The sequence below is a fragment of the Triticum aestivum genome, chromosome 3B, assembly GCF_018294505.1.
Source record: "Triticum aestivum cultivar Chinese Spring chromosome 3B, IWGSC CS RefSeq v2.1, whole genome shotgun sequence".
NCBI classification, from domain to species: domain Eukaryota; kingdom Viridiplantae; phylum Streptophyta; class Magnoliopsida; order Poales; family Poaceae; genus Triticum; species Triticum aestivum.
In genome coordinates this window covers 165957979-166029497 of record NC_057801.1, presented here as the reverse complement: position 1 = coordinate 166029497, position 71519 = coordinate 165957979, and the positions used below count along the sequence as shown (strand labels likewise).

Below are 71519 nucleotides of genomic sequence, written 5' to 3'. Positions count from 1 at the left end.
CTTGCTTGGAGACAATACTTTTAGTATGGGTGCCGTCGTTGCTAAACGGCTAGCCCCGAATCGTACAAAAGGCCCCATATTTGGAGGTATCTATGCTGCACGTCTTGCTAGGAATTTTCAGATACCCATTAGGCATCTTGAGAAAGAGGAGATAACATTGCCTCCTCACATTTTAGATTACAAGAACATGGTAGCACACAAGTTTATTGTTGACAACGAAGAGAGGATGCTCTTGTATAAACTTAGATTTAATAAGAAACACATTGAGATTATTATTTTGCCTACGCCTCTGTTGTTTGATTTGCTTTGCAGAAAATTTTCTTGTTACACCGGAAGAGGTGAACAATCATTGAGCCCAAGCTTTTACTCCAGAACCTGAACCTGAGCCGGAACCTGAACTGGACCCTTATCGTGCATCATCTGTCCAGTGGGATCCGGAGATGACCAGCCAGTGGTACCCTGATTACACCTCCCATTACACCGGGGAGAGTAGCGGCGGTCCTTGGTACTAGACCAACTTAGGCCAAAAGCCTAAGCTTGGGGGAGTATGTATTTCTCACCGACTTTACATTCATGTTCACACACTAGTCGTCAGTGCTCATACTCTTTCATTGTATTATCCAAGCTAGTTTAAATTTCTTTTTCTAGTTTTCTTCTTGTGTGTCTGATAAACCTTAAGAAAACCAAAAAAAATAGTTAGTTTAATTTCCATGCTTGTAGTAGAAATTAAAGTGAAAACCCAAAAAGATTTCTAGTTCTTCTTCTTACTTGTTGGGAGCTTTCCCGTGTAAATAGTTTTATTTTCTTTTCTTTTCTTTGGGGGTTGAGAAGACCATATTGAAAATGTTTAGTGGCTCTCATATGCATGATTGTTTATTTAACTTAGAGCCCATATTACTTGTCTTCTCTTTTGAGTTGAATGCTTGCAGATTCCAGCTTAGGCCAATGCACGTGCACTCTTATTATTATACACATCATTCGGTCGTGCAAGTGAAAGGCAATAATGACGATATATGATGAACTTATTGGGATGAGAAAAGCTGGTATGAACTCGACCTCTCTTGTTTTTGTAAATATGATGAGTTCATCGTTTCTGAGTCAGCTTATTATGAAGTAAACATATTTGCAATGACATTTAGAGATTATAGTTGCTTGTGCCATGCTTGATTAACTATGAGTTATAATGGTTTACCTTGCGTGCCAAGATGCTATTAGAATGATTATGATGTGGTATGATGGGATGGTATCCTCCTTTAAATGAATTAAGTGACTCGACTTGGCACATGTTCACGCATGTAGTTGAATCAAATAAACATAGCCTTCATGATATTTATGTTCATGGTGGACTATATCCTACTCATGCTTGTATTCGGTGTGAATTAATTTTAATGCATGTTTATGACTGTTGTCGCTCTCTCAGTTGGTTGCTTCCCAGTCTTTTGCTAGCCACCTGTACTAAGCGGGAATACTGCTTGTGCATCCAAACTCCTTAAACCCCAAAGTTGTCCCATATGAGTCCACTATACCTTCCTATATGCGGTATTTACATGCCGTTCCAAGTAAATCTGTATGTGCCAAACTCCAAACCTTCAAATGAAATTCGGTTTTGTATGCTCGAGCAGCTCATGTTTCAACTAGGGCTGCCTATATCTTTCATGGTACGTGGGTTATTCTCAAGAGGAGTGGACTCCGCTCCTCATTTACGAGAAAGGGCCGGTAATCGGGATGCCCAGTCCCATGATCCAAAAAGATCAAAGCAAATCAAAATAATTAAACAAAACTCCCCTAGGGCTGTTGTTAGTTGGAGGCACTCGTTGTTTCGAGCAAGCCATGGATTGATGCTTGTTGGTGGTTGGGGGAGTATAAACCTTTACCATTCTGTTTGGGAACTGCCTATAATGCATGTAGTATGGAAGATACAACCATCTCATAGTTGTTGCATTGACAGCGAAAGTATGCCGCTCAAAATGTTATTCAATCTCTATTTTAAAATCGAGCTCTGGCACCTCTACAAATACCTGCTTCCCTCTGCGAAGGGCCTATCTATTTACTTTTATGTTGAGTCATCGCCGTTCTTATTAAAAAGCACCCGTTGGAGAGCACACTGTCATTTGCATTCATTACTATTGGTTTATATTGGGTATGACTTGACTGGATCTCTTTTACCATGAATTACAATGTTTAGTTAGTCCTTGATCTTTAAAGGTGCTCTGCATTTATGTTTCGCGGTCTCAGAAAGGGCTAGCAAGATACCATTTTGTTATATCATGTTATGATTGTTTTGAGAAAGTGTTGTCATCCGATTTTCATTATTACGGCTCGCTAGCTGATTATGCTATTGATATGAGTAATTGTGAGACCCAAGTGTTATTGTGAGTATGGTTAGTTCATAATATTTGCTGAAACTTGAATGCTGGCTTTTCATGTTTACAACAACAAGAGCAAACAGAGTTTGTAAACGTTTTTCTTTATCACTTTTAGTTTATCAACTGAATTGCTTGAGGACAAGCAAAGGTTTAAGTTTGGGGGAGTTGATACGTCTCCAACATATCTACTTTTCCAAACACTTTTGCCCTTGTTTTGGACTCTAACTTGCATGATTTGAATGAAACTAACCCGGACTGACGTTATTTTCAGCAGAACTGCCATGATGTTGTTTTATGTGTAGAAAAGAAAAGTTCTCGGAATGTCCTAAAAATCCACGGAGGCACTTTTTGGAATTAATAAGAATTTCTGGGCAAAAAAATACACCAGGGGGCCCACACCCTATCCATGAGACAGGGGGGCGCCCCCCCCCTGTAGGGCGCGCCCCCCTATCTCGTGGGCCCCCTGGACCTCCACCGACCTCAACTCCAACTCCATATATTCACGTTCGGGGAGAAAAAAATCAAGGAGAAAGTTTCATCGCGTTTTACGACACGGAGCCGCCGACAAGCCCTAATCTCTCTCGAGAGGGCTGATCTGGAGTCCGTTCGGGGCTCCGGAGAGGGGGATTCGTCGCCGTTGTCATCATCAACCATCCTCCGTCACCAATTTCATGATGCTCACCGCCGTGCGTGAGTAATTCCATCGTATGCTTGCTGGACGGTGATGGGTTGGATGAGATTTACCATGTAATCAAGTTAATTTTGTTAGGGTTTGATCCCTAGTATCCACTATGTTCTGAGATTGATGTTGCTATGACTTTGCTATGCTTAATGCTTGTCACTAGGGCCAGAGTGCCATGATTTCAGATCTGAACCTATTATGTTTTCATGAATATATGTGTGTTCTTGATCCTATCTTGCAATTCTATAGTCACCTATTATGTGTTATGATCCGACAACCCCGAAGTGACAATAATCGGGATACTTCTCGGAGATGACCGTAGTTTGAGGAGTTCATGTATTCACTATGTGCTAATGCTTTGTTCCGGTTCTCTATTAAAAGGAGGCCTTAATATCCCTTAGTTTCCACTACGACCCCGCTGCCACGGGAATACAGATGTCATGCAAGTTCTTTTCCATAAGCACGTATGACTATTTACGGAATACATGCCTACATTACATTGATGAATTGGAGCTAGTTCTATGTCACCCTATGTTATAGCTATTACAAGAGGAATCGCATCCGGCATAATTATCCATTGTTGGAAATATGCCCTAGAGGCAATAATAAAAGCATTATTATTATATTTCCTTGTTCATGATAATTGTCTTTTATTCATGCTATAATTGTATTATCTGGAAATCGTAATACACGTGTGAATACATAGACCACAATACGTCCCTAGGAAGCCTCTAGTTGACTAGCTCGTTGGTCAACAGATAGTCATGGTTTCCTGACTATGGACATTAGATGTCATTGACAACGGGATCACATCATTAGGAGAATGATGTGATGGACAAGACCCAATCCTAAGCATAGCACAAGATCGTGTAGTTCGTTTTGCTAGAGCTTTTCCAATGTCAAGTATCTATTCCTTAGACCATGAGATCGTGTAACTCCCAGATACCGTAGGAGTGCTTTGGGTGTACCAAACGTCACAACGTAACTGGGTGACTATAAAGGTGCACTACAGGTATCTCCGAAAGTGTCTGTTGGGTTGACACGGATCGAGACTGGGATTTGTCACTCCGTATGACAGAGAGGTATCTCTGGGCCCACTCGGTAATGCATCATCATAATGAGCTCAAAGTGACCAAGTGTTTGGTCACGGGATCATGCATTACGGTACGAGTAAAGTGACTTGCCGATAACGAGACTGAACGAGGTATTGGGATACCAACGATCGAGTCTCGGGCTTGTAATGTACCGATTGACAAAGGGAATAGTATACGGGGTTGCTTGAATCCTCGACACCGTGGTTCATCCGATGACATCATCGAGGAGCATGTGGGAGCCAACATGGGTATCCAGATCCCGCTGTTGGTTATTGACCTGAGAGCCGTCTCGGTCATGTCTGCGTGTCTCCCGAACCCGTAGGGTCTACACACTTAAGGTTCGGTGACGCTAGGGTTATTAGGAAGACTTGTATGTGATTACCGAATGTTGTTCGGAGTCCCGGATGAGATCCCGACGTCACGAGGAGTTCCGGAAGGGTCCGGAGGTAAAGATTTATATATGGTAAGTTGTCATGCGGACACCGAAAAGTTTCGGGGACATATCGGTATTGTACCGGGGCCACCGGAGGGGTTCCGGGGGTCCACTGGGAGGGGCCACCCCTCTTGATGGGCCACATGGGCTGCGTGGGGCAGGGCACCAGCCCCTGGAGGGCTGGGCGCCCCCCCCCCCTTGGGCCCATGCGCCTAGGGTTGGGGGGGAACCCTAAGGGGGGCGCACCCCCCTTGCTTGGGGGGCAAGCCCCCTCCTTGGCCGCCGCCCCCCCCCCCCCCTCTAGATCTCATCTAGAGGGGGCCGGCCCCCTTCCCCCTTCCCCTATAAATAGAGGGGCGAGGGGAGGGCTGAACACCTGATCCAAGGCGCAGCCCCTCCCCTCCCCAACACCTCTCCTCCTCCGTTGTGCGCTTGGCGAAGCCCTGTCTGAGTACTGCCTCCCCACCATCATCACGCCGTCGTGCTGCTGTTGGAGCCTTCTTCCTCAACCTCTCCTTCCCCCTTGCTGGATCAAGAAGGAGGAGACGTTGTCCGTACCATACGTGTGTTGAATGCGGAGGTGCTGTCCATTCAGCACTTGGTCATCGGTGATCTGAATCATGGCGAGTACGACTCCATCATCACCGTTCCCTCGAACGCTTCCGTACGCGATCTACAAGTGGTATGTAGATGCAATCTCTCTCCCATGACTCGTTTCTTAGATGAACTCGTAGATGGATCTTGGTGAAACCGTAGGAAAAATTTTAATTTTCTGCAACATTCCCCAACAGTGGCATCATGAGCTAGGTCTATGCGTAGTTCTCTATTGCATGAGTAGAACACAATTTTGTTGTGGGCGTAGATCTTGTCAACTTGCTTGCCACTACTAGTCTTATCTTGCTTCAGCGGTATTGTGGGATGAAGCGGCCCGGACCAACCTTACACGTACGCTTACGTGAGACCGATTCCACCGACTGACATGCACTAGTTGCATAAGGTGGCTGGCGGGTGTCTGTCTCTCCCACTTTAGTTGGAGCGGATTCGATGAAAAGGGTCCTTATGAAGGGTAAATAGAAGTTGACAAAAAATCACGTTGTGGTTATTCATAGGTAAGAAAACGTTCTTGCTAGAACCCAATTGCAGCCACGTAAAAGATGCAACAACAATTAGAGGACGTCTAACTTGTTTTTGCAGCAATTGTCATGTGATGTGATATGGCCAGAAGTTGTGATGAATGATGAATGATATATTATGATGTATGAGATCATGTTCTTGTAATAGGAATCATGACTTGCATGTCGATGAGTATGACAACCGGCAGGAGCCATAGGAGTTGTCTTTATTTTTTGTATGACCTGCGTGTCATTGAAGAACGCCATGTAAATTACTTTACTTTATTGCTAAACGCGTTAGCCATAGAAGTAGAAGTAGTCGTTGGCGTGACAACTTCATGAAGACACGATGATGGAGATCATGATGATGGAGATCATGGTGTCATGCCGGTGACGAAGATGATCATGGAGCCCCAAAGATGGAGATCAAAGGAGCTATATGATATTGGCCATATCATGTCACTATTATATAATTGCATGTGATGTTTATTATGTTTATGCATCTTGTTTACTTAGAACGACGGTAGTAAATAAGATGATCCCTTATAATAATTTCAAGAAAGTGTTCCCCCTAACTGTGCGTCGTTGCTAAAGTTCATCGTTTCGAAGCACCACGTGATGATCGGGTGTGATAGATCCTTACGTTCACATACAAAGGGTGTAAGACAGTTTTACACATGCAAAACACTTAGGGTTAACTTGACGAGCCTAGCATGTACAGACATGGCCTCGGAACACAGAGACCGAAAGGTCGAACACGAGTCGTATGGAAGATACGATCGACATGGAGATGTTCACCGACGATGACTAGTCCGTCTCACGTGATGATCGGACACGGCCTAGTCGACTCGGATCGTGTAACACTTAGATGACTAGAGGGATGTCTAATCTGAGTGGGAGTTCATTACAATAATTTGATTAGATGAACTTAATTATCATAAACTTAGTCTAAAACCTTTGCAAATATGTCTTGTAGATCAAATGGCCAACGCTCATGTCAACATGAACTTCAACACGTTCCTAGAGAAAACCAAGCTGAAAGATGATGGCAGCAACTATACGGACTGGGTCCGGAACCTGAGGATCATTCTCATAGATGCCAGGAAACAATATGTCCTAGAAGGACCGCTAGGTGACGCTCCCATCCCAGAGAACCAAGACATTATGAATGCTTGGCAGTCTCGTGCTGATGATTACTCCCTCGTTCACTGCGACATGCTTTACAGCTTAGAACCGGGGCTCCAAAAGCGTTTTGAGCAACACGGAGCATATGAGATGTTCGAGGAGCTGAAACTAGTTTTCCAAGCTCATGCCCGGGTCGAGAGATATGAAGTCTCCGACAAGTTCTATAGTTGTAAGATGGAGGAAAATAGTTCTGTCAGTGAGCATATACTCAAAATGTCTGGGTTGCACAACCGCCTGTCCCAGCTGGACATTAACCTCCCGGATGAGGCGGTCATTGACAGAATCCTTCAGTCGCTCCCACCAAGCTACAAGAGCTTTGTGATGAACTACAATATGCAGGGGATGGTGAAGAACATTCCTGAAGTATTTTCAATGCTGAAGTCAGCAGAGGTTGAAATCAAGAAAGAACATCAAGTGTTGATGGTCAATAAGACCACTAAGTTCAAGAAGGGCAAGGGTAAGAAGAACTTCAAGAAGGACGGCAAAGATGTTGCCGCGCCCGGTAAGCCAGTTGCCGGGAAGAAGTCAAAGAATGGACCCAAGCCTGAAACTGAGTGCTTTTATTGCAAGGGGAAGGGTCACTGGAAGCGGAATTGCCCTAAATACTTAGCAGACAAGAAGGCCGGCAACACTAAAGGTATATTTGATATACATGTAATTGATGTGTACCTTACCAGTACTCGTAGTAACTCCTGGGTATTTGATACCGGTGCCGTTGCTCACATTTGTAACTCACAGCAGGAGCTGCGGAATAAGCGGAGACTGGCGAAGGACGAGGTGACGATGCGCGTCGGGAATGGTTCTAAGGTCGATGTGATCGCCGTCAGCACGCTACCTCTACATTTACCTACGGGATTAGTTTTAAACCTCAATAATTGTTATTTAGTGCCAAGTTTGAGCATGAACATTGTATCTGGATCTCGTTTAATACGAGATGGCTACTCATTTAAATCCGAGAATAATGGTTGTTCTATTTATATGAGAGATATGTTTTATGGTCATGCCCCGATGGTCAATGGTTTATTCTTAATGAATCTAGAACGTAATGTTACACATATTCATAGCGTGAATACCAAAAGATGTAAAGTTGATAACGATAGTCCCACTTACTTGTGGCACTGCCGCCTTGGTCACATTGGTGTCAAGCGCATGAAGAAGCTCCATGCTGATGGACTTTTAGAGTCTCTCGATTATGAATCATTTGACACATGCGAACCATGCCTCATGGGCAAAATGACCAAGACCCCGTTCTCCGGAACAATGGAGCGAGCAACCAACTTGTTGGAAATCATACATACCGATGTGTGCGGTCCAATGAGCGTTGAGGCTCGCGGAGGATATCATTATGTTCTCACTCTCACTGATGACTTGAGTAGATATGGGTATGTCTACTTGATGAAACACAAGTCTGAGACCTTTGAAAAGTTCAAGGAATTTCAGAATGAAGTAGAGAATCAATGTGACCGAAAGATAAAATTCTTACGATCGGATCGTGGAGGAGAATATTTAAGTCACGAATTTGGTACACACTTAAGAAAATGTGGAATCTTTTCACAACTCACACCGCCTGGAACACCTCAGCATAACGGTGTGTCCGAACGTCGTAATCGCACTCTATTGGATATGGTGCGATCTATGATGTCTCTTACCGATTTATCGCTATCATTTTGGGGATACGCTCTAGAGACAGCTACATTCACTTTAAATAGGGCACCATCTAAATCCGTTGAGACGACACCGTATGAATTATGGTTTGGGAAGAAACCTAAGCTGTCGTTTCTAAAAGTTTGGGGATGCGATGATTATGTCAAGAAACTTCAACTTGAAAAGCTCGAACCCAAGTCGGAAAAATGCGTCTTCATAGGATACCCTAAAGAAACCATTGGGTATACCTTCTACTTAAGATCCGAAGGCAATATCTTTGTTGCCAAGAATGGATCCTTTCTGGAAAAAGAGTTTCTCTCGAAAGAAGTAAGTGGGAGGAAAGTAGAACTCGATGAAGTACTACCTCTTGAACGGGATAGTAGTGCAGCTCAGGAAAATGTTCCTGTGATGCTTACACCAACTGAAGAGGAAAATAATGATGATGATAAAGGTACTTCGGATCAAGTTGCTACTGAACTTCGTAGGTCCACAAGGACACGTTCCGCACCAGAGTGGTACGGCAACCCTGTCCTGGAAATCATGTTGTTGGACAACGGTGAACCTTCGAACTATGAAGAAGCAATGGCGGGCCCAGATTCCAACAAATGGCTAGAAGCCATGAAATCCGAGATAGAATCCATGTATGAAAACAAAGTATGGACTTTGACTGACTTGCCCGATGATCGGCGAGCGATAGAAAACAAATGGATCTTTAAGAAGAAGACGGACGCGGATGGAAATGTCACCATCTATAAAGCTCGCCTTGTCGCTAAGGGTTATCGGCAAGTTCAAGGGATTGACTATGATGAGACTTTCTCTCCCGTAGCGAAGCTTAAGTCCGTCCGAATCATGTTAGCAATTGCCGCATACTATGATCATGAGATATGGCAGATGGACGTCAAAACGGCATTCCTTAACGGGCATCTTAAGGAAGAACTGTATATGATGCAGCCGGAGGGTTTTGTCGATCCTAATAATGCTAACAAAGTATGCAAGCTCCAGCGATCCATTTATGGGCTGGTGCAAGCATCTCGGAGTTGGAACATTCGCTTTGATGAGATGATCAAAGCGTTTGGGTTTATGCAGACTTATGGAGAAGCCTGCGTTTACAAGAAAGTGAGTGGGAGCTCTGTAGCATTTCTCATATTATATGTAGATGACATACTTTTGATGGGAAATGATATAGAACTTTTGGACAACATTAAGGCCTACTTGAATAAGTGTTTTTCAATGAAGGACCTTGGAGAAGCTGCTTATATATTAGGCATCAAGATCTATAGAGATAGATCGAGACGCATCATAGGTCTTTCACAAAGCACATACCTTGATAAGATTTTGAAGAAGTTCAAAATGGATCAGTCCAAGAGGGGGTTCTTGCCTGTATTGCAAGGTGTGAGATTGAGCTCGGCTCAATGCCCGACCACGGCAAAAGATAAAGAAGAGATGAGTGTCATCCCCTATGCTTCAGCCATAGGATCTAGTATGTATGCCATGTTGTGTACCAGACCTGATGTAAACCTTGCCGTAAGTTTGGTAGGAAGGTACCAAAGTAATCCCGGCAAGGAACACTGGACAGTGGTCAAGAATATCCTGATGTACCTGAAAAGGACAAAGGACATGTTTCTCGTTTATGGAGGTGACGAAGAGCTCGCCGTAAAGGGTTACATCGACGCTAGCTTCGACACAGATCTGGATGACTCTAAGTCACAAACCAGATACGTGTATATGTTGAATGGTGGAGCAGTAAGCTGGTGCAGCTGCAAGCAGAGCGTCGTGGTGGGATCTACATGTGAAGCGGAGTACATGGCAGCATCGGAGGCAGCGCATGAAGCTATTTGGGTGAAGGAGTTCATCACTGACCTAGGAGTCATACCCAATGCGTCGGGGCCGATCAAACTCTTCTGTGACAACACTAGAGCTATTGCCCTTGCCAAGGAGCCCAGGTTTCACAAGAAGACCAGGCACATCAAGCGTCGTTTCAACTCCATCCGTGAAAATGTTCAAGATGGAGACATAGATATTTGCAAAGTACATACGGATCTGAATGTAGCAGATCCGTTGACTAAACCTCTCTCGCGAGCAAAACATGATCAACACCAGAACTCTATGGGTGTTCGATTCATCACAATGTAACTAGATTATTGACTCTAGTGCAAGTGGGAGACTGTTGGAAATATACCCAGCATTATTATTATATTTCCTTGTTCATGATAATTGTCTTTTATTCATGCTATAATTGTATTATCCGGAAATCGTAATACACGTGTGAATACATAGACCACAATACGTCCCTAGTAAGCCTCTAGTTGACTAGCTCGTTGGTCAACAGATAGTCATGGTTTCTTGACTATGGACATTAGATGTCATTGACAACGGGATCACATCATTAGGAGAATGATGTGATGGACAAGACCCAATCCTAAGCATAGCACAAGATCGTGTAGTTCGTTTTGCTAGAGCTTTTCCAATGTCAAGTATCTCTTCCTTAGACCATGAGATCGTGTAACTCCCGGATACCGTAGGAGTGCTTTGGGTGTACCAAATGTCACAACGTAACTGGGTGACTATAAAGGTGCACTACAGGTATCTCCGAAAGTGTCTGTTGGGTTGACACGGATCGAGACTGGGATTTTTCACTCCGTATGACGGAGAGGTATCTCTGGGCCCACTCGGTAATGCATCATCATAATGAGCTCAAAGTGACCAAGTGTTTGGTCACGGGATCATGCATTACGGTACGAGTAAAGTGACTTGCCGATAACGAGACTGAACGAGGTATTGGGATACCAACGATCGAGTCTCGGGCTTGTAATGTACCGATTGACAAAGGGAATAGTATACGGGGTTGCTTGAATCCTCGACACCGTGGTTCATCCGATGACATCATCAAGGAGCATGTGGGAGCCAACATGGGTATCCAGATCCCGCTGTTGGTTATTGACCTGAGAGCCGTCTCGGTCATGTCTGCGTGTCTCCCGAACCCGTAGGGTCTACACACTTAAGGTTCGGTGACGCTAGGGTTATTAGGAAGACTTGTATGTGATTACCGAATGTTGTTCGGAGTCCCGGATGAGATCCCGGACGTCATGAGGAGTTCCGGAAGGGTCCGTAGGTAAAGATTTATATATGGGAAGTTGTCATGCGGACACCGGAAAGTTTCGGGGCCATATCGGTATTGTACCGGGGCCACCGGAGGGGTTCCGGGGGTCCACCGGGAGGGGCCACCCCTCTTGGTGGGCCACATGGGCCGCATGGGGCAGGGCACCAGCCCCTGGAGGGCTGGGCTCCCCCCCCCTTGGGCCCATGCGCCTAGGGTTGGGGGGAACCCTAAGGGGGGCGCACCCCCCTTCCTTGGGGGGCAAGCCCCCTCCTTGGCCGCCGCCCCCCCCCCTCTAGATCTCATCTAGAGGGGGCCGGCCCCCTTCCCCCTTCCCCTATAAATAGAGGGGCGAGGGGAGGGCTGAACACCTGATCCAAGGCGCAGCCCCTCCCCTCCCCAACACCTCTCCTCCTCCGTTGTGCGCTTGGCGAAGCCCTGTCGGAGTACTGCCTCTCCACCATCATCACGCCATCGTGCTGCTACTGGAGCCTTCTTCCTCAACCTCTCCTTCCCCCTTGCTGGATCAAGAAGGAGGAGACGTCGTCTGTACCGTACGTGTGTTGAACGCGGAGGTGCTGTCCGTTCAGCACTTGGTCATCGGTGATCTGAATCACGGCGAGTACGACTCCATCATCACCGTTCCTTCGAACGCTTCCGTACGCGATCTACAAGTGGTATGTAGATGCAATCTCTCTCCCATGACTCATTGCTTAGATGAACTCGTAGATGGATCTTGGTGAAACCGTAGGAAAAAATTTAATTTTCTGCAACGTTCCCCAACATCCATCACTGATCCATTGCCTACGAGCTTTTCACATATTGTTCTTCGCTTATTTACTTTTCGGTTGCTACTGTTACAACTATTACAAAAACCCAAAAACTATTATCTTTACTTTTGCCACAGTTACCTTTATTATCATACTACTTTGCTACTAAATACTTTGTTGCAGATACTAAGTTATCCAGGTGTGGTTGAATTGACAAATCAACTGCTAATACTCAAGAATATTCTTTGGCTCCCCTTGTGTCGAATCAATATATTTGGGTTGAATACTTTACCCTCGAAAGTTGTTGCGATCCCCTACACTTGTGGGTTATCAAGGCGCCACGCCGCAGCGTCATACGCACGGGCGCCATCCTGGGCGGTGTCGAAGGTTCCGAGGCCGAGGCGCACGCCGCCGCCCGACTGAATCGAGGTGGAGTAGGTGCCGGACGGGCGCACGCGGACGCCGCGGTAGCCCGAACTGTCGGGGAATGTAGTAATTTCAAAAAATTTCCTACGCACACGCAAGATCATGGTGATGCAAAGCAACAACAGGGGAGAGTGTTGTCCACGTACCCTCGTAGACCGAAAGCGGAAGCGTTAGAACAACGCGGTTGATGTAGTCGTACGTCTTCATGGCCCGATCGATCAAGCACCGAAACTACGACACCTCCGAGTTCTAGCACACGTTCAGCTCGATGACGTCCCTCGAACTCTGATCCAGCCGAGTGTCGAGGGAGAGTTCCGTCAGCATGACGGTGTGGTGACTATCTTGATGTTCTACCGCCGCAGGGCTTCGCCTAAGCACCGCTACAATATTATCGAGGAGGACTATGCTGGAGGGGGGCACTGCACACGGCTAAGAGATCAAGAGATCAATTGTTGTGTCTATGGGGTGCCCCCCTCCTCTGTATATAAAGGAGTGGAGGAGGGGGCCGGCCAAGGGGGATGGCGCGCCCTAGGGGGGAGTCCAACTCCCACCGGGAGTAGGACTCCCCCTTTTCCTATTAGGAGAGGGAGAGGGAAGGAAGAGGAAGGAGGGAGGAAGGAAAGCGGGGCAGCCCCCCTCCCAATTCGGATTGGGCTTGGGGGGTGCCCCCTCCCTTGCTCCTTTCTCCTCCTTTCCACTAAGGCCCAATAAGGCCCATATACCTACCGGGGGGTTCCGATAACCTCCCGGAGCTCCGGTATTATCCCAATCTCACTCGGAACCTTTCCGGTGTCAAATATAGTCGTCCAATATATCGATCTTTTTGTATCGACCATTTCGAGACTCCTCGTCATGTCCGTGATCACATCCGGGACTCCGAACAACCTTTGGTACATCAAAACTCATAAACTGATAATAAAACTGTCAACGAAACCTTAAGCGTGCGGACCTTACGGGTTCGAGAACTATGTAGACATGATCGAGACATGTTTCCGGTCAATAACCAATAGCGGAACCTGGATGCTCATATTGGCTCCTAAGTATTCTACGAAGATCTTTATCGGTCAAACCGCATAACAACATACGTTGTTCCCTTTGTCCTCGGTATGTTACTTGCCTGAGATTCGATCGTCGGTATCTCAATACCTAGTTCAATCTCGTTACCGGCAAGTCTCTTTACTCGTTCCGTAATACATCATCCTGCAACTAACTCATTAGTTACAATGCTTGCAAGGCTTATAGTGATGTGCATTACCGAGAGGGCCCAGAGATACCTCTCCGACAATCATAGTGACAAAACCTAATCTCGAAATACGCCAACTCAACATGTACCTTTGGAGACACCTGTAGAGCTCCTTTATAATCACCCAGTTACGTTGTGACATTTGGTAGAACACAAAGTGTTCCTCCGGTAAATGGGAGTTGCATAATCTCATAGTTGTAGGAACATGTATAAGTCATGAAGAAAGCAATAGCAACATACTAAACGATCAAGTGCTAAGCTAACGGAATGGGTCATTTCAATCACATCAGTCTCCTAATGATGTGATCTTGTTAATCAAATGACAACTCATGTCTATGGTTAGGAAACATAACCATCTTTGATTAATGAGCTAGTCAAGTAGAGGCTTACTAGTGACATTAAGTTTGTCTATGTATTCACACATGTATCATGTTTCCGGTTAATACATTTCTAGCATGAATAATAAACATTTATCATGATATAAGGAAATAAATAATAACTTTATCATTGCCTTTAGGGCATATTTCCTTCATGAACCTCCTCGGCGGCGAGGCAGCATGGTGGCACGGTGGTGGCGTGTCGGCGGCGAGGAGAGAAATCAGTGGAGAGAGCGAGAGAGAGCGGCGAGGGCGCTGCAATTTTATAGGCGTGCGCGAAGCGGCGCACCAAATCTAGCGCGAGAGCTGCCGCCTTTTCCCGCGCGCGCGCAATCGTTTCCCGCGCGCTCTTGTTTCCCTCCATCGCTGGAGCGCGCGAAACCGGTTGGCGCGCGCTAAAAAGCAATTTTACCGCGTGGGCACGTCTTTTAGCGCACGTGTTGGAGATGCTCTAAGCCAGTAAAAGGCGAAGCGTCCCTCTATAGCACCGTAAAAATCGTCACATTTCGGCTTATCGTGCTGTTATGGCCGCTTGGAGAAAAAAATTGATTGATGATATCCCCAAAATGCGGGGCATGGTCTATGTTTTGATACGAAATGCCAGTAAGGACATGTACAACGGGAGCATCACTCTGGTACTGCCTCAACTCTTAAACTAATCAAAAAGTGAGGAAACCATCATTTAGAAAAAATTTTGGCCAACCATAGCCACACTGCTGTAGTGGGACCCATCGTCCTTCACATGCATAGAAATTTTCTTCCTCTCTCTATCTCTCTCCTTGCATGCATCAGCGGAGCTGCCCTTTTCTTTCTTTCTCTCGCTTTTCACACCAAAGAGCCTGGCTCTTCTGCAGGCTACACCTGCTAGTGCGAGGCGATACCTTTTAGTCCGAACCTAACTCCGATCCTACGTGGACCTGCGGGGCAGCAGGTTGAGGCCACCCATTGGCCATGCCCTAAGAGGTTTGCCTCGAACCGCAATTCAAATAAGTAATGGCTGACGTATGCAGTGGCAATATGGGTGATGCTTCAGTAAAGGCTGGCAATAACTGACTCCGGAACTCACCTATGCTACCGGTCTTCGGGGGCCCCTACCCGAGATCCGCCGGTTTTGACACCGACATTGCTCGACCATGTCTCGCAACATGGGTCTGGACAATCCCGAAACCTACCTTTATGACTACCCAGTTACGAAGTAGCATTTGGTCAGCCCAAAACAGGTCTGTCACCATCCCGAGTACATGCACAAGCTCGGGTCTTAGCATATAGAACGTACATTGTACTAGAGACCCATAGATGACATATTGTTGCGTCTCATAGTTGGGTATGTCCGACTTGGACCTTATCTAGACTTGAATCCGGTTATGTCGAATCCGACCAGATCTTTCCGAGTCCATATTATCCTGCTAGCATCCAATGCTATATGGCTAGTGGGACCGAGCCATCCACCATGTCATATGCTAGTCTATTCAGTTGCACATCCACAAAACCCATTTGACTAGGGGTCTTTTAGGACAGTCATCATACAATGCATAGTCCCATAAACAAGACACGTACTTGCTGATACACATCATTGATAATTTCCAAGGACTATATTTATTCATAAACACATAGGAAATATCATCATACATGATTGCCTCTAGGGCATATCTCCAACAGTATCCTGGTGCATTGGTAGCCTTTTGCATTCAAGTTGTAATATGATGTTGCCAATGAGTTGTGTTGTGTATTGCCAAAGCTTTGTCATTTTACTTTCTTGTACTTTGCAATTGAATTGGGTTGTGAACCTTGGTTTCATTTGATAATGGAACTGTGGAGGGGGAGTGATCTAATAGAATGAAGTGTTTATATCAACACTTGGCTTAGTGGTTTATGAATATGGTCGTACATTCTTGCCCCTCTCAAGTTTTTTTCCTAGGTCTGCCCTTGGATAATGGAACCTGTGGAGGGGGGAGGGGGCTCTACCCCTTGATGATATGAAAGAACGAAATGATTATGCCCCAATGCTTGACTTATTTGTTCATGAATATGCCCCTCTCAAGTTTTTTGTGGGTCCGCCCCTGACCCACACTTTATATTTTTTATGGTAGGGGAGGTTGGTTGGCTGCCACCCTAATCATAGCTACCGAGGTAGATCAGGAGTTGTGTGTTCTGGGAATATCTAGCAACCTCATCACCTAACTCACGTAACTCCGCATCTCCAGACACATATCTGACGATATTGGCAGCTATTTCCTCGTTGCATTGTATCTGTCCGCTGCCATCTCTGGCGTGCTGGCCGACTGGAGGCTCAGCCAACATGTCACCATTTCCCTCCACTGCCATTACAGTTGTTGGCGCCATCGTGATCGGTAACTATTATATGGTTGAAGCAATAATTATAAGATAAATGTTAAACTATTGGATAAATACATTACGATGAAGAACACGGGGCGGGGGCAAGCGCCCCCTGCCCCCTGTCCACCCCATAATTAGGGCTAGCCTTGAGTTTGACGTCCGTGTTCCAAGAGAGGGAGGGTCGTTGTGGTGTACCTCACCGGTCTCTACATGCCCATCAACACCACTTCCTCTTTCTTCTCCACAGTGGTTTGGTATGTCGGCTTCAATGTAGCATTCGTGGCATTGGCGGCCACCATGGTTGTCGTCTTGGCCATCTTCCTCACTGGCGTGCCGAAGTACTGCCATTGGCAGGTGTAGGGAAGCTCGTCATTGGCACTCGCAGCCGCACGAAATAGCGTCGTCAAGTTATTCCCCGCAAGGTTCAACTCCGCTGTCTTCTGGACAACCTACTTTGCAATGGATACCCTCTCCCATGGCCAGGCCATCCATCTTCGCAAGCGCTACTTCCAGCTCCACGGCACCGGCTCGAGCATCCTTCTCGAAAGTAGAGTCGTTCCATACCTTAGTCCTTCTATCGGTGTTAGTCTTTGCAACGGTACTCGTGATGCATATTTAATTGTTATATAAATATAACGCGGTGAATCACGCGGAGGGGAGAGAGGTGGCAAGCGCCCCCTATCCATCCCATAATCCTAACTTAAGCACGTGTTCTTTTCAGCTCTTGATTGTTCAGAATATGATTCTAGGATCCGCCCACAAAATTAGTCATTCAGTTCTTTTCTGATATTGTAGTCGAATATTTTTGGTATGAGTTGTGCGCTAACATGTTTGTAACACCCCTAGATTGAAATTGTATGTTAAATTGTTAACACGTATTGTTGCAAACAATTTCTCGATAAATATGAGCATGAAAACCTCAACAACTGCACTGAACCCAACAAATCTATATTCTTGCACAACAAGATGTGTTACTCCATTTTTTTCATTGGCTTCAACTCGTAGCCATTTGATCAAACGCCTCATCCAGAAATAAGAGAAGGATGGATGTACAAGCATCCTCAGCGATCAGTGACTCTCGGCCGTTGGATCGGTTTGCTTGATGAGTTTCTGGACGTCGGATCAGCATCTGGATCAACCTGGGCCGTCGGATCTCGAGCTGGCACTGCTGGAATGAATAGTAATGGCAGAAAAATGTAAATACCATGCCCCCACCGGGGTATTCTGGTCATTTCAATCGCCGGGGGTATAAAAGGGCCGGCTCCCATGGAGACAACCCTAGCCCCCTCCCCCCCCCCCCCGCGCGCCTCCTCTCCCCTCCCCTCCCACGCGCCTCCTCTCCTCCTTCCCCGCTGCCGCCCGGCCTTCTCCTTCCACCCCTCTGGCCGGCTCCTCTCCCGCCCGCACCGCCTCCTCCCCACCAGTGCCTCCCTCTCTTCCTTCCCCACCGCCACCCGACCTCCTCCCCGCCTGTGCCTCCCTCTCCTCCTTCCACTCCTCCGATCTGGCGCCGCCAAGCCCTAACGCCCCGCCCTGGCCCCGGCTCCCACGACAGGGAAGGAGGAATGGCGAGGCGATGCAAAGGCGGCTACGTATGGGATGCGGTGCAGGCGGCATGGCCCAGGGGGTCGGCCTCCTCCTCCCCTACGCCTCTCTCCTCTGCCCCCAGCGCGACACTCGCGCCGCTCCTCTTCCTATCTCGCGTCCGTCCCGGCGGCGGCGGCGATTTGCAGGCAATGGGCGAGTCCGTGTAGGGGGAGAGAGTATGAGGGCCTCTCGCGCTCGCTTGTGACCCTCGACCGTGGCTAGGTTTTCGGGCTGGGCATTGCCTTCGTCGCCAGTGCGGCTTTGGTGCACTCCGGCGGCTCCTCTTCGTCTCCTCCCTCGCCCCAACGCGAGGCAAAGAAGAAACAAAGCACCTCACCTGGCTCCTTAGAACTCAGGCACTTTTGGCTGTCGGAACCACTTCTCTGGTAAGTAACTAGAGATACTTTTGAAGTAATTAGTAAGTTTGGTCCTTGCTTAGACATATAATCATAGGACAAATACGTCGTGGTTGCAGTTGTTTGAATCCAGGTGATGCTTTTAGGTGCTTTGTGAAAATAGCTACAGTTTCCTGTTTGAGATGGGGATATTCGCTAGATTAGCAAATGCACATTTGATTATGATGTTATGTTGTGTTGTTAGCATGTAGAAATATTAGTATAAGCTCCACAGAGAAGAAAAGCCGTGAATTTGTAGGATTTGGTTACATCATTTATTTGTGATGTTTATGGTTGTAGTGGTTGACGGCGACTATGTTCTCAAGACCGGTTCCGATGATTTGTGTCTTTGTTGGTGCTCCGATAGAAAATGTGAAGGTTCTTCATAACCACAATGAGACATCAGTTTTGTTTACTTTTGAACATAATGAGTACATGTTGAAGGTTTGCTCGTCCCGCTTCCTCTATAGCCCGTATGACCTTTAGTCGGAGCACTGCGTGTTGATGGTATATATATGTGGAACTACCTAAGGTCACAATCCTATATCATTTGTGTGACGCCCCCGATTCAATCGTACACTAATCATGCACACAAATGTGTACGATCAAGATCAGGGACTCACAGGAAGATATCACAACACAACTCTAAAACATAAATAAGTCATACAAGCATCATAATACAAGCCAGGGGCCTCGAGGCCTCGAATACAAGTGCTCGATCATAGACGAGTCAGCGGAAGCAACAATATCTGAGTACAGACATAAGTTAAACAAGTTTGCCTTAAGAAGGCTAGCACAAACTGGGATACAGATCGAAAGAGGCGCAGGCCTCCTGCCTGGGATCCTCCTAACTACTCCTGGTCGTCGTCAGCGGGCTGCACGTAGTAGTAGGCACCTCCGGTGTAGTAGGAGTCGTCGTCGACGGTGGCGTCTGGCTCCTGGACTCCAGCATCTGGTTGCGACAACCAGAAAGAAAGGAAAGGGAGAAAAGGGGGGGAGAAAGCAACCGTGAGTACTCGTCCAAAGTACTCGCAAGCAAGGAACTACACTACATATGCATGGGTATATGTGTAAGGAGGCCATATCAGTGGACTGAACTGCAGAATGCCAGAATAAGAGGGGGATAGCTAGTCCTATCGAAGACTACGCTTCTGGCAGCCTCCGTCTTGCAGCATGTAGAAGAGAGTAGATTGAAGTCCTCCAAGTAGCATCGCATAGCATAATCCTACCCGGCGATCCTCTCCTCGTCGCCCTGTTAGAGAGCGATCACCGGGTTGTATCTGGCACTTGGAAGGGTGTGTTTTATTAAGTATCCGGTTCTAGTTGTCATAAGGTCAAGGTACAACTCCAAGTCGTCCTGTTACCGAAGATCACGGCCATTCGAATAGATTAACTTCCCTGCAGGGGTGCACCACATAACCCAACATGCTCGATCCCATTTGGCCGGACACACTTTCCTGGGTCATGCCCGGCCTCGGAAGATCAACACGTCGCAGCCCCACCTAGGCACAACAGAGAGGTCAGCACGCCGGTCTAAATCCTATGCGCGCAGGGGTCTGGGCCCATCGCCCATTGCACTCCTCTCTCCTAGGCGGTCTCAACCTGCCCTGTCGCTCCGCCTCAAAGTAACAGTCGGGAGCCGTCGGAAACCCAGGCCCACCTCTACCGGGATGGAGCCACCTGTCCTTCCAGCCCCCACATTGGAATCACTTGCGGGTACTCAACGAGCTGACCCGACTTTAGTCACCATTTGTATAGTATGTATATATGTATAGTATATACCCGTGATCACCTCCCAAGTGATCACGGCCCGATAGTGTAGCAAGGCAGACTGACAAGAATGTAGGGCCAATCATGATAAACTAGCATCCTATACTAAGCATTTAGGATTGCGGGTAGGGTATCAATGACTGTAGCAACAATGACAGGCTATGCAACAGAATAGGAGTAACCGAACAATAACATGCTATACTACTCTAATGCAAGCAGTATAGAGAAGAATAGGCGATATCTGGTGATCAATGGGGGGCTTGCCTGGTTGCTCTGGCAAGGAGGGGTCGTCGGTGATGTAGTCGATCACAGGGGCATCATCGGTCTCGGGGTCTACCGGAGAGAAGAGGGGGAAGAAACAGTAAATATAAAGCAAACATAGCATAACAGGACAACCAGCAGAGCTAGGCGTGTTCTAACGTGGTGCTACACGATACCGGCGAGGGGGGAAGTCAACCGGGAATGTTTTCCCGGTTCCGGACCTGTGTTAGACAAATGATCGGAGGGGGAAAGTCCCATGTTCAGCATGCTAGGGGCATGTGACAGATGAACGGACCGCGTATTCGGATTCGTTGGATTTTTCTGAGCAACTTTCATATAGAAAACATTTTCATCCGACTTACGGGTTAATTTCTATAAATTTCTAAAGATTAAACCATTTTCAGAAATTATTTAAATTAACAGAAATGAATTATGACGTCAACAGAGTGTCAGCATGACATCAGCAGGTCAACAGACCCGCTGACTGGTCAAACTGGCCAATTGGTCCCACCTGTCATTGGCAGTGGGCTAACAACAATTCATTTTAATTTAAACAGAATAATTAGTGATTGGACCCCACTAGTCAGTGACTCATTAGTTTAGCTAATTATGTTTATTTAGGGAAACATTTTAATTAGGTTAAAAAGGCGGGGGGGCGTGTGTCAGTGGCACTGAGTGCACAGTCAGCAAAGTTGACCGGGTCAACTAGTCAACAGGAGGCCAGGGGCCCCACTGGCAGTGACCCAGGGGTGGCCCCAGGTGTGCCACGTCGATGGTGGCCGGCGGCTAAAAGCCGGCGACCGAAAATACGGCAGAGGCGCTCGGGATCTCGCCGGAATCCACGTACAGGGGGCCATTTGGCCCGTGCGTTGGCACGTTCGAACGAGTGAGCAAGGCCGCATCCAACGCGGGTGGCCACACGAGCTGTGATGGCCGGAGCCGCCGCCGGCGACAGGGATGGCGGAGACCCGAAGCACGGCGAACTTGCGCGCGATGAAACGGAGGCCAAAATGGGCGGCGCGCTACTCCTACGGCGACTACTCGAAGCCACGAATGCGTTGGTGAGCTCGGCGGACCGGGACGAGCCCTACCGTGATGGCTGCGAGCTCGATAGCGGAGTCAAGGTGCGGCAGTGGCGGCGCATCGTGCATAGCTTGATGCGGCACGTAAACGGAGCTAGGACGGGGAGATGAAAGGGGTGGAGCTCACCGAGTGGCTCACACGATGGCCCGTGGTGGTTTAGGAGCTGCAGAGACGTTGTCGGAGCCGAGGATGAGCGGCGGCGACCGGAGATGTGGACGAAGGCGAACGGAGGCAGCGGGGCTCCACATCTCCACCTGGTGGCACCAGGAGAGGTTGCCGACCGCGGCGAGGCCCGTGGACAAGGCCAGCAGGCACGGGGCCGCCGGTGGCCGCGGCAACGACGGAGGACGGCGGCGAGGGCGCTCGGGCCGCGGATCTGGAGAAGAGGAGGGGCGGAGCAAGCGATGGCGAGGGAGGGAGAGTGGATAGGGATTGAGGGGAGGCCGAGGGGAAGGAGAGGTGGATCTTTATCCACCCGCGACGCCTGTAGCGGTGTGGTCGACGAGGTGGGTTCGGCGGCGACGGCGGGCACGCCTCGGTCGCTTGAACAGAGAAAGGGGGGAGGAGAAGGAGGCCGTGGTGGGCTGGGTTCCAGGCACTGTGCACTTAGGCCCAGTCCTCATCAGTAGCCTAGGCCCTTTTTTGTATTTATTTGTTTTCTGTTTATTAGTTTTCTATTTTATTTTCTATATATTTTTGTTTTATAAAATATACAAGTAGTACCTAAATTAGTGTTACAAAATACCCCAATGCCACAAAAAGTTTGGTGACAAAATAAAATAGTTTAGTAATTTATTAATTGTAAAAGGTATTTAATTAATTGCTTTTGCTACTGTTTAAATCCTTATAGTTCATTTAAGCATTTTATAAAAGCTTGGTTTCTCCACCATAATTGCTTACGATTTATTTGAAACAACCCGAACATTTTAGTTTTAATTTTTGAAAACTTTTGTTGTTTACTTTTCTTTTGAAATTGAATTTGAATCGGTTTCGAACTAACGCGAGATTAGCAACAGTAATCGAGGTGACGTGGCATTATTAGCAGAGGTTACTGTAGCTTGATTATCCGGGCGTCACAATTCTCCTCTACTACAAGAAATCTCATCCCGAGATTTAAGAGGGGAACTAGGGGGTAAGGTCTGGTTACGGAATTCTAACGAATCTTCTCGTTCTTGGTTGCTCTTCTTGAAGTGGTCGATCCTTTTCGTTGATGTATTCATTTCTCTGCTTTAGGTCATCATGATGAAGTTGGCATCCTTTCTTCGGGAATTCCATCGTACTTTCAAAAGAATAAAGGGTGGGTATTCCGGGGGAACGAACCTCTGCAAGGTTAACTATCTGGTCAATAACATCGACGAAGGTGGTGGGAAGTAACTCTCGAATTGAAACTTAAGAAAGTATCGAGAGCAAAGTAAGGAGGTATCATGGGAAGTTTCGAGCGGGCAGGCAATCATTTGATGCCTGTTACAAGGCGTGAAAGGGGTTCAGAGCAACGGGAATAAGCAATGTGTCTGATACCAGAATAGATCACTAGGAAGGTGGTTCGTGATCTCTCATACGAAGCCAAGCGTGAGGATTAGCTTTAGGAACATGGGTGTACAGGAGAGTCAGGTTTCGATCCTGTGGAACTGTGGGTTATGGGCCCACCATGTGGGTTAAAAGTATTAAGGGCGGAGACGTCTTGCGTGATCATGCAAGCAAGGTATGTCAGAGGGTAGCCTATCAGTTATGTCGGCAACAACAGTGATACCAAAGGCGAGGGATGAAGAGAACCATTTTCCTGCTCATTGAACGAGGCGGACCAATAGGCAAAGTTCTCGTCCATCGATGGTTACCGGAATGTCATCAACAATAGTAACAGGGTCTTACAGACAGAGCGGTACAACAAGGTGCTTACCTAAGAAGGGAATTATCTCTACTTAGTTAAGTCGGATTACAGGAAAGGCTAAAAAAAGAATGGAAAGGAAAACGTGATTATCAGATTAAACAGAACAATGGAAAGAAAATTTATGATTACACACAATTATTAGGACAATATCCTTTCCATGTACAAGCAGAACATGGCATACAGGGTAGGTGAGCAAGTACCCAACCATTCAGAAAAGAGGCAAGGATTAATCAAGATGTTACCCATACAACGGTGTTTGGATAACTAGGCAAGAAACATTTAGCTTTGGGCTTCAAATGTTTTTGTTGAAAATCGAAGTACCATAGACATGCTTCGAGATAGCATTGACATGGTCTTCAAGCAAAGGTCAGACTTGGATATACAAAGGATTCATCAGGAACAACTTATAAAATAAGTTTCACAATTTCCTCATGGAAGAATGGTTAACCTTGCTAAGATGGAAACTATAACAATTGGTCCTCCGGCCAGGTGTGCTAGGCATGACATCACCTTACCGGGTCATATAAAGACCAATGTTCTGACTCTTGGAAAATGTTCCAACCATCATATCTGACCAAGATTCAGATCTGATTGGTGTCAGGATACCTCAGACTCGGGATGCCTGAGAAGAAAGGTGCAACACAAATTGACGGGATGACACTGTAAGATTCTCAGGAAATGAACTATGAAGTAATTTCCGTTAACAAGAGTTCATCATTAACCCAAGGAGAGGACAAGGAGGTGGCTGATGAACTCAACGACAATTCATCAAAATTTCCAAAGGATGGATTTCCACAATTATGTGAACAAGGAGATAACATTTGTTAGATCAAAATGATATATTGATGTATGCTTGAGGAAAACATACACAATTTAACAATGGTTGAAAGGTGCACCCGGAATATGGGCCGGGTTGCACGGCCAACATTGGAATGGTGATTCAATTATCAATAGTTTAAGAATGAACGGCCGACCATTAACTTCAAAGCAATAGGGTTGCTAAAAGGGCGGAATCCAAACAGCACCGCTCACTTGTTGGTACCTTGGTTGGAATCAACACGAGGACCCAAGAAAGAATGGTGATGGTGAGAAGTATCACCATACCAAGAATTCTTAAGAGGTGGTGAAATTCCCACGATATTCTTGACATAAAAGGTGGTAATATTCCAAGGTAAAGAAGAACAATGTTGGGTAGCAAGGAACTGAAGGTATAACACAAAACACGAACAAATTTGTGTTGGAGGGAAGGCAGTATAGTGGTTGATGATAACACAAATCATTGAGGCAAGGATGTATTTCTCATCATGAATCCGATTGATATCCTGGAAGAGCTCATAAGGTTGATGATGATCACGACACATTTGTCGAGAGGTTACACGAAGATGTAATTGATCGACGATGACATCAAGTCAAACGAATGATGAAGCGAAAGGTTATTGGAACCACGGTTAGGACACAAACCCCAAAGCAAGCTTGTTGTCCAAAGCGAAATGATATGATGAGGAAAGATCGACGTAAGCTTAGCTCATCGTCAAAAATTATGCTCTGGGAAGAGGACCAGGTAGCACAGTTAAAATCGGCACGACAAGGATATAGACAAACAGGCTAGGAATGATGTGATGGAATTCAAACTCGTAAGTAATGAAGGTTACCAAGAGTTGCTTAATCGCGATGCAGACTCGTGTCGATTATCGGTGTCTTTGAGTGTTAAATAACTCAGAGCCCGTGAAAAATTGGAATCAATGAGAATGTAGCACTTGATGAAGAACTCATAAGAAGTTATGCAGTTCCGTGATAATCTTGAGATACCTGGGGGGTAATACTCGAGGACAAAGCAAAGTAGAGGTTGGACTGGGGTATTACTCTACAGAAGACAAGTGCTTAAACTTGCATGAGAAATGGTATTTAAAGAAGAACATGGTCGAAAACCTCGATCATAAATGATCGAACCATGGATACAGGATGAACTTATAACAAGGGGGTAACTATTTTTACGAGTAGCTTCCATGATAAGTTATACATCGTGTCCATGGGCATGAACGCAAGGTTCAAGGTCGACTCCCACTTCTTCAATGTATAACCTCCCATTCACTTCTCGCTTTGATAAAGGCATTAGTGTTGAAAGCTTTACCTGGTGTAATACCAGATGAGTATGACTCGTGAAAACTTTCGAGTTCCCACATATTAAGGAAGGCATAGGTTCAACCCATCAGGGTATCGTGGAAACATATACCACAAGCTTCAATAGTAACTAACACAAGCTCGATAGTAGAGCATGGTTGACAAAAACAGAGGATACAATTTACCTAAGGCATTATGTATCAGGGAAAGAACTTCTCGAGGTTTTTGTATATGAAGGACACTGTCGAATGATATTTCAACAAAGGATCCGACAGTCCTTAGTGAAACTGATGTGAGTATCGGCACACAACCAGAGGAAGAAACAATGCGAAGGCATTGGATTATAGAAGCAACTTACTAATTCAAAGCTCACATGTAAAGGAATTATGATTACCAAATCAAAGGATCAGAAGCAAACGCTCTGATTAAGGATGGATAAGTTGAGTAAGCTTAGGGGTAAAATCGACAACAATTTGATTGGTCGAGATCAAGCTCATGTTTAAAGTGACGTCTGAGTCGGAAAGATAATTTAAAAGGATCAACTGATGATTGCATGCATTCGCACTCATTTTGAATCAATAGGATCAAAATGACGGTGCCTAAGGATACTAACGAATATTGCCAGACATATGGAAAGCATCCAAAATGCAAGCAGACAAGTATTGCAGAGCAATAAGCTACTAAGGATTTTTGGAGTATCAAATAGTATTTCGAAGACCACTGTGGAACACATGAACAATGTTGAAAGAATGGATACTCGGTAAGTGTGAGGAGTTATCCATAGGGGGTATTCATGTGGCAAAGATTTGCAATGCAATGGCTCAAAAGATTCTTAAAAGTCGAAGAACAATTCGATGCATCTTGTAATAACAAGAGCAGCTAGGGATGAATGTAAGAATGGCAAGGGTAATAAGTTATCCATAAGGATTTATCGGTGGTAGGGAATTGCAAAAGAAGTGGGCACAAAGTCTCGAGAGAACTTCAGCGAGTATCTTCGGAATCTTCTGGTGTAACAAACGATCATCGGGAGTGAGGGGCTCTCCGGGAGAAAGTATTTTCGAGAACCTAAAGTTAGATTTTTAGAAAATCATTTAACCCGAATAGAGGAGAGATTAGAGTCCCAGAGTATAGGTCGAGGAATAAAAGATCCTAATACTACCCAATTGGCGACATGGGCCCATGGGCCGCACAGCCAAGTTAGTAAAACAATTTTCATCGACTAGACTCAACTTCGGCCAAGGAGTTGGAAAGGGGGATTCCTATAGGCAGTCGGCTCTGATACCAACTTGTGACGCCCCCGATTCAATCGTACACTAACCATGCACGCAATGTGTATGATCAAGATCAGGGACTCACGGGAAGATATCACAACACAACTCTAAAACATAAATAAGTCATACAAGCATCATAATACAAGCCAGGGGCCTCGAGGGCTCGAATACAAGTGCTCGATCATAGACGAGTCAACGGAAGCAACAATATCTGAGTACAGACATAAGTTAAACAAGTTTGCGTTAAGAAGGCTAGCACAAACTGGGATACAGATCGAAAGAGGCGCAGGCCTCCTGCCTGGGATCCTCCTAACTACTCCTGGTCGTCGTCAGCGGGCTGCACGTAGTAGTAGGCACCTCCGGTGTAGTAGGAGTCGTCGTCGACGGTGGCGTCTGGCTCCTGGACTCCAGCATCTGGTTGCGACAACCAGAAAGAAAGGAAAGGGAGAAAAGGGGGGAGAAAGCAACCGTGAGTACTCGTCCAAAGTACTCGCAAGCAAGGAACTACACTACATATGCATGGGTATATGTGTAAGGAGGCCATATCAGTGGACTGAACTGCAGAATGCCAGAATAAGAGGGGGATAGCTAGTCCTATCAAAGACTACGCTTCTGGCAGCCTCCGTCTTGCAGCATGTAGAAGAGAGTAGATTGAAGTCCTCCAAGTAGCATCGCATAGCATAATCCTACCCGGCGATCCTCTCCTCGTCGCCTTGTTAGAGAGCGATCACCGGGTTGTATCTGGCACTTGGAAGGGTGTGTTTTATTAAGTATCCGGTTCTAGTTGTCATAAGGTCAAGGTACAACTCCAAGTCGTCCTGTTACCGAAGATCACAACTATTCGAATAGATTAACTTCCCTGCAGGGGTGCACCACATAACCCAACACGCTCGATCCCATTTGGCCGGACACACTTTCCTGGGTCATGCCTGGCCTTGGAAGATCAACACGTCGCAGCCCCACCTAGGCACAATAGAGAGGTCAGCACGCCGGTCTAAATCCTATGCACGCAGGGGTCTGGGCCCATCGCCCATTGCACTCCTGCACGTTGCGTACGCGGCTGGAAGCAGATCTAGCAACCTCCATTACAAAGGAAGTCACGTTACGCGGTCCAATATGGCGCGCGCCGCTCAGTCGCTGACATCACGAAGGCTTCGGCTGATACCACGACGCCGAGTGCCCATAACTATTCCCGCGTAGTTGGTTAGTGCGTATAGGCCAGTAGCCAGACTCGGATCAAATACCAAGATCTCGTTAAGCATATTAAGTATCCGCGAACGCCAAACAGGGCCAGGCCCACCTCTCTCCTAGGCGGTCTCAACCTGCCCTGTCGCTCCGCCTCAAAGTAACAGTCAGGAGCCGTCGGGAACCCAGGCCCACCTCTACCGGGATGGAGCCACCTGTCCTTCCAGCCCCCACATCGGAATCACTTGCAAGTACTCAACGAGCTGACCCGACTTTAGTCACCATTTGTATAGTATGTATATATGTATAGTATATACCCGTGATCACCTCCCAAGTGATCACGGCCCGATAGTGTAGCAAGGCAGACTGACAAGAATGTAGGGCCAATGATGATAAACTAGCATCCTATACTAAGCATTTAGGATTGCGGGTAGGGTATCAATGACTGTAGCAACAATGACAGGCTATGCAACAGAATAGGAGTAACCGAATAGTAACATGCTATACTACTCTAATGCAAGCAGTATAGAGAAGAATAGGCGATATCTGGTGATCAAGGGGGGGGGGCTTGCCTGGTTGCTCTGGCAAGGAGGGGTCGTCGGTGACGTAGTCGATCACAGGGGCATCATCGGTCTCGGGGTCTACTGGAGAGAAGAGGGGGAAGAAATAGTAAATATAAAGCAAACATAGCATAACAGGATAACCAGCAGAGCTAGGCGTGTTCTAACGTGGTGCTACACGATACCGGCGAGGGGGGAAGTCAACCGGGAATGTTTTCCCGGTTCCGGACCTGTGTTAGACAAATGACCGGAGGGGGAAAGTCCCACGTTCAGCATGCTAGGGGCATGTGACGGATGAACGGACCGCGTATTCGGATTCTTTGGATTTTTCTGAGCAACTTTCATATAGAAAACATTTTCATCCGACTTACGGGTTAATTTCTATGAATTTCTAAAGATTAAACCATTTTCAGAAATTATTTAAATTAACAGAAATGAATTATGACGTCAACAGAGTGTCAGCATGACATCAGCAGGTCAACAGACCCGCTGACTGGTCAAACTGGCCAATTGGTCCCACCTGTCATTGGCAGTGGGCTAACAACAATTCATTTTAATTTAAACAGAATAATTAGTGATTGGACCCCACTAGTCAGTGACTCATTAGTTTAGCTAATTATCTTTATTTAGGAAAACGTTTTAATTAGGTTAAAAAGGCGGGGGGCGTGTGTCAGTGGCACTGAGTGCACAGTCAGCAAAGTTGACCGGGTCAACTGGTCAACAGGAGGCCAGGGGCCCCACTGGCAGTGACCCAGGGGTGGCCCCAGGTGTGCCACGTCGATGGTGGCCGGCGGTTAAACGCCGGGGACCGAAAATACGGCAGAGGCGCTCGGGATCTCGCCGGAATCCACGTATAGGGGGCCATTTGGCCCGTGCGTTGGCACGTTCGAACGAGTGAGCAACGCCGCATCCAATGCGGGTGGCCACGCGAGCTGTGATGGCCGGAGCCGCCGCCGGCGACAGGGATGGCGGAGACCCGAAGCACGGCGAACTCGCGCGCGATGAAACGGAGGCCAAAATGGGCGGCGCGCTACTCCTACGGCGACTACTCGAAGCCACGAACTTGTTGGTGAGCTCGGCGGACCGGGACGAGCCCTACCGTGATGGCTGCGAGCTCGATAGCGGAGTCAGGGTGCGGCAGTGGCGGCGCATCGTGCACAGCTTGATGCGGCACGTAAACGGAGCTAGGACGGGGAGAGGAAAGGGGTGGAGCTCACCGAGTGGCTCACACGATGGCCCCTGGTGGTTTAGGAGTTGCAGAGACGTCGTCAGAGCCGAGGATGAGCGGCAGCGACCAGAGATGTGGACGAAGGCGAACGGAGGCAGCGGGGCTCCACATCTCCACCTGGTGGCACCAGGAGAGGTTGCCGACCGCGGCGAGGCCCGTGGACAAGGCCAGCAGGCACGGGGCCGTCGGTGGCCGTGGCAACGACGGAGGTCGGCGGCGAGGGCGCTCGGGCCGCGGATCTGGAGGAGAGGAGGGGCGGAGCGAGCGATGGCGAGGGAGGGAGAGTGGATAGGGATTGAGGGGAGGCCGAGGGGAAGGAGAGGTGGATCTTTATCCACCCGCGACGCCTGTAGCGGTGTGGTCGACGAGGTGGGTTCGGCGGCGACGGCGGGCACGCCTCGGTCGCTTGAACAGCGAACAGGGGGGAGGAGGAGGAGGCCGTGGTGGGCTGGGTTCCAGGCACTGTGCACTTAGGCCCAGTCCTCATCAGTAGCCTAGGCCCTTTTTTGTATTTATTTGTTTTCTGTTTATTAGTTTTCTATTTTATTTTCTATATATTTTTGTTTTATAAAATATACAAGTAGTACCTAAATTAGTGTTACAAAATACCCCAATGCCACAAAAAGTTTGGTGACAAAATAAAATAGTTTAGTAATTTATTAATTGTAAAAGGCATTTAATTAATTGCTTTTGCTACTGTTTAAATCCTTATAGTTCATTTAAGCATTTTATAAAAGCTTGGTTTCTCCACCATAATTGCTTACGATTTATTTGAAACAACCCGAACATTTTAGTTTTAATTTTTGAAAACTTTTGTTGTTTGCTTTTCTTTTGAAATTGAATTTGAATCGGTTTCGAACTAACGCGAGATTAGCAACAGTAATCGAGGTAACGTGGCATTATTAGCAGAGGTTAGTGTAGCTTGATTATCCGTGCGTCACAATTTGTTGATTTTAAATAATATGGAAATGGCCTAAGAGATCATGAAGTAATGTAGGATTATTTTTTATATGATATGTGCCTTGAATTGATCTTGGCTAACCACAATCTCTTGGGACAGATTGTTACATTGCCTGAGATATATGTATTTTGTCTTCAAGCTTCAAGTGTAGTTAGCACAATATACAAAGACACTTTGGCAGTAGTGCAATGGGGGTCTGGCTGCGTCTTTCAAGAGTGGTGTCAATAACGAGAGGCTTCTATGACAATGGAGGCACCAACAAGCACATATAAACTGTAGCTTTGAGGCACTAAATTATGTATGTTCTGAACTTACATTAGAGCTTCACATATCATTATATCGTGAGTCAGCAAAAAAATTGCATTGCAAAACTGTAGGATTTTCTTTCGACCGTTTGACATCTTAATCCTTTTAGGTTGGCATGGAAGTATATGAGTGGATTTTTGTTATTGTGTTGAGCCATACTTTGATCTATTAATTGGCCAATATTTGATGTCATATTTTCTTTAGATGCATCACTTGTAGTTATCCTTTGATTTCTATTAGTTGGCCAGTATTTTTTTCTGGAGCCATAATTCTATTATAGCATTTCCCTGCCTTTTTTTGCTTTGAAATACACCATTGATCAGAAACTGATTGTGCCAGCAGGATATTTAAGCATAGCTAGGATATTTATATTTTAGTTGGCAAATAGTTCTGCCAGTTTTGTGATTTATCTGTTATCTATTTCTTTCACCTTTTAATACTTTGAATATACTAGCACATATTGTTCGTTGCTTTGTAAAGTTAACTTTTGTAGGAACCTGATTTGCAAAGTTTAACTTTCTATTACAGTTTGGCGTGTTCCAACTAATCGATGCCCTGCTGGTCCTCTTCGTGTCTCTGGCGGTAGTGCCACTTGCCATCCAGCGGCCAATGAGGTACTATGGCACAACTGACATAATCTCTGTTTTTTCCCTTACATTTAAAATTTTGTTAGCTGTCACGTACTTATGGTCATGTGCTTACTAATGCTTTGACCTGAGACTATAACCACTGTAGTTGTACTGCCTCGATGTAAGGTGGCAGTAAAAGGCCTTTTGATTTTACCTTTGGCACTACAAGAAGCTAATAGATAGGCCCATTATTGCTTGCATGATGATAAGTTTTGACCACAAGAATGTTCTAGCAAATCGTATCCTTGATTGCAGCTAAAAGAGAATTGACTACGCCCCGGTCTTCTCCGCCTACTCGTCTCCTTGGCCGCTTCAGTGCCAGTGGCGTTCGTACTCATTGGCGGGACGGTGCAAGGCGCAACTCTGACGTGGTTCCTCGCAGGTTGGACGGCGTTCAGGCGCAACCCCGACGCCCACTGAGTACTGCCTCGGCTACAACCTCCCTTGGTGAGCTCCATTTTCCCCTGCTCTGCTTCGGCTGCTTTGGCTACTGTATGGGACATGGCCAGGGTCATGATGATTAGTTATGGCTGATATAGGCATGCTCTCGAGCAATCGAGGCACTTGTGGGTATTAATTTGGATCCTCCCTCGTTTCTTTCGGCCGTTTTTATCACGTTCTTATTTTAGTGGCTCTGTCCTTGGATGGTCATTTATGATGAGTGATAACCAGGGCAGTTTCACCCTCGTAAGAACATATTGATCTGGTGATCCATCCAGAAATAAGACCCGCGGCAAGTTCCCTGGCTGCTCGGAGCTCAGGCACTTTCGCTCGTCGGATCGATTTCCTGATGTGATTCTGATCCTCGGATCTCGCTCTGGATTGATCTCGGCCGTTGGATCGAGACCGAGCTCCTGTAGCAATGAAAGTTACTCCCACGGTGAGATATCTCATGCCACCGCGTGTGTATCACGTGCCCCATCGGTCGGAAGCCATTCTTGCTAGGGCGATGATGATTAACCGTCGCTGAAATAAGTGTGCCTTTGAGCAGTCGAGGCACCTGTGGGCATCAAGTTGGATCCTCCCTCTTGTCTCTAGAATCCTTTTTGATCCTGTGATACTTGTTGTTGTCCTTGGATGGTCATTCTTGTTGAGTGATAACCAGGGCAGCTCTACTGTATAAACAGATTGATCTGGTGATAAGAGATTATGGGGGTAGGTTATATGATCGAGGAAAGGCGAATCTGAGCCCATTGTGCAATAAAACAGCAGCTACCTCCCCTACTGTGTGTAATATTGAAGGCAAAAAAGAACTTTTCATCTCTTGCTACTTTAAAAGTCCAAAAGGTTCATTCTTCCTTTGCCGGTTACTTAACCATGACTTTTTTTGCTTTGGTTCTGGTTGAGATACTAAAGGTTGTTTATATATGAAAAAATAGACACTTATAGTTTTGTATGCCTCAATTATAGCTTAGGATCCCGTGTTGTAGTGCTTTGCCTAATTAAGAATAACTCTAATCAATAATAGTGGTTCTTTCCTTCTGATCTGAACTAGGAGAAGGCCACTGTTTCTTGATCTTAAGGTGACCCCATTTTTCTACGCCTCATGCTCATGCTGCTTTATGTTCCCTTTTAAAAATCTTGGCCGGCATGCCTCGCCTCCACCTCCCATGGCCCTGACCCAGGGTTTGATTGGCGAGCTCGCAACCATCGGCCTTGGATGAGGAGATCCGACACACACACAAGAAGGAGCTCCGCCTCTGCTCCTCTACACGCCCAGGTATAGCAAATCTATAACAGTATATGATACTTTTGATTGTAGTATAGGTAATCAGGCCTTTTTGATGCATATATCTAGCTCCAATTGGTTATGTGGTTTCTCTAATTATTCTAAATTAACCGAATTAATGTGACCTTGTTTAAAATTTTAATTGAGAGTAAACATTCACAGAGACCTAATTAGGATTGATTAAACTGCTCTTATAGTATATATGTTTGTTACTTCCTTTACATGTTCTTATAGTATATATGTTTGTTACTTCCTTTACATGTTCTTATCTGCTCTTAGCGAGGGGAAAAGGGGTCCGTGCCCGAGGCGATTCTGCCTGACGCCATGGTTGTTCTTCCAGTGAAACTGCTCCGGTGAAGCTGTGTCGCCGCCGGCACGGCCACCACAACCACTACCGCTCAAGGTCAGCCACTCCCTGCATCCCACCCCTCTCGATCTCTCTCTCTCTCGTGATACATATAGAGCAAGATTTATGCCACCACATCTGGTGAAGCAGTTCTGGTTTAGGGGGTAGGTTGCATCTGATCCCCATCCTGCATGTGCTCCATTTCGTGACTGGATTTGTTCCACTAATATTTTTACTGGCATTTGTAGTCGTTTCAGTCGAGGACTTTTAAATGGAGTGACCTGTTAATCTTGTTGGCACATCTTCTCTACTTTATCATGTATGCTCTTGTGTCAGACTTTATTTATATACACACATATACCATGTGCTTATGTTGTTATGAACACTTCCCCGTACAATTTGATCTCAGAATACATGGTTATATCTTGATTAAAGAATATCAAGCACTGCAATAGTCATAATTATGACATACTCCCTCCGTTCCTAAATATAGGTCTTTGTAGAGATTTCTCTAAAATGCATCTAGATACATTCGTATGTGGTCCATAGTGAAATCTCTTCAAAGACTTATATTTAGGAACGGTGGGAGTACATATTTAAGTACTTGAGCAGATGGAGTATCTGATTAGCTTCGCAAATGTGATCTCAATGTTATTTCACTTCCCATCTTTTTATTGAGTGATATATTTTACAGGTACAAGAATTCACTTTGATTGCACATCCCTACAGAAGTTCATCCATGGCTACTGGACTGGTTAGTACCCTTCCTGCCAAGATTCACCATTTCCATTATCTATTTGATTTGTGTGATCCACCATGCAACCATAATTTTTCTTTCTTTTTTTGAAATAAACTGAGTAGTGCATATACAACATAGCTAAGCCTTCTAAATTCTTTCATTGAATGGAATTCACACCAAAAAAATGACTCGCTGTGTGAGAAAAATAGTAGTCTGTTAGTCAGGAAACAACCTGATGACTTATGATATTTTGCATTTCCAGATTATGCACATATTATCTCAGATCAGCAACTTTACTTGTCTTGCTCTATATGGATATCCTCTACTGTTTCTGTAAAATAAATAACAAATTTAGTTTATTCACACCAAAAATATATTTAAGCTAGAAAAGAAACATCGAGCAGCAGTATTTGCTTCACTGCAGGAGCAAGTGTACTTTCATTTATTGTTTAATACTGATCCTTCCAAAAAATATATTAAAAAGAAGTATAGCAAGCAGTGAGAAAAATACAGGAGTGCCTAAGCTAATAAGCAATCTGGAAGACTAGCTTAGGTTCTAAAACTGACGAAGCATACTATATAACCGCAATATAAAACAGAGACATGGACTATTTATTTCTACTGCGTCATGAGAAGCACTAATTTAATAACTACATGAATGTTTGATTTAAATTATATGTCAGATTTGCCATGCTTTCCAATATTCACTTCTGCTGCAAGTGCATCTATAATTGCAGCTTCAGGAAGTGTGTGGTTTGAAGATAGGAGAAGTAGTTCAATTACAGAAATGTTTGAATGGGAACTTATATGAATTGGCCTCAAGTTCACAACCAGTTCTTTGCTTGGTGAGATGTATGCGTTCTGTCATGGTTATTCTCATTAGGTGGCTGCACTTTTTTTTTCTTTGTGTTCTGAATTTGAGGTTGCATATGCGTGCCTCGATTGTTTATATAATGTGTAAGTAGAAAAATTTCATTTGGCTCCCTTTTGCTTCATACCATCATTTAACGTATGTGTATTCTATCTGATTAGCTCTCCTTAGTGCCATTTGATGAGAGTTATTCTTGTTGCCCTGTACACATCTTGTGCTCCTATGATGGGGCAGATAATGTTATTTAATTAATTATTGGAATAAAATGATAATCCATTGGGCTCCCTTCCTTCCTCATGGATTTTTTTTTGCATGTATAGTACTTCATTGCTTCCTGCATGTGATTCCATTTGATTTCACTTTGATTTTGTTTTCTGCAGATCGTTTCTTGGTAGCTGCTAATGAATCATTTAAGGATGGCGCAGAACTCACCAGAGGAAAAAGACCGAATTGCGGAGTTTCCCCATTGATAGAGCTCTTGGTGCCCGGACAAGCCCTCTATCTCGATTCTCCCTTCGCAGCTCGGCTCCACCGACCAGGTCGGTCCTCATTAATGGACACATGGTTTGTTTTCCTTTTGAACTCTAAATGTGTGCCCGCCTCTGAGTAATTTCTTGTATCCACATGTTCTGTTCAAATGGCGATGGCTGACGAAGAGCTCGATGTCCATGGCACGTCAGGTTCCGCTGGCTCCACTAACAGCCGTCTACGGGTGCTTGCACAGGTCAGGTGAAACCCATCCTGTCCCGTCTCTGATTTTACTGGACGGTTGCAAAAATATGATGAGTGTGTGACTCGGGATTTTTTATAATCAAAATAAGTACTCACAGATGTAAACATTGCTAACTCTGCAAAGAAACACACATCTGATCTAGGGATTATTGATGCTGGCAGATAGTAGTAAAGAAATAGTGATATTTAGATCCAGGCAGTGTGATGATTTTAACTCTATTTCTTTGATGTGCTCTTTGTGTAGTTAATAGCTCTGTAGGTGTCTCCTCGATTGATTAGATGTTGTCTAGGCCTTCTATGTAGATGTATTTTGTTTAGAAAGCGCAAGCATTCTACTGCTAATTAGATTTTTGTCTTTGAAGGTGATCATATTGATCTTACCTTATCGACTGCTCTTACTAAAACAAGTTGTATTTTCAACTGATTAATAACCCCGTTGTTTTTAAAAATGCTCTGCTCGATGACAATCTGATTAACCGATAGACTTAACGTCGCTGCAGGATACCAAGCGAGTGTTTAGGATCCCACACAGGACATTTCTTGACCTTGGGCTAATCACCGGTTCAGTATAATCGTGTTGTACATGAGAACGGCAAGACCTGTGTGACCATCTTTTTCAACACCTCTACATTGGATCTTGGAGGACCAATCAGTATGAACGCGTCGTGTTGTCATTCCTCCTGGTCTACATTATGCCCAAGGCATGCAAAGTTGTGGATCGTCTGTAAGCTACCATGTGCTTTGAGTGAAGTGCACTGTAGGTCCTTAAACTATTTCAGGGGTGTCATATAGGTTCTCGAACTATGAAAATCGTCATTTAGGTCCTCGAAGTACAGTAAGTGTGTCATCCAGGTCCAAAATCTCACTAACCCCCTCTAAATGGCCAGCTGGCATGGTGAACAGTGTGAAAAATAAAAAAATCTGAACAAAAAAATCTGAAAATCTTTGGCATCAAAGATACCCCTGGTGCGTGAATAGTAAAAATGTTCATTAATTCAAAAAAATGTTCGCGAATACGGGAAAAATATTCGCGACTTTAAAAAAGTTCACAAACAATAAATTTGAAAATATGTTCGCGAACCACAAATATTGTTCGTGGGTATGGAAAAAAATGTTCGCGAACCACAAAAATTCCTGACTTTAAAAAATGTTAGTGAACTTTTTATTAAAGTCGCAAATAATTTTTCCGAATTCATCGTTCGCGAACATTTTATTAAAGTCACGAATATTTTTTCCAAATTCATCGTTCGTGAACATTTTTTTAAAGTCATGAATATTTTTTCCAAATTCATCGTTCGCAAACTTTTTTTAAACTCACGAATATTTTTCCCAAATTCATCGTTCACGAACATTTTTTTAAAGTCGTGAATATTTTTTCCAAATTCATCATTCGCGAACTTTTTCTAAACTCACGAATATTTTTTTGAAGTCGCGAATATTTTTTTCCAAATTCATCATTCGCGAACATTTTATTAAAGTCACAAATATTTTTCCAAATTCATCGTTCGCGAACTTTTTTTGAATTAATGACATTTTTACTGTTCACGCGCCAGGGTCTCTTCGATGACAGAGGATCTCAGTTTTTTGATATTTTTTTATATTTATTCTTTGTCGTGTACTGTTCATCACGCACGGGAATTCAGGACTGTTTGCCGCGTACTGTTACGGTTACTGTTTATGTGCCAGCTGGCCAGTTAGAGCCTGTCAGGGAGATTTTGGACCTGAATGACACACTTACTGCACTTTGAGGACCTAGATGACGATTTTCATAGTTTGAGGACCTACGTGACATCCCTAGAATAGTTCAAGGACCTACAGTGCACTTCACTAACGTCCTATGCCTGTGATATTTGCTACTAAACCTATTGTGCTACGTGCTTTCATGTTCGTACATTGTTAGGTGGCTCCTTATTGTGTGCATACAAACAAATCTTACTTCTGAATGATTCTTCATTAGTTTTTTATTTTTATCACGGTTGACAGAATAATGAGTGAAAAAATTACTTTGCTTAAATCTGGTTGCTCGGCTGACAAAGATATGCTTTCTATGCTTGTGATGCTTTCTATGCTATGGATTTTATGTATTGGATGAGGGCCAGTGCTTACTTAGGCCATTTTAATTTTGATAAGCTTATTGTTAAAGTTGATACTACAAGCTTATTGTTAAAGTTGATAATACGGTTGATGGCTGAGTACAACTGTATATAGATTGTCCTTGGATTTTCTTTTACGGTATATACTGAGTGGATTGTAAATATTGTTACCTTGGCCATTATTCTTTGTATGATGTATACGGTGTGAATGCATATTCTAAACCTGGCGTTTGGACCGGCATCTTTGCGCCGAGGCGCAATCCCGATCTAGTATATATGCGCCCAGATGCACACCACGCAGCTCCCAGCGGCAGCACACGAACTATAAGGCGTCTGCGTGCGCGTGGACGGGCATCAATATTCTATCCACAATTATAAGCCCAAACACCGAAACGCCTCGATCGTTTTGGCTTCCACTGAAACAGGTGTGGTAGCCAGTTCCACCAGCTTCGTTGTTATCCCTACATGTGGCGGTGTGAGCATCCGCTTCTAAGTTGTACCCATTGCTTGTAGATAGAGTAGAGGATAAAAAGGAGGAAATGTAAGCGGTACAGACCAAGCAAACAGCATCACCAATCTCGGCACACCATCAATCCGTACAGAGCACCACCATCATCCAAACATTGCACCGCACCCAGTCCCACAAAGTTACTCTCACTCAGGTCTGATGCTCGCTCGAGACTTGGCGACAACAAACGATCGTCCATCCCTCGACTAGACGAAGGACCAGTCCATGAAGGCGAAGCAGACGCAGTGGGCGGCGCCGGCGCCGCCGTCGTCGAGCACCTTCCACGCCACCGCCTTCCCGTACGACGCCGGCCGGCCCATGCTCGACGCGCACGTCCCGCCCTCGACACACGCGTACCCCTGCTCCGCGACGCTGGCCATCAGGTCCGCGCACAGCAGGCTCTTCCTCCCCTGGTCGTAGTCCAGCACCTTGTCCATGGTGATCTCCCGGAGCGCCGCCAGCGTCGTCTCCAGCATGTCCAGCCCGGACTGGTTCGCGAACGTCAGCACCGGCATCGCCTGCAGCACCATCACGACGCCGTCAGATCAAAGCCAGTGGAGAAATACCACAACAGCATAGCATGTGCTGGAAGCAGAAGCTGTTCAAAGGTGAGTAAAACCCTGGAACAGTACCTTGAGAGAGCAGCATAGTATGGCGCTGGTATGCTGCCAGAGGGCTTTGAGCGCCGACTCGCCGCTGCCAGCGTCTGCGGCTTTGATGAGCTCGGCCCCAAAGTGAAATCTGCACGATCAACCCAGCAGCATCAGCACAAAACACAAACTAACCGAATACACCCTGGTATACTATGATAACTGCAAGACCACAGAGCACAGACCTGTAGCTCTGGACAATCCATCGGGAGAGCGTGGCCGCCTCCGGAGTAACAGGGGGGACGAGATGAGAGCTTCCATGGGGCACGAGGTGCGAGGACGACAGCGCCAGTGCTATCCTTTGCACCGACGAGATGATGCTGCGCATGTACTGCCGCGCCATGGCCGCCACGCTGTCCTGCAGGTGACTCTCGAAGGCAAACTGAAACGCGATTGTCATCACAGCCTTCGAGCCACTCCTGGAGTGACCGGTTATCCTGCTTCCGGGTGTTCCAACCTCAAGGGTGGATGCGAGGTCCAACGTGCAGTTCGGGCTAGACGTGTCCTGCGAAACATACATGCAGCAGGGAGAGAGGATTAAATTTATAGTCGCAAGCTCAGATGTTGTCTCATATTTAGGTGAAATCCACTTACGAGAGGAGAGTCAATCGGAATGATGCGAAAACCGGAAGGCAGCAGCGGGGAATCATCACCAAAAGATGCGTCTATGGGTGCAAAGATAAGCTCTGAACAGGTGCCCATGGTGTTCTCCTCTATCCCGTTGTACATCTGCCAATGCAATCCAGAGCACAAGTTTTACAAAGGAGACAAATGATTTTCCCAAAGCTCAGTTGAGCAACTTGATCAAAAATATGTGCATCAGGTTATCTGGTCCGGTTAGGTGGTTAAATAAACTTATTGCCTCCTTTTGCATAAGTGTAACTCATGCTAAACTCTGTTATCCTCTCCTTTATTAATGAATGAGGCAAGTCTTTTGCCTCCTTTCAAAAAAAAAATTTATTGCATAAGTGTAAGAATCAAAAGTTACCTGTAAGAGGAAAAGATCGCGATGCATCAGTGTATCTTGATAGTTACTGGCATTTCCTATCTTGATAACTTCCAAGAACTGAAAAGAAGAAATTGTGCGATTAAAAAATCGAGCAGGAGGACACTACGGAGCAGGGAATTTTATAATTTACCGAAGACCAGGAGCTTACTTCTTCAGGGTCAAACGTGTGTGCCAAAGGGAGTATAACCTGGCCACTAAATCCTCCAAGACGAGACATAGGTAAATTGCAGAAATTGGGCTTCAGCGCAGAAGCAAAGAATGCATCTAAACTGCTATCAGCCCACCGCGACCGATGCTCCCGCAAAAACCGCAGTAGTGACGGTGGAGAGACATCCTACAACCATTACCAGAGTCGATGTTAATGTCACATTCATTTTCCAGAAATAAAACTTGAAAGTGTGGAAAGAAACCAACCTGCAACAGCATCGACGCCTTTGCACAAAGAACACCGGTACTAACCATGGGTAGTCCATCACTGAATGTTGCGGTGCAACTCATCACTTTGCTCGGGGATGAATTAACGGAGATACAAACATCATCTACGCCATCGCTCTCAATCACGGACCATCCATCATCAGCAAGCCCACCGAGAGTTTCATTGAAACCTCTGAAACAGGTGCGAAATCAGTTACACTCTTACTGAAACAGATTCATGGTAAGGAGCATTACAATCTGCCTATGCTGTTTTTTTTTTTTGAAAGTAATATGCCTGTGCTGTTCAAGAGCCCAACCTGGTGAGCTTTTGGCTCAGAGCTCGCAAGGCTGCAGGCTGTCTGCCCCATCCAGTGATTACAGAATGAGTATCTTCATGAGCAACTTGCCTGAGATAGCGCAAGGCCTGGATATGCAAAATTGAGTTACTCCAAATATTAATCCTTTATGCCTAAGCATCAAGTGTTATCAAGAGCAATAAAAAACAGTATAGTCCATGTAATTGTACCGCCATCGACATCTTCTGGGCCACCATGGCAGAAGATTCATACAGTGGTCTCACAACTTCAGGCACACTCCAAGGCTGTGCATGAACACAAAGTAGCTTGCTAAATTTCTGTGATAGATGAACTAGATAAAGAAACAGTTTATCATTTGTTGCTGAATTGTTATTACCTCCAGGTCCAAATGGTCAACGATGTGAATCACGCTACCTCCACCATCACTAGGCCGGATCAAGAAACCGCTGGGAAGCATCTCACCTCTAACGAAAGGCTGGACAAGGGGCATACTTGGGCCTCCTTGCTTACTACTGAGTGATCTTTCACATACCTTTAGAGCAAAAACAGTCAAGCGCCTGACGCATGAACACGCTATGATACTAATTGGACACGAATGTTTGATGATTAGCAACTCACCACTAGGCTTCCATCATCGAGAATGGATGTGTACCGCATCAACCAGAAGTCACGAGCTGGCGCTAGTGTCGTCGGAGCATAGAGCTAGAGATGGAAAAAGAATCTCAAGTTCATGAAAGGTGTCATGGTAGACAGGTAGAGTTAACCAAGCATTTCGTACCTGCATGTAGAGCAGCTCAATCGTGCCATTGCTGCCAGCAGGCAGCACATTTACTACCTCCATAGACCGGCAATCACGCAGCCAGAGTGGCCGATCCTTGAGGATTTCGGCAACCTGAGTCGGCAACAGTCAGGAACACTCTTTGATTTTAACAAAATTAAAAGCGAAGAGATGTAGTGAAGTGAAAGCAAGGAAATAGTCAAATAAAAGAGAGAGAGAGAGAGAGAGAGAGAGAGAGAGAGAGAGAGAAAGCAAGGGGCTTACTTTGGCAGGCTCCATGCCTACGAGGCCGCAAGCTCGCGCAGCAACACCCGCGCAGCCATGCGAGATGGCGATGATTCCAATGGAATCCGGACCAGGCTGCAGACAAGAATGGTTGATTGAGCACACCATGCAAACAAGAAGTTGAGAGTTCAGAGAGAGGAATTGAGAGGAAAGAGACCTTCATCCCAGGCATTTGGACCCACTCGACGGCGGTTCCGGTGGCCTTGGACAGAAACTCCGTTAATGTCTCCTCGGCGATGGACATCAATCTGCAGGAAACAAACAGTAGTAAAAATCCATGCATACATATCGCACAGAAACTAGATGCTATACATAGGAAAAGAAAACAAAAGCAATAAGAGAACATGGCCTGCAAGGCCTGAACACGATTAACGTACCCAGCAGGGCTGGCGTCGCGGGGCGGCGGCGGCACGACGACGACGTTCTGCTGGCCGCTGGTGACGACCGACTCGCAGCTCGTGTCCGTGGTGGCCAGCCCCGCCTGCAACGGCAACGGGAGAGGAGGAGGAGTAAAGGCGTGAGCTCGCGGCGGCTGCAAGGGAGGAGGGCTCATCGTGGAGGGCGCCGGGGGTGGAGGAGGGCGTACGCTGTGCGTCTGCTGGCGGTAGTATCCGTTCTGGTAGACGAGGTGGGAGACCTGCTTCTGGAGGCGGTCGTTCTCCTCCATGAGCAGCTTGTTCATGGCGGTGAGCTTGCGGTTGAGCGACTGCAGGCGGCCGGACTCCTTGCGCTGCTTCTCCCGGCAGCGGCGGTTCTGGAACCACACCTTGATCTGCTTGGGGTCGACGTTGGCCAGCACGGCGCACTCCCGGACCAGCTGCTGCCGGCGCAGCGAGCTCGGCTTGGGGCACTCGTAGTAGAGCCGCTCCAGCGCCTCCACCTGCTCCGGCGTGTAGCGCACGTACTTGCTCGCGTCCATGGCCGCCGCCGCCGCCTCCCTCGCCGTCACCATCGGCACCTACCCACACGTACGTACGTGCCTACCTACCTGTCCCTCTCCCCCTCTCTACCCCGCAGCCGTTGGTTGAAGGGTACGTACGTGGACTAGTAGCGGAGTGGAGTGAAGAAGAAGGCCGGGAGCTGGGTGGTGGACTAGCATGTGGTCAGCATGGGCAAGGTGGGAGGGAGCGCGAGGCCATGGCCGGAGCGCCGGTGCCGGCGCCGCTCAATCGCTTAGCTTAATCTGCTCTGGCTAGTGGCCGGGCATCGGCAAGCACAAGGAGGGCCGTGCTTTTTTGGTCGACGAGCTGTGTCGCTTCTTCTTTAAAGAAGAAGGCAAAGAAGCAAAAGAAAAGGGAAAAACTCGCTCGCTCGCTCGGTCGATCGATCGAACCAACCGCGCGCGCGTGCTATTAAATTTCGAAAAGGAAAGTTCCGTGCGGCCTCATCCAACCCATTCCCGGCCGTCCGCCATGGTTTTCGCCAAGGGATCCTTCATTTCGTTTCGTATCCCCCCACCTACAACAGCGGTAAATCATTTGCCTTTACAAGCAGGAATCTTGCAGAGAAGATTTAAAAAAAAAAAACACTCGCTTCAACTCCGTGCTGGCCCATCAAAAACCCGATTCCGGCATCTCTCGTATCCTCCGCCAACAACAGGAAACCATTCAGAATGTAGGGATTTCACTCGAATTTTGCATGTTTTTACAGAAACAGTTCGGCACCCAAAGAATCTGGCGAAATTAATCATCCAAACAGGCCTACTACATACATTACCTTTGTTAAAATTCAGGAGCAATGTGGAGATAGTGAGGATTATTAGGACAGCTACCAGCTGATCACTACATTCCCGGTTAGAATCAGTACCGCAGTTTAGCTTAACAAAATAACAACGGGCCACACACTAGTTTACGCAACTAACCGGAAGCTTTCCGCACATGCTTTAGCAGATTCGAGGCTTTACTTATCTTTTTTCTTCTTTACTTGTTTTTCTATCGGTAGAATACAAGCTGCATCTTTTTCCTTTGTCGCGCGCGCCACGCACATAGGGAAGAAGAGAAAACAACTGGAAATTCAGCAGCAGTGGCTAAAGGAATCCCTTTTCCTTTATCTTTTTCCTGCTCTCCTTTCAATATTTTCGCGAGCGCTCTGCTCAAGAGACATTCCCCCTGGCTCAGGGCGTGAGCTCTCGATCCTTGAGATTGGCCGCGGATATTCCTCGTGGGTTCGCGTAAATTCGCTAATTATATGGCCCTCTTGGGCAAGCCGCATCCCTTCCCTGATCTCTCTTCCATCCATAGAAACACTCAAACTCCTCTAGAAAACTAAGCAAAATCCCATGCCTTCAGCGGTCCAGAAATGAATCCAGATTTCTTTAGCGTTCAAGTTCTCAAGGCATAAAAAACGTATGCAATTTCGGTGCTATTCCGATTTTCCCTGCAGCCATTTCTGAAAGCAAAGCGGGGAACAAGACGCTGTTCCAAAGAGCAAAGCAGCAGTACCTGATCCAAACCAGAGAATTTTTCTCGAGATTGGAGACGGGAGGCGGAGAGGCGGATTCGTCTTCCAGTCCAAAGAGTAAAACATGTAACGGGTCGGGTTGTGTGTGCGCGAAACGCAGAGGACCCGGCGAGAAAGCGGATTTTCCTCGGCAATTGGAGCCTGATTAAAGGCGGCGTTGCGCATCTTGGACTCCGATCCGCCCCATACAGATTCCGTGTCAGTATGAGCGACACACCACGGCGTCGGTGAAAATCCACCCAGGCTTTCCCCTTTCTTTCTTTGCAACCCTTCTTTTTACAGCTTCTTCCTTTTTTACTGCTTTGCCCCATCCTGGTCTCGGCTCCAGAACGGGCAGCGATCATTTCAAACAGCTTTCTTTTACCTCTTCACTCACAAGGCTTCAGACACTCAACCACTCGGACATTTATATTCCTTGAGAAAATGCTTGAACATATTTCACGAAATAATTTTGCAGAACTGTCATAAAATGCTTTGATTCAGGGCTATTTGGGTAGAAAGAAATTCAGGCTAAGAAGTTCTGTTTTTTTCTTTCTAAAATGGATGTTTCTTCTTATTTTCCATGGTTATCTACATGCATGAATATGCAAGCGAATTTCATGCGTTATTGGTACAGATTTTGTGGACATGCTCAAGTGGTTTCTCCCCATCCCTGTAGTACTATCTCCATTCCGAATTTTTGGATATTTCAATATGGACTACATATGGACTGAAATGAGTGAACAAACACATTAAGGCAGGGGCATTATACATCCGATTTCAGAAAGAAAAAAAATTGAACATCTTATAATTTGGAACGGAGGGAGTATTTGGGAGCAACCGAGTAAGTTAGCATCTTCAGGATGGTATGAGCCCTTGAAATGAATGGTTTACATAAAAATAATAGGAGTGTAACAACTAATAGCATGGACATTCACAAATTATATTAAAAATAGCCCAAATGATTCTACCTATGGTCATTTTCTCTAGAACCAAAGCATTGCAACTCTGAAGTGAGGTAGATCGAAGAAGAAAAACATGGCAACTATATAGGAGTGCCAATGCAGCGCAATTCCATAAGAATACAAAGAAGTTTATTGACCTCAAAAGATGTTTGGATGCTCCCCAAAAGTTTCCATGAGGTATAGCCTCAACATTCTCAAATTCCTCATCATATTTAGGTTGAGCCGTTCATAGAAATTTTATAGGAATGTGCAATCAAAAGGGCCTAGAAAGGTCTCAGTATACGTTTCGGTTTGATGATTCAAATGACAGGTTAGTTTAATTTCCCATCTGCATTACACAGCAATGATATCATATTAATGCAGGTAACCACAAAGGGGGGTTGCAGGCTATCAGCTTGACAGCTGCAAGCCAACCACTATTTAGCACTGGTCCACATGGCACCTGCCAAGACCACACTTTACCTCATATCAAAACTCAAAAGGAGATACTCCATGTTTCATTTCCGGCTCTAAGGAGAGGAGATACTCTGCTGCAAACATATGAAAACATTCTTTTTGGATTAAAAACAGCCAAAGCTAAAAAGCTAGAGCTTGTCCTATCCCACTACCAACACCTAACCTGGGTCTGACGTGTCATGGCCTGGATATGCACACCTTTTGTGTTATTCTAAGCTAATCACCCATCCATGGTCCTCTTTGGCCTCCCCAGATTTGCAAAAATAATTTTTTTTGCTGATCTTATCAGCCCATTCCCCCCTTCTTTTGAATAACCAGCAGGCTTATTCTAAACCCACCACCAATCCCTCCTTCCACTGGGCAGTCAGCTTTTGTTAACAATGCCACCAAAATCCCGCTTTTCCTCCACTTAACAACGGTGGTGGCCAAATGCAATGCTTTGAGTTTTATATATTTTCAATCAAGATTATCAAGGAGAGCACTAAGCACATATTTAAGATGTGAATTCACATGGAAAAGCATCATGCATGTGACAGATAATGGAATGGAGTTTAAGGGGGGACAGAATGGCCTACCGTGCAGGCCATTACCGCTTGGAAAAGGTGCCGGGATCCATACAAATTCCGAGACACGGTGCTCTGTGGAAAAGAATGGTGTCTGGATTGACCACTACTGCAGTGCAAAGCATAGTCGGTGAATCATTACAAGATCTGTACAGTGGCAGTAACGTTCCAGAATTCAAGAAGTGACATATCATAGCAAGATGCGAAAACATATTTGTCGCCACAAAGTATACTGGCCTTGGATTGGATGGGCGCGACCAAACCCATCGAATAAAACAAGCTTCTTGAAGATACTCCCCTGAAGTAATCGCTTCCACACAACTGTCTGGTCCATTTATCTCGTCCGAATTGTCACCTTCAATTTGAGACACCTGAGATAGACGATGCGACAGGATGAATTCGGTTGACAGGTGTTACCTAGATGGTGAAATGAAAGGACAGTGAAAGTCATCTCTGGCTGACTTACAACTAGGTCGACAGAAATTCAATCAGTCTCCTGTCAAGATCAAAGTGATGGCAGAGAAGCTTCTGCAAGAAAGGTATAGGCATAATATCACCATATCAGACATCTCTCCCAAAAGCAATACCACATAGTTGGAGCTCATCATTAATGCTTGATATAGTTGAATTTCACAATAAGTCCAGTGAGGAAGACAGTATAGCTAACTGAAGTTTCAGGAGCTCTATCATTAGTGCAGCTTTGATGTGTTTATCATCTCAGTAATCAGTGCTTTGACTGAGGCACAATGCCGTAACTGATGTTTTGTCGGAACTAAAACGAAAGGGAACCGTGGTGTCATATTGCCCCGCATGTCCGCATATCATCAGGTTTCACGGCTTTTTTAGGAAGGCCATATCTCAACTATTTCACTTTCACTTTTTTCTTTAACAGGGAGGTAGAGAACTGGAGAGAGTTCAGTTAGCTAGGTGTGTGAGTGCGCACCCAGCCCACCTGTGTTCAAGTTCTGGACCAGGCAGGAAGCTCACAGTTGTCTCTCCTTCATAAAAATGCCCTATGGGCTAGCCTGTGTTCCAGTTCTGGACCAGGCAGGAAGCTCACAGTTGTCCCTCCTTCATAAAAAAGCGTATGGGCTAGCCTGTGTAGGTCTAGTATTAGGTGCGCCACCCTCACTAGCTTCTCTCAACTACTTTTTTTCTTTTTCTTTTCAGGAACTGTGGTTATCCGTTTCCCACAATTGGAATAACCAGCTAAATCAAAATAGATACAGAAGTAGAATAATGAAGATCTTTAGACAAAACAACCATATTCCTAATTCTTAATGCCAAAACCTGATTTGGCTATATGCCTAGGAGTAACTTGTTTCGAGTTAGTCCTCCAGTTGTGTAAATCACAAGAGTTATTGATTTTCTTGCTACAAGACAGTTTGATCCATGGATTATGAGTCCAAGGACTAGTCTATGAGTCTCAACTCCAGGGCCGACTACGCTTCAGTGTCGACTAGTCTATGAGTCGCAACTTCAGTGTCAATTAGTGTCGATTAGTTACGCTTAGTCTATGAATCTCAACCTCGGAACGACAAGTCGACTCATAAGCCTTGGTTTGATCGAACAGATAATATTCCAAAGCTATATCATATTAATTTGTACACGAAAAGGGAGAGACTGAACTTATTTCAGTCATAATGCATAATAAAAATATGGAAGTGATGAAAATTAACCTTGGTAACTTTTGGCACGAATACTTTTGTTCCGTTTCCGATTTCTGGGAGCCGAGCAACTTCAGTCGCCTTGTCAAACAGTATATAAGTGGGAAGATGATCTGTCAATGAAATCAACAGAGAGAATGTAACCCTCGTGCGAAGAAAGACTTAAGCACATTCTGAACAAGATCCAGAAGGAGACCATGGATTATGTGGGACTGAAATGTAGACCATCCCAACCAAGTAGAAAAGAGCATAGATGGCAGAAGTAAAACTAAAGATTTAGTGATTTACCCCACATGGATATTCCAAACCTCGCTGCAGCATTTGGAAAATGCCCTAGATCAACTAATCCAAAAGAAATGTTCTTGTTGGAGTATCTGCATCAAGAGAATCACAAGAATATGATCCAATATACGAAAATGCTATTGATATTGTGCTCAGAACAAACTAGAGGTATTTGATAGATTATTACAATAATCATATTAATATCGACTAGGAAAAGATCAGCTCGCTAATCAGTAAAATAGTGGATATCCATTTTTTAAAAAGAAGTAAAATAGTGCATTTCAGAAGAAAAGTAATGTAGTGGCATGAGGGTGCAAAGCTAAATGTCAGGAATATCTCATGCTTCCATCTAAGACTCAACCTCGAACTCTCTCAGAATAGTAATGCACAGGTAATGCCTAACTCTAGTAGCCATAGATTGTAAATTACTACGAAGTGTCAAAGATAATGATGGAAAGAGTCTATTTTACTGGAGAATTTTTAGACTTTTTGTATAAATTAATAAATATAGAGCTCAGCAGTGCAAGAACAACGGTAGGAGTGAAAAAAGCTCCAAATACTTACAAGTTAGAGAGTTCAGGCATGACACTGCTTGCTTGTATACATGGTGTTAAAAAGGAAGTCCGGAACTCAACCTATTAAAATTTAAATAAGAAATCGAACAATGAGCAAAATCTGTTTAGGATCCTACTCACTGAAAGCGGTAACATATAATATGGGATTGAAATATATGTTATTAGAAGTCACACAAAAATGAAATAGTAAATGCAGTTAAAAAAAGGAGTAAACAGTAAAATAAAAATAAGTGCAGGAAATTACCAGCCAAAATCGTGTCGTTGGTTCTTCAGTTAGCAGGCTTTCCAATTGCAACGGAGTTAAATGATTTAAATGACCTACGTAAAAAAAATGAACATCTTATCTCATCTCCAACTTAAGAGAGAACTGCAGCGATGTTTCAAATTAGTGTAAAATGAATATGAATAATGGGAGTAAGTGTAATACTTCAGTATTATCACTTAACATAAGAATATAATTCTAATGTAACCTTTTTAGCAATTGGATCACATATGGGTGTGCCTAAGATAAAGAGTAGTACTAGCACATAGTAAAAGGATCGAAATTGCAAGCTAGAAACCAATTTGGGAGCACAATTTATTCAACACGCGATCTTGATCTGGCTCAAAACCTTCTGTCAAACATTTTGTCCAGGTTTGCAATATTGGTAATCCCCAGCTAAATTAACTTGTTTAGATGATTCAGTCTACCAATTTCAGATTAAGGCCTTTCAGGCTAATTAGTGAATAGGTGTCACAATTTCAGCTGCAATAATATTCCCTCTGTAAAGAAATATAAGAGCGTTTAGATAACTAAAGTAGTGATCTAAACGCTCTTATATTTCTTTACGGAGGGAGTACTTGCTAAGAAGTAATTAGAATGCCAACGCTGTGGCAATTCCAGCGAAAATAGGGTTACTCCTATGACATGTCCTGGTATGCCAGTGTGATTCGGGGTTCCAAAATCCTGTCTATGAGACAGCTGGGAACAAAAAAGGCCACATCAATTGCCTATTTATCTATATCGTCATCCATTGGTCTCAAAACACAATCAACAGCCATCTCACTCGTTAGCTAGGACAGATGATTCTCAAGTAGGTAAGCCACAACCAATGTGCGCCACATAGGATATACTTGACAGAATCAATGCATTTGCAACTATGAGGTAGCATATTGGCACATGGTACACATTGATTAAAGTTTAATTACCAAGAAGTGGAATAATCACATCAATGGTGCAGACCAAATATACAAATACAAAATCAAAGGGATATCATCTAACTTTGACAGAGAGTTTTTTTTCACTTTTGAGGGGGACAACACTATGCATAACTTCCATCACTAAAAATAGAATTGTAAAACATACCTAGGCCATCATAAGGTGGCTGTTGAGCCATAGCATATATAACTGCAAATGAAAAACAAAATGTAAGCAACGGTTAAAATGGGGAATGAAGCAGTTCAGATTAGCGTGAAAATTGTATCCAAAGCATATCTCGAATTTTACTGCCAAGAAAAACATCTGATAGGATTCGTGATATGATTTGAATGCATCTTGAAATCGGAGTATTAAGAAGCATCAAGACTTAGATAAATCAGGAAATCTTAGAGGAGCAAGTAGGCAACCCACTACCAGTGTGCCCCATATCAGATATATTTTTCCTTGGCAGTGTCAATGCTTTTTCTATGGTCCTTGATGTCGATATTGCTGGGTCTGGGAGTGTCTTGCCATGCTACATAACAAGGAAAACAAATTGTTCGCATCCTGCCTAAAGAAGATGATCCCAATCAGGAGTACCATTTCTATGGTCCTTGATGTTATGCTACAAGCAAGGGATGGATAATGTGATAAGAGCTTGGGCTAAAATTACATTTCAACTGACACTAGTTGCGTAGCATATGTTCCTCCCCAGTGCTATGGTAGGAAACATTCAGTGAGTGATCTCTTTTTTTTTCCTTTGCTGACTGAGTAATGTTTTAAGATGAATTCCACAGCAATAAAATTACAGTTTATTCCAGTTATTGAATATTAACTCATTCATAGTCTGGTGCTACTAATCTCATGGCTACAGCTTCGTTTTGCAAACTTGAATGGGTATTTGATGATCAGGCCTACAATCTAGAAATAGACGGATTCAAATATACAGGACAAGGGTACAAATGTTACATCATAGCAATGATCAAACTAAGCAACTTTTACATAAACGGATAAACCTACAAGTTATGTTGGGAACCAATTGAGACCAGTCTAATAGAGCAAAAAAATAGCATTGCATGAATACAGATTCAGCAAAAATATGAAGCACAGAATAAACACTGTGGGAGATTCAGAGAAGGAAATTCCCTATTAAGTGCTCAAAACTTGAACAATTGTCAGGGAGTGATAATATAACACGCGATAATTATTTTACTTTGCTCTTCATATGAATGCACAGCAATAAAACCCAAAGACAAACAAAAGCATACCGATAAATCCCAGTAAGTAGCCGACAGTCAACCAATAATCAATAACAAAAGTGACCACCAACAAGAGGCCCTGCAAAGCAAAACAAGAACATAGGGAGCATTAAGATATTTAGCAATATCAACCGTAGTAGGGAACAGCAATGTTTTTAGTAACCTGGCTTACCCTTGCCTAGAAGTTAAATAAAAAACAAAAATCATGATAACAAAGTAAGAGAACAAAGTCATTCCATATTAACACACCTTTGCGTAGAGCAATGAATCAGCGATGAATGTTTCCCAGTGTTCCTCCTTCACAATCTGGTAAGCATCAAATTATTTGATTAGCAAATTACATGCTTCATTCTCCATACAAATCATAGAACCTGCATTTGGGACCTAACTAACCCCAAATGCAGAGATACTAAATCACAAAAAACAAAACATGACTACTGAGCATCATATCACATGGTGGCACTATGGTCACGTTAGCATTGCTTGGAAATTGTACATTTCCAGCTCTATTTCACACGCAGCTCAGTACTCCAACAAGTCGAATTGCCGAATTCCAGTACGGTACAAGGGAAACTTTACTCGGAAACACTAATGGTGGTCATTAAACACCGCACCTTCACTGTGAAGAGCACCAGGAACACGAGCACCGCCTGGATCTCCTGCAGAAACACAGACACAGACGCCGATCCGCGTGAGCCAAAACAGTTGAAGGACCGGCGGGATGGCACGATCCGGATCTACACTCGGGGACCGCGGGATCTCACCCGTCTGATAAGGCGGCTGTGGAGCTCGGCGTCGTCCTCGGCCGAGGGCGCCGTGGTGCGGGCCGCGAAGTAGGAGAAGAAAGCGATGAGGTGGAGGAAGTAGTAGGGCTCCGAGATGGCCACGTCGAGCCAGGGGAACGGGTGGCCCCGCCTGCTCGCCCCGCCGCTCGCCGCCGGCGCCGACGCCTCCGTCGCCGTCGCAACCTCCATTTTGCCTGTTTCAACTTTCTGACCCGGAGGAAACAGTTACGCCTTCGCAGTAACCTCTCGTGTGTTTCCCTTCAAGTAGGCCCCACCAGTCACGGGTCCACCGGTCGGTGACGGCGAGCTTCCGTTGCTTACGCCTTCGCTCGCGTCGATAAACCCAAAGCCACACTCGGACAGTCGATCGTGTTCGTGTCACTAGGGTTTCTGCTCCCCCTCCTCCTCGCCGCCGCGATGAGCGCCACCAGGCCGGACCACCGGCGGCACCAGTCGCCGTTCCTCCGGGACCTCTCGTCCCCGATATCCTCGTCCTTCCGCATGCCCCCGGCGTCCGTGCGCCGCGAGGCCCAGGCCTCCACCCCGCCGCCGCCTCCCCCGCTGCTCTCCCTCGATGACCTGTCCCGCCACTCCCCCTCCCCGCCGCCCTACACGCCTCCGCAGGCAGCCATGTCCCCGTCGCCTCCTCCCCCTCGCGGGGGGCTCTTCTCCACCCCGCAGCGCTCCAACGGCTCCCCCTCCCCGGCGGCGTGGTGGTCCCCCTCGAGGGAGGAGAAGGCCAGGGATAGTTCCCCGGTCGACGGAGTCGTACATCAGCAGCAGTCCCCGGCGACGGCGTCCGGACAGCAGCCGCAGCAGCAGCAGCAGCAGGTGGCGCTGATCACGCTGCCGCCGCCCAGGGAGGTCGCGCGTCCGGAGATGCCGAGGGACTCGGTGCTCTCCACTGGCCGGGTCGACGAGGAGGAATGGGTCACCGTTTTTGGGTATGTCGCCTCTCCTCTTGCTGACTCATGCGAATAATGCTCTAGATTTCTGATGGAATTTGTGGCGTCGGATTCATATAGATGTGTATGTCTACTATGCTTATGTGTTGTTCTTTAAGTGATTGGTAAGTGACTGAAGCGGGTCAGTGTACAAAGAATTAGGGATCATGTATGTCTTGTATGTGTTGCATCTGTAGGAGTTGTATGGGATGAGACAGAACCATGTGGTGTTTCCCCGATGCAGTTTTGAAATACTGTGTCCTTTTAAATCTGTACTTGTTTTTTTTTACCAAGATTAGCTATATGAACTTAGCTGAAAACAATAGACTGCTTAAAATGATTATTGACATTCATGCTTGAAGCAACATCCAAATACCCATCAAGTTACTATGTAAAAGAGTGATGGACAGCAGAGGCCAGAAGTCCAATTGTTAACAAGTTGAATTTGGGAGATCCATTAGCCCATGAATGATAATTTTGGGACATGGTACCATTATGCTATTGCTGACTCTGACCAAATCACCAAACTCGTAAACACATTAACTGATTGGTATGTGGCTGAAGTGGATCAGTGTACAAAAAAATGGGAATCCTGTATGTCTTGTATGCAGTACACATGTAGGAGTTGTATGTGATAAAACAGAACCATGTTCCGATTCGCTGATGCAGTTTCGACATACCGTGATACAGTTGCGTTTTTATACCAAGATTAGCTATATGACCTTAGCTGAAAACAACAGACTGCTTAAAATGATTATTTGCATTCATTTCTCCAGCTTAATGCTTGAAGCAACGTCCAAATACCAATCGTACTATGTAAGAGAACGATGGAGAGCTGAGGCCCAAAGTCCAATCGTTAACATGTTGAAATTTGGAAGATCATTAGCCTAAGAATGATAATTCTGGGACATAGTACCATTATTATGCTATTGCTGACTCTGACCAACTCACCGAACTCGTGAACACATTAACCAATTCAGTTCTGCTAATTTTTTAGACCAAACTATATTTTGGTGGTTCGGGCCATCGATATGCTGAGTGCTGACCTTGTGGAAATCTTTTAGTATTTGTGATTGATGAAATTTGTTATTTGTCACAGATTTTATGATGTTTATTGTCCGGGAACTATTCATTTTCAAGCTTTACGTACCAATTGTTACAAAAGAACCATTCCCGGCTGTGCCTGATGAGAAAGTGTTACAGTTCTCTTGTTATTTCAAATTAGGCTATGGACTGCATTTCCTGATTAACACATGTTCTCTGTATTATACAGTTACTCGGTATATTTACAATTTGGTACCCTACCACCCTTGCACATTTGTTGGTTTTGTGATAGCTTATTACTCGCTATGCTTATTGTTCTGCGACCTTGTGTGAGTGGGAGTGATTTAATGTCCATATTCGATGGATTTATTTCTGCCCAAGAATAGTGGTTTTCTATGCTTTCTCATTTGTGCGCCTGTCATACAGATACCTACATTTAGTGCAAACTTAGCTAATCTAAAATTAGATAGTAGTATTGTTTTTAATGTGTTACTTAAGCGCTGAGGCACCCCAGGATGGTATGGCGTCCGGCATCCGCACTGCCTTAGACATGAAACGTCCGACTGCTTCAGTGAAAGGTCCACTGTTGTCAGAGGTATCTCCTACTGCCTGTTCCTCGCTGCATCATCGTTGTGGTTGCTTCTGGGGCTTGGAGACGACGACCCCACCATCCCCCAACACTCCGGTGAGCATCCCTTCATGCGCCTGCTTCCACCATCGCCTTCCCTTGCCGGATCTACTCTGCTATTGAGGAAGAAGGGATTCTGCGGTGAGGAGTTTTAGGGTTGTGTGCTTCTACAACGAGGAAAGAGAGCAGAAGGTGTGCGGCGGCTGTGGTGAGGTAGGAGAGAGTGAGGATAGTGGAATTAGGTCACGGGAAGAGTCTGCTAGATGGGCTTTTGGGCCACAGGGAAGTGCATAGGTAGTGGCCCATCTCTCGGTGTTTCATATTTTTCCTTGCAATATACATGCTAAACTGCTTGATTGCTCTGTTCCTTCTATGTCTAAGGCGTTGCCTTACCGTCTCGCCTTACGTTAGGAGGTTGAGCAATGAAAACAGCTGGTAATGTAGCAATAAATAGTTTTAGGAACCTTATGTAGATCTGCATCTAGACATTTGATGTAGTATATAGTCAGACCTAACCCCTGGATAAGACCTACGCTATTGTTGCACATGGAGACGTCTCTTGAACATATCAATAAGATTGCATCCCCATGGTGCCAGTTACACTCCTCTCATCTTTTTAGCTTCCGATATACAGACATCATTATTATTGTTGTACTTGAATGTATATTTTCCTAAGCTATGTCATTTGAAGCAGATCTTCTCCAATGCATGATCTAGTTCATTGATTAATTTTCCTGTCCTGATTAAAATGTGCTTATGTATTCTGTGTCTGATCATGCTCCTTGCTTTGTTTCTGCCAGTTTTCTGCCGGTTGATACCAACTTTGTACTGAGAGAATTTGAGAAATGTGGGTTAGTCTTGAGACACGTTCCTGGTCCGAGGGATGCGAACTGGATGCATATCTTGTATCAGGTAAACTTGTACTGAATTGTTTGAGCACTGGTACTTATAATATAACAGATCTCTATTTTTCCCTACTCATAATGGAAATATTAATCTGACAGTAATACTTATATAATATCATTGCGCGAGGGTGTATCCTCAAAAACTTGGAGTGTTCCGGTACTCTGTCTGCAAATACCACTTCAAAGGTCGTAAAAAATTAAAGAAAAATTGAAGACACAGACACAACATGTGTCAACTATGTCATGTTTTGAAATCCAAATTCTAATCTCAAATCTAGAAACAAAAAAATACAAATCCAACTTTTTTTTAGAACTAAAATACTAAATACAAATCCAGCTGTGAGTAGTAGTTCATTCAAGTTGTGCTGTGAATTTTTGGCCCGTTATCACTGCCAGCACTGTATTTGTCATTTGTGTTTCTTGAGCTACGCACATTGAGTTTGCATTTGAAATTTTGTGACAAGATAGATACATGCAGTCTCAGTATTTTCAGAATTTTTAACGAGTTTAGATAGTCTGAAACACATGGATGTATCGGAAGTATCAAAATCACAGTAGCGGCTAAGGAAATTCAAAATCACAGAAGCAACTAAATATACCAATTTTTTGCTAGCTTGTGTATTTATTTCTGAACTGAAATAAAATGAAGACTGAAACAAACCGTGAGTGACAAAACAGTTCCTTCTGTGGTCTTTGCACCTACTCTACTATATCAGCATATCATATGAAGTAATGATGGACACAATGGTCTATATTGCCCTGTAGTTTGATTGTCCTTTACTATGACACAGTGCCTTGATGTGATAAGCTTTGCCTACCATCAATTATTTTATGTGGGACCTTGATAATGTACTCTAGTTGAAACACGTACAGTTAGTAGAAGTATGCAAAATTCCACTTTAAGGCCTCCGCCCCCTTGTTGGTTGTGGGTCAGTCTCATCGCTGATTTGTGTTTCCTTTTATATGTTTCAGAGCCGTCATGATGCACAGAAGGCACTCGCCAAACATGGTCAGCAGCTAAACAGTGTTCTTATCATTGGGGTGAAGCAAGTGGATCCATGGCAGCGACTGTATCTGAACGAAAACACCGATGACACCTACAACGGCGGCATGTCGGTTCCATTTCCGTTGCAAGCCGTAGCGCCGAGCGGTTTCACTACCAGGAACGCGTTAGCGCCTTTGCCGAGCAATTCCATGCAAAACGGCAACGAGGGCAACCGCGGGGCATCCGGCGCCATCGCTTCGCCCGCGAAATCGGTCTTGTCCAAAGTCATGGACGTGATGTTTGGCCTCTAATTTTTTGTTGGCGATGTATCAAGGCAAAACGAGGATCACTGATATAGATGGCACTGCCATAACATATGTTTTCTTGTTGTTTGCTTCCGTTGATGTGATGCCATTACAATGTGTTTCGCCCCAAGGATTAGAAGTTGTGGAGTTACATGTCGCCCCAAGGATTAGAAGTATCCCTGGTTTTGCCCTCCCTTCTACTCCCTCGGTTCCTAAATACTCCCTCTGTAAACTAATATAAGAGTGTTTGCATCATTATAAAGTAGTGATCTAAACGCTCTTATATTAGTTTATAGAGGGAGTATAAGTCTTCGCAGAGATTTCACTATAAACTACATATGGAGCAAAATGAGTGAATCTACACTAAAATGCATCTATATACATCCGTGTGTGGTTCATAGTGAAATCTCTACCAAGACTTATATTTAGGAACGGATGGAGTATAAGTCTTTTTAGAGATTTTGTTTCTAAATATGTCTTTTTAGATATTTCAATAAAAACTACATATAGATGTATATAGACATATTTTAGGATGTAGATTCACTAATTTTGCTCCGTATGTGGTCTGCATTGCAATCTCTAAAAAGACTTATATCTAGGAACAGAGGGTGTATTTTCTTTTTAATCTTTTTGACAGAAGGAACAGAGGGAGTAAACTTAATGATGCTGGCCTGCCTAATGTTGGACACGTCCTTACTGAAAGATTTAGCGGGCGCAGAGAAGAAATGATACTCAACCTGGAAGCAGGATGCGAACGGTTCCCCCCGTGGAAACAACGGATCCGGCTTTGCTTCTGCTCTGTTGTTCTCTGTATCTTGCAGGGACAGGAGAGAAAAGGAGGTTGACCTTTGCTAGTCAGCTACGACGGGTAGACTTTCAGCACACATTCTGAATTCTTCATGATTACGGTATGAAAGCAAATGCTTTGACAAATTGAAATAGCTGATGATCGGTCATTCGTTGACAATAGCACGGTTAGTCAATCCAGCTCGCTATTCTGTATTTATTTTTTTGGGCGGGCGGTAGTACTATGCTGCTTAGCAGTACTTGTTAGGAATAATGAAATGTAATTAAGTCGATAACTAGCAGCATCAAGTACGTCCTGGCGGTTCCAGGTTGGAATTTCAGCACGTCCCATGAACAAATCAACGATGAATGAAGTATCATCGCAAAACATAAAACGATGAATGAAGTACACGGAAATGTCAACCAATATATTTTAACACAAAGTAAACTCAAAATGTTTCCAAAATTGCGGGCTACAAATTGTGTGAAGCCACCACGTTGCGATCTTTGCGGCTGCAGAAAATGATACAGTACTGTATATGTCAACCCAGGCACACAAGCTGTCAAAAAAAAAAACCTCCAGGTACACAATGGTGAGCATTGTCTGGATCAAAAGCGTACATCTATTGTACTATTGAATTAAACGCTAGAAGTTTTCTTAATTTGAGATAATATAACTAATATTATCTAGGAGTGCCTCTAGCGTCAAAATAATTTTGTATGTCTTCTCAGCCGGCCAAGTGTCTCCCACAAAGCTGTCTTCACCAAATTCCGTACACAAAAAACATTGTATTTTATAAAGACATGAGCTTGTCCTCTTGCCAATCCTGGACATTTTTAAATCATGTGGAAACAGAGAGAGCACGTACTTAAAAACATATAGTATTAGTACTTGATGGACAAAACACTGATAATTTATGCATGATGCCGTGGCCATTGGAATTTTGTTATGACACAAACCTCTCAACCGAAGAGGCAACTTCCAATCACTATTCTTGAATAAGAAATGCAGTAATACCCAATCGGGGAAGTGTGATGTGGGCTTGTCGTTAGTTTAGTCATTAGTGATGAGCAATCACCATCAAAGATGGTAGTTAACGACCTGATCACAACTGAGTCAATGCGACGTTTAGGGCCTCTTTCGTTCAAAGAAATATCATAGGAATTTTGGATGATTTAGTTCCTTCATAATATTTTCTGTAAAACTTCTGGTTTATAGGATTAGAAATCACGGGGTTATTCTGAAAAACAAAATCATAGGCTTTTTTTATGGTCTACTTTGTATGGAAATCCAAAGGAAATTCCTATTGAATCTAACCTCGGGATTTTATTTTTCCGTTATTTCTATGACAACTATATTATGTGCCTAATCCTTTAGAAAAATTCATGTGTTTTTATGTGATCTAGACAAACAACTTCTATTATAGGTAGGTAATTTAGCGTAAGTGCCATGCCAACATATATTCCTAGATTGGTGCCATATAAGATTCTGTTATAATAGATAGGTGCCACATACAATCGAGATGCCAATCTATTATAGTAAACAACTTCTATTATAGGTAGGTGCCATATAAGATTCTATTATAGTAGTAAATATAAGCATATAGTAAACATACAATCGAGGAATTTATATGGCATGGCATCTCGATTATATGTTTACTATATGCTTATATTTTCACAATCTTGTGAACCAAAATGACCTTAGTTGCTGGTTTAGCGTAAGAGTAACCATACTAATCTTTTAGGTAGGTGGCCACTTTTCATTGCAAATTTAATTAGTTTTAGATATCTATACTAATTCATTATGTGGAGATCTTATTGTTGCAGCTTCAAAATGTATATGCTCACAACTAGCAGCACGTATAAAAGTTTAAAAAAAGGTGTTGAAAAGTGCGGCAAAGTAATAAGAAGGTACTCCCTCCGTAAACAAATATAAGAGCGTTTAGAACACTACACTCTTATATTTATTTACGGAGGGAGTAGACAATAAAAAATATATATGGTCATTTATGTATAGTATATCACATTTTTCAACAAATAATCCCATCATGTTAAGAAAATTATCTTTCAGCCGGCCATTAGTTTCAAATATTAATAGTTACTTTCCAAGGGTACACACTGATTACGTAGCCTTGCTGAATTTCAGAACCATATGCGTCAGATTTATCATCATCCTAGGGTGCAACTTTCTGTAATGGAACAAATTAGTTTCACTGTCAATTTAAAATCAAGAATGCTAGTACTGAACTCGTTGACATACTAATCTTAATAGCCAGAAATGCGGCTGATGACAGCACCTGCCGGGCACCATGGGCGCAAACTTCAGCGTCTTGACTTGGCCGGTCATGGATCATGGAATAATTAGTTACTAAACTGTACTACTTGTTTGTGTATTTGAATTGATTATCTCCATCGCTTTAATTAATTAGACGATTTCTTTGTCGTAGATCTACAGTTCAAGGATGCTTAAAAGATTGATACCGTGCGTGGTCATGTAGTTAGCTTCTGTATACATACGTGCACGAGGCAATACTACGATCTTATTTAAGTATATATACATACGTGCTCATGATTGGTATCTAATCGTGCATATGTACATTCTTAGAACTATTGCATAATTTGCATAAATAATGACATATGATACTAAACTATATGATCTTTATTTTTTGTTTTGGTTTTTTAAAAGGATGATCTTTGGTTTTAATTTATGTGCCAATTGTTTTAGTGTATGTTTACATCAGGTAAACTAAAATTTTGCCTAGCTTCGCCTAACTGTGTTCAATAGTCATGTTGCTAGCACATGAGTACATATACAAACAAGTCTAATCACTATTACAATTCCAATTTAGAAATTACATAATGATACTCTATGAAATCAGTTGGTTGGTCTGGCGGCGAAAGTCGAAGAATGGAACAAATTGTAATCAGTTAAATCTTCACTGGGACAAACCATGGACCCCTTACCTGGCGAATGTTCGTCAGTTAGGGTGGCATATGCGAACAATAAAATTGCAATTTTTAGTTGTGAGGAAGTGTGCAAAGTGGCATTTTCTTCTGGCGACATGACAGTTTCTTCCCTAGAAGGCAAATTTCATTTAAAAGTTGCGGCCGTTTGATCTCGCCTGACAACTAAAACTGCCACCTAAATACGTTCATTTGCCACCCCCTTTACAGCGCACGTCAGCCAGGAATCATTACCGCAAATTATATATGCTTCTACATTTGCTAGCAAAACTACATGCGACGGTTAAGCGGGGGTTCCGAGGTAATTTTGCTCGTTCTTTTTGAATTGTTCTTTTTACAGGACACTGAATTTTCTTCCTTTCTTCAGGTCAGAGGGGATTGGACAATACTTCCGCCGATCCATAATAAGGGACTAAATAAAACTGTGAATCCCCTCCACCACACATGCGTGCACCCGTCATTGATAACTCGGGCCAATTTGAACCAGTTCAGAACCAGAATAGTAGTATTAGTTTTCTCCAGTCGCTACGGCGCGCCTGGATGCATCTCTCTTTCTGACTGTTGTACATGTACGCATAGCCGCAGTTAGTGGCATTCATGTACGAGATCTCGGGTAATCTTGGCCCGGCCTATCGCGGGCGTCCTAGTGTGCACAGGTGTCCGTTCCGCGGTTCTTTGGAGGGGAACAGGTGGCAGCATTGTTTCCCATGCCCATGCACTGTCGATGAGCGAGCGATACATATCGCGTCCATACAGATATACAGGCGTGTTTGTGTGCGCGCGCCTTGCATGTACTGCTCGGCCGAGGAGAAGTTAAATTCTTTCTTTTTTTCGAATCAAATGTGTCTTTTCTGCAGCTACATGTTTTTTTTAGAATCAAATGCTGGAACCGTGGTTATTAATAATAACCAGCTGATGCCGTGGTGTTTCTCTGCCGCGCGACAGGGGGGAGAGCACGTGGCTGGTTGTAGCATGATGCAAACATGGGAAGCAGCTTCGGTGCCTTAAAGGAACCTGTCTTTGGGTCACTGAGATGTGGGTCAGCCACCTATTGGGCCCACATGTCATAGACACAAAGGCAGGTGCCTTAACCTGAGTTGTTGCTTAGCTGTGCTCTGCTGTCCCTGGCCTTTCACTGTTCTCCTGGTGATGTTTACAAAAACCTTACGATCGGAAATACCAGCACATTCCCCTCCGCAAAAAAAAGGAAATACCAGCACATTCATACTCCGATGCCTTTGTAGAATCCATGTTGAAACGGAGAAAAACACTCTCCGCCTCCACAACTATCACCGTGGGTGGCGGCGCAAAAACGCCGTTCTGGGACTCTCTTTGGCTGAGCTGGTTGGGAGGAAACCCAAGGATATTGCACCGTTAATCTACGAGGCCTCAAGGATAAAGAATTGAAAGGTGCATGAAGCCCTCAGGCGGAATGTTGTGGATTCTCAAAATCAAGCCCAGCACCGTTCGTCACATTTGTGAATTCTTCACTCTTTCGATGGTTGTTCATGACTTCCGCCATGATGGGCAAGTCAAAGACGAGATTATTTGGAAGCACGCAAATGATGGGATTTACTCGGCGGACGGCCACCACGTAGAAGGCTCGGTTTCTTGGCTTGACTCTATCACTCTCCCTCCCATGGACCGCATGGTTTGAAAGGCTTGGGCTCCTCACAAGGCTAAATCCTTTGCTTGGCTAGCCATACAAGACCGAATTTGGACCGCCAATCGGTTGGAGAACCGTGGTTGGGTCAATTGTGGTCTTTGTATGCTAAGCAAGAGAGAACAAGAAACACGGCCTCACCTCTTCTTCAAGTGTCGCTGCACGCTTAGACTTTGGAGATCAATCACGAAAAGCTTGGGCTACCTCACGTCAATATCCTCGAATGGCATCTAGATGAACCCGTCAATGTGTGGTGGGACAAACGAACCAATAAACGAAACCCAAATTGGCACGCCATGACCTCCCTCACCATGCTCATCTCATGGAAAGTTTGGAACGAGCGGAATGCTAGGGTGTTTCGACAAAAAATTGCGCCACCACCTATTCTTCTTAGAACCATTCTTGAAAAGGCAAAGTTACGGGTTATTGCCGGCGCAAAGAAACTAGGGACTATCATTTTGTGTGAGTAATTGTCATACCGCTTGTGTGGGGTGTTTTGTAAAACGTTAAACTCTACTCTCTCTCTCTCTCTCTCTCTCTCTCTCTCTCTCTCTCTCTCTCTCCTTATTTAATGGATGAGGCAAATATTATGCTTCCTTTTCAAAAAAAAGGAAAGAAAAACCTTTGTGCTGGTGCATGATCTCCTAGAAGGAAAATTGTGCTACTCCCTCCGGACGGAAATATAAGTCGGACAAGAGATTTTAGGTTATTAATATAACTGGTGGAACATATGTAAAACAGCATAAAAATATATTTAGAAACTAAGAATATATTTTTTTAGGCATACAACACATGTTTCGCTAGTCAAATCGAAGACCTAAGAACCAACCCGTGTCCGACTTATATTCCCAACTCGAGGGAGCAAGAAAGAGAGCCTGTCAAGTCCCAATCAATTACGTCTACATGCCGTTTTCATAAACAGACTCCTTGGGGGCGCCCATGTGTGAGACCCGGGAGCGATTATACTTTTCTTGCGGGAGCCGCCAACGCCTTTTTACCACATCGTCATTGTTGGAGGAGGCCTCACCCTACCCTCGTTGACGGCGACGACTCTCCTTGCTCATCCTCTTTGGTTTCTCTTCTAGCATTGCTTCTTAGCCATTGTGTGCTCAGAGGTGTGGTGGCGATAGATGTGGTGTGACAATCCAATGAGGCATGATGCTTCTCGAGATCATGAGGATTTCAGGGCGGTTGGTGAAGATCGCAGTGGTTTGGCCATGTGTTGGCAGATGGTGGTAGCAATGGGCTATTTTTGCATGTGTGTAGTTGAATCCACCTAGTTTTTTTACGCAAAAATAAAATCCACCTTTTTGGGAGGCAACAAAATGAATCCACCTAGTTTGATTGCAGTTCTACATGTCTCCTCATGAGGCATCTCCTTTTCATCGGTATCTTTCATTGCTTTGGCGGTACTTCTTTTGGGTCTCAGGAGTGGTGTTGCCGGTACTTTGGTTAGGGCGGTGGCTGACCAAAAGACATTGTGGTGGCCTAGTTCTCAAATTTTAACACGGCGATTCTAGCATGGTGAGGGCTCAATTAGCAATATATTTGCGCCATTGTCTAGACCTAGTGAAACGACGTTCTATAGCGCCCCGTCTGTTGAAGACGTTGATGTGTGTTGATATGTATTGTCTAGGATGAAACATTATAATTTAACTCTCACTAACTGTATCTGGTGATGACGATGTGACTCGCGGGGTTATCGGAATTGCTATCTATGATGTGATTCTACTAGTTTGTTATCCAAATTGATCGGATTGATTCCCTCATTAACCGAATCTGGCGATGATGTAAGTCATGATTATTAGTATAGTATCTATCATGCGATTCTATGAGTTAGTTATCCAAATTGATCATATTGATTCTACTCAATAGAATATATGATTTTAAGACACAACAATAATGATTTCTACAATTTTCGATCTTACTTTATGGGTTGCGATCCGATTTAGAATCGTGATCTTGACAACCTTTGATTAGTCATAAAACTGGATGGAGTTGTCAATTTGGCAATTAGCCTCATCCACCATGTGTAGTTGATGTTGCGTGTTGATGATTTCTTGTAGCCCTTGTGTAGGTGTTACAAGAACTTGGTTTTGTCAGGTTTTTAGGAGAAGTGCCATATTTATATTAACAATATCAGCAAATCTTTCACAAAATATATCAGCAAATTACAACACATATTTCATCTCTCATGAGAACTCCAAAGAGACAACACACCCAGCGAAATTATAGGGACAATGAAAATTTACAGAAAAAATCTTCCCGGTCCTCACAACCACCAACAAAAGGACCAAAATCTTCAACCACCGCCGTCGTTCATGAGAAAGAAGAAGAAACCGCCTCCACCAAGCTAAGATCCAAGAGAAAGTCATAACTGCAAAACTATGTTGTGAGGCTTTGAACAGGCATTGTCGCGAACGACTCCACACTTATCACTATGGGCTGTCAGCCGGACTTCATGTATTGATATCGCAATCCAAGAGGAGCGGAGATTTGCTTTGTCATGCATTCTGTTTGGCAATTCGGCATGGCATGCGTTTTTCTCTCCTCCCTCGCCAAGCTTTAGGCGTGCAGACGCCAGAGATAATGAAAGCTTTGGCTCTTAGAAAGGATGACCTTTCAAGGAGGTCTGCGTGGTTAGCCTTACATGATCAGAATTAGACGCAAAGTTAGTCAGATGGGCACTTGTATTTTCCCAATGGTGACATGGCATGTGGATGTCAAAGATAGTACGTACATGGCATATTCCGTAACAAGCAAGCAGTTCCTTTGAATGCGCCGTGGCCTGGAGCTAGCCGTCGCCCCCTACCCACCATCGATGATTACTGCGAGTCGTTGGGGCTCGACAAACACCTGCATACAAAGGTCCGTCTTTTTCTCCCCGACTGCTCAGAGTGGGGAGTAACATAAAGTAGTAACTTGACGATGTTACTAGTCTATATTACTACTACCTTCATAGTGGGTAGTAACATATAAGTGGTATCATGAAAGAGTTCATTTATTAGGCTATAGACTCATTATGCCTTAAATGTGTTATGTTACAGTAACTAGCTAAGTTACCACAAACCTCTCTCTCTTCATTAATTAGCTGCCACATAAGCAATTTTGTATTGAAATGTGTGATGTTACTAGTTAAGTTACTCCCATTGTGACTAGTCTCCAGGACGAGAAGCTATTAAATCCGTTGCGCCCGTTTGGCCGACCTCGGGCAGGAGACAGAAGCATACTATATGTACTTCAGACAGCTAGCTAGTTTAATTTAGATCGATCGATCTCCACATCGCCGGCCGGCCGATACATGCACCCATTTACTCTTTCGTGGCGCCTATGAATGAACACCTGTGGGTGGAGATCACTTTGTATACATTTTCAGTTTTCCTACGCAATTATATAACGGTACCCTCTTCGATTCATTTCTGAAAAATCTTGGTAGGGCCTCTGAGGTGTCAAAAATAATTGGTCTTTTAATGCAAGGAAAAATGATTGCCAAGGTTCTTCAGCTTTGCATGCATCAATCGATTAGAGGCCGGAAGTTCTCACCATCGTTTCATAACGCATAAAAGAAGAAGAAAGACTCTTCACCTCCAGCCTGAAATATCAATTATTTCATGCCCTGAATAATTAGGCTACATAGTTTATATCGTTTCTACACAGGGATAGAGTAATTGAGGGGATCATTAAGAAGATAATCATGTTTAGAAACATGTTGTGGTTGAATACATGAGATATATTTGAAACCAATATACTCGGAAAAAAAAAAACCAAGATCCATGCAAACGACAGAGGAGGCGTGCTCTATCGATCAACACAGACTAATCGCGACCGCACCAAAGTCATGTCATCAACTCATCACGTGGTATAACGAAAGCGATCGACCTGTTGAGCAATATAAGTTACTGTTCAGTAAAAGTCAATAGCTTATACCACATAGAGTTTTAATCTCTGTTTTTTTTTTGCGAATTTAATCTCTGTTGTTGAAATAACATAGTTAGGTTTGAGGAAGATGATGATCCCCGTGTTGAAAACAAGCAAGCCAACATCGTTATCAAGCAATCGCGTCGCATATCTGAGGTGGTATGTCAAGTTAATTCCCGAAAACTACATCGCATGGCCAAAGTATCACCAGAGCTATCATGTTGAGGTTGGTTCATTTCACCGGTAAGAAAACCTGTAATATTGCGGTAACCTAAAGACCGCATAATTCACATGTACATTAGATTCTTATGTTCAAACTCAACTCACATCTAAGCTAAATTGGTCACAAACATCTCAACTTACAAGTAGTCCAAACCCAAGCATGCGCAAACGCAAACCAAATGACAAAGCGAAAAATGTGCTTCATTTTAAGCAGCACTAGAAAACCACACAAAAACCAAGAAAAGAAGAAGAAAGGAAATCAAGGTGTTGTACGCCAAGCCTAATACTCCCACAGGAGAGGCTGGAAGCCGATTGGGTCGAGACAATCGTACGCCGTCCAGCAGTGATCGGACGGCGCGAAATCCACCACGTTCTCCACCCACAGCGGCGCCAGCTCGTCGAACACCATCTCCACCTGTGCAGCCGTGAGCTGCTGCTCATTTCCCTGGCTCGGCTGGAACGGCGGCTCATGCTCCGGCTCGTCTCGCGCGGCCGGCTGGTCGCATGGCGCCGGGGCATTGCCGCGCGCGGAGTCCGGCGCGGCGGCGGGGGAGGTTGAGGCGGAGCAGCACTGGTGGTCGTGGTCGTGCATGAGGGCGGCGCGCGCGGCGGCGGCCTGGACGTCGCACGGGGCGAGGGAGGCCGGGCGAGGGAGCGCGGGCGCGAGGTCCGGGAAGTTAAGCACGGCGCGGGCGCCCTTGATGCTGAGCGCGGCGGCGTCGTGGGCGCGCGCGGCCATCTCCGGGCACGGGAAGGTGCCGAGCCAGATGCGGGACTTCTTGCGCGGCTCCCTGATCTCCGACACCCACTTGCCCCACGCCCGCATCCGCACGCCGCGATACGACGCCGCCGCCGCCGCCGGGGCCGGCTCCTCGTCGGCCGCCGCTGCGCGCTTCCGCTTGCCGCCGCCGTTCCGCTTCTTGTCGTCGGCCCTGGGGGAGCACGAGGACGTGGAGTAGGAGGAAGTGCAGGACGTCGACGAGGACTCGGAGCTCTGCTCGCTCGCCGCCATGTGCGCGCAGAGAGCACCACGTAGCCCCGCGTGCCCGTATGAGATGACACGCGCTCGCTCGTGGTAATGGGAGGACCGTGCAGGGAGTAGGACTCGAGTTACTGCGAGCAAGGAGAGGGGTAGAGCGAGGAGGAAGAGGGAGGTGGTGCTGTATATGTAGAGGAGAGTGGAGGCAACGTGGCGTGGGATAGGAACCCATGAACGACAGCTGACTCCGCCATGATCATCAATAATTAGGGTCGCATGGTCTCTCGCAGGGTCGGACAGGACCGGGCGGGGCTGCATGCCTCCCTCTCCTGACTCCATGCCCTGCTACACCTAGACATTCAATTCCTCCCAACGATTCACTTGGACTCCCTGACATTTCAGAACGCAGTATATGTTGTCTTAGAAATAAAAACGTCTATAGCACGGTCGAATTAGAAATAATTATTTCTCACTCGACATTTTTCTTTTGAAGGGCAACGGTAGGATAATACCCCACTACAATTTTTATAAATTAATTAAAGAGTGAATTCTTTTTTTTTGAGAAAAATAGTAGGGTAAAACCCTACTGTAACTCTACTTTTTCAATAATTGTCAGAGGAAAATGTACAAATGGAATTACATCAGGGTTAATTCTATTTGTACCCCACGTTTCACGTTTGTGACAAGAATTGTCCCATTTGGTAGTTTTTCCATGTACTTTTACCCAATGTAAGCAAAATTGTGCCACAAATTATCCCCATTTATTTATTTATTTTCTGAATCAGTGTTGACTGTGCATGCCATATTGGCTGGTTTGTTTTACTGTTTGGTTTTGTCTGGTTTGCTCTCGGTCCGGCGGGGGATGAGTCTTACCTGTCTGCGGGGGGAGATTTCGGGTTCAAACTACAGCCGTACTCCAATTTTTCACTCATATTTCTTGCTCCCCAACTGGCAGGTAGGACCCATCCCTTGACAAATCAAGAGCAAATAAAAAGTAAAAAAAACAGCCAAAATGGCATGTACAATCAACATTTAAAGAGAAAAAAATAGGATAATTTGTCGCACCAGTTTGCTTAAATTGGGTAAATATGTGAAAACCTGTTAAATATAGCAGTTCTTTTTTTTGCGGGAAGTTAAATATAGCAGTTGATGTCTCAAACGTGACACTAAGAGGTAAAAATAATAGAATTCACTCTTAATGAAAGAATTTAAACAATATCAACAAATGACTACAGATAAGCCTAATAAGGAAGAAAAAAAAAGGAAGGAAAGAAAGATTACAGATTAAAGTTTACAAAAGGAGTCGGACCTGAAGACAAAAACAACTTCATGTCTCCTCTTAATCCTAAATTTCAGCAGGGTGAGCTCTTGGGGGCAAATTTATTTCCATCTCATTAAACTGCACGCCTCATATGAATATCTTATTGCTTTTGGAAATCCAGATGGCCCAGGAAGCAAGTACAATAATTTCCATAAAGAAAGGCACCCTTGACTTTTCCTTTGGATCTGGCCTCAAGAGCAACAGATTTATGTTTCTTCAGGGATAAACAAAGTTCCAACAATCTTCAGCAAAGGGCCGGCTCCAAAAATGTTTTGCATTTGATATTGATAACCATCTGATCAAGATCTTGTCGTGTCTTTTGTACTTGTATAAGTCTCATGTTAGGATGGTTAGTGGTGAACTTAGAGATAGTTATTGCTCAGACCCTAATAATAAATAGTAAAAAAATTGGGTTAAAGCTCATACACCTAAAAACAATGATGCATCAATTGATTTCAATGCAGCCACGAGCACGGCGTTGAAAACGGGAGGGAATAAGAGGGTTTATTGTTTGGGTTGGGGGAAGGAGGATTAGAGGGATGGCCGGGGAAGCGATATCACATCGGTGGGTGGCGGTTCAGGCTTTTGCAGGGCAATGAGGCGAGCATAGTAGTGCTGCCGACCGGGGTGGGGTGGGGTGGGGGGTAGGTTGTTAGGCTGGTGTAGGTTAACAGCACGGTGGAGAAATTGCTCGTGTGTGGGGGATGATGATCTAACAGTACAGAAAATTGAGTGACACTAAAAAAAATCCAATGACCCGAGGAATAAGCGGGCCCAGAGTAAAACCAATAAGAAATAGGCAACCTTTCATACAGATTTATTGATCAAATTTATAAACTTAAAATATTTTTACAATCAATCTAGTGATATTATTTATCGCGCAAACAAAAATCTAATGATATACTCCGCGTATACAATTGTGAGCTTTACCGCACAGTATTCTGGAATGACGTGTATTTCTGATTGAGTTTGTACAACTCCCTCTATACCCTAATAGCATAGTGGTTAGAGCATCTCCAACAGCCTTTTTATATTTACACTCACTTGCTATTTTAGCAACCTTGGGCAAAATACCTTCTCCAATAGCCTTTGTATAAGTGGTCCCTCACCCAATTTTTTTTACAAAGCTTGCTAAATCTGCACCCCACTTTGCATATTTGCAAACCCAAAGGGCACTTGCTAAATTTTGGCAAGGCTTTGTAAAAGTGGTCCCCTTCATATATTTTTTTGTCTCAATGACTAGTGGGATCGTGTCTGATGTGTATGTGTATGTGTGTGCTGCATGTGTGCATGTATGTGTGTGATGCGTGCGTGTGTATGTGTACATGCATGTGTACGTGTACATGCTTGTGTATGTGTACCCATGTGTGTGTATGTGTATGTCTGTGTGTATAGGGTCATTCCTTCTTTCCTAATCGTTTTCCTCCTGTCCCTGGCGGCTGGAACCCTCGCTACCGCCATGAGACCCAATCTTCCAGCGCCGTCCTCCGGCCGCTCCCCTCCGCCGGCGACCTCGGTCGTCGGTGGTGAGGGGGGTCGCCGGATCCACACGTGTAGATTGTTTTTACTCCCTCATAGTTTAGATTTTTAGGCTGTTCATCATCTTTATTTCGGCGGCGACGATGACAGTGCTGAATAAAGATTCTTCGGATCCTTTCTTGACAAGGCCATTGGTCCTATGGTTGGGGATGGATTTAGAAACCAGTCTGTTCAAGCAAGGATGGCGTGGCGGCGGCGGCATCCTCGTGGTGGACCTGTGTCCTCGGGCTCCGTCCGTTGCGACGATGTTTGCTCCAGCATCGGCGTGGAGCTTGGGAGGTAGTCCAGGAGCGGATGCAGATTGTGGTCTGCATCGACGACATCTGGAAGACAGAACATGTGCTGGGTTCGTGGTTCATGGATGGCGGGTATGGTTTCCTTCTGCGACGTCTTAGTCGCGGTGGAGTGCCAGATCTGGAGTTCGATGGCGTGTCCGGAGTGTTGCCCCGGTCTGATTCGTTCAACGGTAAGGGCTTCACTTTTGACGAGCCACCTTGAAGGTCCGCAAAGCTGCATATCAGCGATGGAGCCGCGTCGAGCTCGGGTGAGGAGGTGATTCATCATTCTTTTCTTCGGTGGCTGCTGTCGTGGTGCCGGAGGCAGGTGATGGGCGTTTGTGTCAAGCTCGGAGATGTTCTGCTATCTTTTCAGTTTTGTCATGTCGGT

The 71519-nt window shown here is 44.9% G+C and overlaps 4 protein-coding genes across 4 annotated transcripts; 1 reads left to right on the top strand and 3 right to left on the bottom strand.

The window, feature by feature from the left end:
* Positions 1-39024: 39024 nt before the first annotated feature.
* LOC123069183 (homeobox-leucine zipper protein HOX29) lies at positions 39025-46735 on the bottom strand. Its single transcript, XM_044491968.1, has 16 exons — positions 43069-46735; positions 42860-42963; positions 42640-42730; positions 42462-42557; positions 42198-42311; positions 42038-42121; positions 41796-41951; positions 41629-41703; positions 41420-41526; positions 41103-41295; positions 40837-41022; positions 40668-40745; positions 40274-40408; positions 39865-40184; positions 39662-39770; positions 39025-39547 (listed from the first exon to the last, which is right to left on the bottom strand). The coding sequence occupies exons 1-16, from the start codon at positions 43432-43434 to the stop codon at positions 39236-39238; spliced, it is 2526 nt and encodes an 841-aa protein (XP_044347903.1). The 5' UTR covers positions 43435-46735; the 3' UTR covers positions 39025-39235.
* Positions 46736-46983: 248 nt separating this feature from the next.
* On the bottom strand, positions 46984-52898 carry LOC123069185 (thioredoxin-related transmembrane protein 2). The gene is made up of 11 exons (XM_044491970.1): positions 52630-52898; positions 52480-52524; positions 52115-52171; positions 51875-51944; positions 50775-50816; positions 49674-49747; positions 49419-49489; positions 48861-48946; positions 48585-48685; positions 47372-47433; positions 46984-47276 (listed from the first exon to the last, which is right to left on the bottom strand). The coding sequence occupies exons 1-10, from the start codon at positions 52837-52839 to the stop codon at positions 47374-47376; spliced, it is 816 nt and encodes a 271-aa protein (XP_044347905.1). The 5' UTR covers positions 52840-52898; the 3' UTR covers positions 46984-47276; positions 47372-47373.
* A 90-nt stretch (positions 52899-52988) lies between these two features.
* On the top strand, positions 52989-57655 carry LOC123069184 (nuclear pore complex protein NUP35). The gene is made up of 3 exons (XM_044491969.1): positions 52989-53594; positions 56067-56178; positions 57144-57655. The coding sequence occupies exons 1-3, from the start codon at positions 53068-53070 to the stop codon at positions 57465-57467; spliced, it is 963 nt and encodes a 320-aa protein (XP_044347904.1). The 5' UTR covers positions 52989-53067; the 3' UTR covers positions 57468-57655.
* Positions 57656-67013: 9358 nt separating this feature from the next.
* On the bottom strand, positions 67014-68335 carry LOC780679 (ethylene-responsive transcription factor TINY). Its single transcript, XM_044488488.1, has one exon. It carries the CDS (start codon positions 68330-68332, stop codon positions 67295-67297), a length of 1038 nt encoding a protein of 345 aa, XP_044344423.1. The 5' UTR covers positions 68333-68335; the 3' UTR covers positions 67014-67294.
* Positions 68336-71519: the final 3184 nt, after the last annotated feature.

Coding starts and splice junctions, on each gene's coding strand:
- LOC123069183 (XM_044491968.1), bottom strand. CDS start 43,434: ATGGTGACGGCGAGGGAGGCGGCGGCGGCGGCCATGGACGCGAGCAAG. Junction 42,122..42,197: donor TTGAGCTGCTCTACATGCAG/GTACGAAATGCT, acceptor TTCCATCTCTAG/CTCTATGCTCCGACGACACT. Junction 40,185..40,273: donor TTCCGATTGACTCTCCTCTC/GTAAGTGGATTT, acceptor TATGTTTCGCAG/GACACGTCTAGCCCGAACTG.
- LOC123069185 (XM_044491970.1), bottom strand. CDS start 52,839: ATGGAGGTTGCGACGGCGACGGAGGCGTCGGCGCCGGCGGCGAGCGGC. Junction 52,172..52,479: donor TGGTGCTCTTCACAGTGAAG/GTGCGGTGTTTA, acceptor GATGCTTACCAG/ATTGTGAAGGAGGAACACTG. Junction 48,947..49,418: donor ATGCCTGAACTCTCTAACTT/GTAAGTATTTGG, acceptor CTCTTGATGCAG/ATACTCCAACAAGAACATTT.
- LOC123069184 (XM_044491969.1), top strand. CDS start 53,068: ATGAGCGCCACCAGGCCGGACCACCGGCGGCACCAGTCGCCGTTCCTC. Junction 53,595..56,066: donor GAATGGGTCACCGTTTTTGG/GTATGTCGCCTC, acceptor TGTTTCTGCCAG/TTTTCTGCCGGTTGATACCA. Junction 56,179..57,143: donor GGATGCATATCTTGTATCAG/GTAAACTTGTAC, acceptor TATATGTTTCAG/AGCCGTCATGATGCACAGAA.
- LOC780679 (XM_044488488.1), bottom strand. CDS start 68,332: ATGGAGTCAGGAGAGGGAGGCATGCAGCCCCGCCCGGTCCTGTCCGAC.